Below are 72,089 nucleotides of genomic sequence, written 5' to 3'. Positions count from 1 at the left end.
TTTCTGGTGAAACTGATTATGTCAAAGTTTTTCAGTAGTGGAAATATATTTTTTGAGAAATCATTACTCGTACATTTATGTTGGGTTAATTTGACTCTTTAAAGTTAAGCCACATTGTAGAAACTTTCCAGCACTGAAACATTCTGTTGAAATCCAACTGAAAACAACATGTTTAAGTACTTTTCATAAAGCTGCATGTTCTTCACCCACTGCAAATTTCCCTTACTTCTATCACATTATTTACTCTTGAATATTTATAACACTCTAGGTAAGCCAGCTTGAGCTAAAAGTGAAAATAACTGAAAGGTGCCCGCTGAACCAGGAAGTTTCCTTCCATCATGTCCATTATACCACCCATAGATTACTATAGTTACTCCCAACTGGTGGGACTTCTCTAACTCAGTGGGTAAATTCACTCATGGTGCAAAAGGGTGTAACGTCCAAAGATATTCTGGGAAAATGCTGCAAATTAAGGAATGGTTGTGAAATTATTTGAGTACAATGACAAAAAAATACTTGGAATGATTATGTACTGTTAACTGAAAACTAAAAATGTGTTCAAATGTGTTTACAGTGTACTTTCTTCTGGTGATATGCCTTAACATGTCCCTTTGCTCTCATAGATATATTCATATTTGATTTGTCAGAATTAATTCATCAACCATGATGTGATTAAGAACCAAAATCAGTGCATTAGCATGCTTCAGCAAACTTTGGTTAAGGCAATGCAGAATCTCCTTGCAGCCACAGGAATGTAAAATAAATTCATCACTGTGCCTTTATGTATCTTTTTTCTGTTTAAAGAAAACCTCACAGACAGCTGAGTGGACAATCAGTAGTCATCTGCACCTCATGATATCAAACATTTACCTCTGTACTGCTCACTTATTTCCCTTTCAATCCATAACACTTTCCTTCTTCTGTTGAATACATGTCATGACTGTTAATCTATCCAAAAGTCTTTTTTCTTTCAGAATAAAAGCATGTCTGTAGCCAAACATCCAAGCAGGAATGTATTTCTCATGAGTGGGTGTGGCTTCAGCTCATTCAACTGACACGCCCACAACTCTCTAGAGCAGATTTTACTGCCTCATTTTTCATGATTTTGAAGCTAAATTTTATGAACTTAGAGATGTTTTTCATGACTGTAATTCGGCCTGGTGGTTGATAACACAGTGGCCTATCCTACATCAAACCTGAAATAAAGATTTTTTTATCGCTTTACATGGACTTTAAGTTGGTGTAAAGTTGTAATTAAAGTTCCAACCATACATAAAGACTTGCCTGAAGATACACCACTGTGCCTTGCCACACCATTTAAGAACCACTGCTTTATTGGGTATACTTTTATTCAGAAATGGGTAAACTCTATGGAGTAGAAAGTAAGTGGATATGCTCCAAATACCAGTGTATACCCAGCACTGCACAGCTGTTATCAGCATAATACTGGTAGCAATGGGTAAATTTTCAGCACATAACATGAAATGTATGACAGTGCCATAATCCTTCACCTCATAAGGAGCATTCAAAGGAACTCTGCATGTTCACACATGTTCACGTTATTAAACCGTCATTAAAATCTCCTGTATGTATGTTATGTATTAAAAAAAAAACCACGTGGTTTCTACATTTTTGAGAGAATTAAAAAACTGTTCTCCTGTCATTTTTGTGCAGTGCATTCTGGGTATTTATGATAAAAAGTTTGAAATAAAAAGATTTAAATGATGACTACTTGTAGGAAGTTTAATTCTTAAAACTGAAGCTGTCAAAAGATTGAAAATGTTATTGCGATTAACCTCCTACAACCCTGCATCCTCATATGAGGACATCACATTTTGAGTTCCTTCCACCATTTTTCTTAAATTTGTTTTATTTAGACCTGTTAACCTCATTCATGGACACTTTGTCTGGCATCTCCTTGTCACAAAAGCACATTACAACGATTGGTGTACATTAAAGACAGCTGAAATTACCACCAAAATATTCTACAGCCAGTCTCAACACAAAACTTGTCAAGGTGCAAGATCTCCTCAAGTTTCATGATTGAAACATATTTACTTACGCTTGGTAGTGTTTGTAGGTTAATATGTCAAAAGTAACAAGCTACAACTCTGCTAAAGAGCAAGTACTTGTACAAGGACACTGGGACTTCATTATCGTTTTATTGTTCAATACAGCTTGGGAAGACTTTGGAATTAAGTGAGAATAAAATGTGCACTATTGTACCAAACGTATGTACCTATTTGTTCCAGTGGCCTTTATTTTGTTGCACAATGGAGTCTCACTAAAGTTAACCCCCGTCATCAAAACCAGGAGAAATAAAAATATGCGCACCCATTATAAGCTTGGGTCTCAGGAGGATAATCACACCCCTTTTATCGCATTTTAGAATTCCTTTTTAAAACTGTTTTGTGTTATTTTGCATTTTTCTACTAACCTTAAACTAAGAGAAATTTACATCAACTCTGGATAAAGACCTGCTCTGCAGATAGGTTGAAGATTTTAGCTTGATCTTAACCTCAGTAGAAACTTGTTATGTACTGGAAAGGAAATAAGAGAACAGTAAAACTTTAAATGTTGATAACACAAGGTGGTGATGACTACTGACTCATCCATTGAACTTTCTGTCAAGTTTTAAGGTGAAATGAGACATTTAGGAGCAGTGGTGGACTTATTTAACATCACTGTAGCTGCAGGGAGACGCTGATGTGACTTAACCAAAGTTTGTTGAAAGTGCCAATAAAGCATGTGATTTATTGCAAATTTAAAAATGATTATTTGTTGATCATAGTCACGAATAATGTGGTAAATCTTGCCAGCCATATTTTAAACCTTTGTAATTTTAAATTTAAAGTGCAGCTTTAGCAAAGTAGACACTGAAGTAGTAACTGCAATGGAGATGGAGGTGAGTTCATTCAAAGAGAATGCAACCAGAAAACATCAATACCCAGATTGCAATGTACAAAAAATGGCAGACTACATGAGAAACTATTTTTAAACTTTTCTCCAAAAATCAGAAATCCATACAAAAAAAGCATAAAGAAGACACCAATGCAATTTTAATAACGTCAGCATGTCTTAAGGAGTGATCTAATGGGCCGGTCTCAGCTGATGTTACTGGCCTATTTTGTCATCCTCATTCCTTTATCTTTAATGTGTAAATATTAGGTCTGAACTACAGCTAGTTTGATTTTTTGCTGGAGAGGAATTTGTGTTATTCTAAGAATTTTGACAGGATTGTATCAGTTAACCTCCCTGAGAACTTGCTGTTAAATTCAGAGAATTTATTTGAATTTGGAGGTATAAGCTCCCCTGAAGGGAGCACATTATATTTAGTCCTGTACAGAGTTTACTGTGTGTCAGAGGGTTGTTACAGTGCTGTTGGCAGCTCTTGGAAAAGTCAGATAAAGCTTAGTTTTACTTCTACTGTTAAAATACATTTTGTATATGATTTACAGTGCTTAACAAATTCATTAGAACATCACCCAATGTCAGGTTCATGCCACAGCTGCCCTAAATTATCAGCACTGGTATTTACCAAAAACATTTTTATGTTTCTGTAACAGTTAATACATCAGTATGCAGAAGCTCTTTAACCAAAATGATATTTTCAATGCTAAAATAAAATTATTTTTGTTATCCATGAATTTTCAAATTTACTGTTTTACGAAAACACAGAAAAAATAGTAAAGCACATTATTATTTCTTGATTATGTCAGATTTTAGTTATTTACTTGCATTTGTGAACAGCAAACTAGTTTTTTGTGCTTGATTAATTTCTGACAACTCAGAGAAGCCCAGTGAGCCGGTTCAGATTTTGGTATAAAAGGATGAATCTGTTTGAAATTCCTCATTCCTGTTCAAAATGGTAATATGTGGAGAGCTCACTGAAAATGAATGAGTCTGCATTAAAGCACTTTATAATACTGGATGGTCTCTGAGACTAATAGTGGAAAGACAAAAAGCATTCTCAGTGTGGTCACAAATGCTTTGGAGCCAATAACTGAGACTGGTGCTTACAATATGAGTCAAGAAAGAGGCTGGAAACGAAATTTAACTGATGCAGGTGTCAGACACCTCAAGATTTTAGAGACCAATGCTGATTTTCAGGTAGAGATGAATGCTTCTAGATTAGAGTCTGAGAAAGTCTCCAGAATGACCAAAGGCAGGCAGCGGCTGATAAAGTAAGGGTTAAAGGAAAGAATGGCTGCTGAGACGCCATTATTGAGGCCTGAAGACATCCAGAAACGCCTCAGATTTACAGGGAGCACAAACACTGGACTGTTGATGACTGGAAGAAGGTACTCTGGATGGACAAGTCCTAGTTTGGACTCTTCCATCAGCATTGTTGTGTTGAAAAGCTGGAGAAGGTTATGACGCCAGATGCATTGCACCCAAAGTGAAACACATGGGAGATTCCTTTATGGTAGAGGGTTACATTTGCGGAAATGGCACAGATAAATTTGTGAAAACCGACGGTATCATGAACAAGAGCATCTACCACAACATCTTAGTGCATCATGGCATCACCTCTGGACTGAATCTGATTGGTTGTGGGTTCATATACTAATAAAACAAAGACCCCAAGCATACTTCAAAGCTGTGAAAGCAGAGACCAAGAAAAAGGAATCTGGAGTCCTGGAACTGATGGACAGGCCGAGTCCAAGTCCAGATTTTATTCCTATTGAACAAATTGGGGATTTAGAAGTTTCAAAGATTGATCACACAAAAGTGGGAAGGAACTATTTGGAATTCAATAACAAAAGTTAATTAAAACAATGGCAGCAAGAATGCCATCTGTTATTAAGGCCAAAGGACGCAATATCAAGTTATATCAATGATTGTGTTTGAAAAAGGACTATTTAGTTGTTTAACTAACATTTTTAGTTTTAAAAAAGTTTTTATGAGTTTAAGGATTTCTAAAATATTGATGTGTTCTTGTTTTTATGACAGCTGGTCTAATACATTTGTTAAGCTCTGTACATGTAATCCAAACAGATTCAGATTTCTATGTTTGGAAAAGATTACATTACATTTACAATTTATGGTAGAATCAAATGTAGTCTTGTTTCATGGCGGTTTCTTAAACAAACTGACTCACACTGGGTGTAGCAGCTCAATTCTGCCACAGGGGAAACTTGATTTGTGTACACTAAAAATAAAAGAGGTATGATTTGGGCTATACTGAGTTAGGGTGTGCAAAAAGCCAGTACCATGCATCAGTAAGTGTTTGCATCTTTAATCCAGAAGAATAAAACATATTAGTCTCAGCTTGAGCAGATGTATCTTTGAAATTCACACAAAAAAAACCCTGAAAACATCACCTGATTGATGCAATCTGATTTTGTTTTCACATGATTTATCCAACAGTTGAACAGCACAGTGTCTTGGCCTCTTATATCCATCTTTACCCTCACAGCTCTGCAGCTTTCCTCTTGTTTTTGGAGAGTTTTGGTGACTAAAAACTCTTGAAATGAATGAAATGAAGCAAAAAGAGTTGCGTGAATCATCAGGAGTAGCAGACTTTGTTTTGAATTTTATTTGTACAGTAATGGTGTGGAATATTATCCAGTAATATATGTAAATAAATGATCTTATATATCATTGTAAAAGCTCTTTACACTCTAACTGAATGCACCTCAAACTCAGATCCGATATGCAATTATGAGGTAGACATTAATAATGGTATTTTCCACCCTCTGCAACAAAAATATTGAATACACCTTAAATTACTCTTATCAATGTAAGAAATATATGATTATCATGAAACTCTGTACATCACAAATAATAAAATAATTATAGAATAGAAATTATACCGATTTGAGTGCATTTTGTATATTTACAAAGAAATGCCGTTTTCTCATTTCTTCATTCGTTGCACTTTGTAAAGTTTTCCACTGTACAAATATTTACAGCTCAAAAATAATGAACAGCAGTGCATTCAAAGCTAATGTGCATTTAAATAGCGTCTCGTTTTCGAGTCTTTTTCTTATATTTTTGTCACCAGAGAGAGAAACTCTCTGTCTGACTGCGTGTCCGTGGAGCAGTCAGTTGTGGAAGTGCATTTCGTAAAGATGCAGACTTTTGAGCAAAAAGTTCGCCTCAGTTTTGTGTGCTTTTGTGTTTTTTTTTTTTCTTTTTTACAACAGGGCCCCAGTCAGGCACGACTCTCTGTGTCCTTCCTGTCCACGGAGGCGCGCGACGCCTCTCCACTGGTCTCCAGTAAAGCAAAAATCTCTTGACGGCATGGCCACCACCATTTTATCTCCTCTGCTCAGACCAGTCCGTGTTTGTGTGTGAGTGCGTGTTTGGTATGAGACATTCACCCCCCCTCTCTCTGTTTTTTTGGAAAACAAGCACTTGCTCGGGCCTGTAATGACTCCAGCTGGACGGTGGCAATTACGGCCTGGATGCACAGACCCAAAAGAGTCCGGCCTGGCAGGCAGGATCACACGGCAGAGCTGCAACAAAGCGCTGACAGACAGGCAGAGCGCGCTGTCCTCTGGCCTCGGCACGAACAGGTGCACAGCCGGGCTCCCATCCCAACAGGCTCCCATCTCGCCTCGTCCCCAGTCTCTGTGCCATATGGACACGTCTCTCTCTCTGGGAAACAAAAGCCTGTTTGATGAGCGCTGACCTGTTGCGTGGATGGGAATGAAGGCGTAACACTTTAAGGCATAGAGTGTGAATTATTGTGACTGTGCTGAGTCTGAATAAATAGCAGAAGTCGCCTTCGCGTGCATCCCTTTGAATAAAGACAGGGCGCGTCGTGCGTAAAAGCATTTCAGGGCTTAAATCTTTCACCTGCACGGACCCATCAAGACTCATCTTTGATTTGTAAGTCTGTGAAAGTTTCTGACGAGCTTAAGGGCCGCTACCTGCACCCACACTGCTCCACCACCATGTCCTCGTACTGTTTGTACACCACGTTGTTGCCTGAGTCTATGTACAGGATGCTGATGGGACTGAGTTTGGTGGGGACGCAGCAGCTGGGTGGGGTGCTGTTGGGGTCCATGGAGTTCATGAGTGTCTGTATGATGGCGTGGTTGGTCGGCTCAAGGTGCGACCTGAGGGGGAAGTCACAGACCCCCTCACAGTGATACGCTTCATAATCCAGGGGCGCGATGATCCAGTCGTCCCAGCCCAGCTCTTTGAAATTCACGTGCAGCGCCTTTTTGCTGCACCTGGATTTGGACTTCTTCCCGTGTCTCTTCCCGTGCCTGTTGCTCAGCGCAGTCCTCCTCCGCCTCCGGGGCCCTTCTCCTTTCACCCCCTCCTCCGCTGCAGCCTTCACCACCATCACCTCCTCCTTGTCTCCCACCGACCTCCGAGCCTTGATCTTCTCCTTCATCTCGTTGAACAGGTTCTCCCTCTTCTTGGAGCGCGTGTAGGCCACCAGGATGGCCTTCTCCCGCTGGGACCGGCCGCTCCGCTCCAGCCCCAGCTGCCTCAGGTCCACCTCGGTGTCTGATTTACCGAGAGTGACGCGCAGCTGGAAGCAGAGCAGGTTCCCCTGATGGTGATGGGGATGATGGTGATGATGGTGCGCTTTAAACATTTCCCACACGTCCAGAACTTCCCAGCCGGCCTTGGTGGAGTCCAGAGGGTCCAGAGACCTGGAGTCCAGCAGTCTGTCCGAGCGGCAGGGGTACAACTGGATGTCGTAGAGACCCGAAGTCTGCAGGGAGCTCTGCGCTCTCCTAAATATCCTTAATTCCGCCCCGACCAGCTCCTCTTTGTCTGAAAGGGTTGAGACATCAAACAGATACTTTTGTCTTCGCAGAGGAGAGTGCAAAAGATCGTCTGCAAGGATAAAAGAAGAAAATAATTGCAGTCAGATTCACTTAGGGTGTACAGTGTTCAGAGGGAGGGGGAGGGAGAGTGGGGGGGCTCACATTCTCCCACAGAGGCCTTCTCTCTCCCTCTCTTGTTTTTCAAAAGTGCACCCTGGACCTGCCTCAAACAAACTGTAGCTGACAAGTGAAAAAAAATCACAGCTAACACCACGTATAAAGTTGATGAAAACCTTCTGATCAGCTACGAATTTTTACTTTTTAATCCAATCCTGACCGCGTGTCCCTCCAATTTGCGTAGATTTGTTTTAAAGATAAACTCCTCCAAATAAGAACATCTCAATCACAGAACCAAGCGTGCGTAATGGATCCAACCATCAAATGTAACGTTGCTTGATTTCATTTCATGCGCATTTTGGCATGAAAACTGCTGGAGTCAGACTGTAAGTCAAAGCATAAAACTTCCTAAAAGCTTGTCCCAAAAAATTAAATGTGATGCATGTTTCCGCCGAGCATGCATTCTAAGGCAAAAATTCGTTGCAGTGACAATAATCCAATCAAAAAGAAATGCAATGCCACTTTTAATCAAAGCCAGCTTGTTTCAATGGAAACATATTCTGCCTTGATGACAGATTAATTATTAATTTCCAGCTTCTTGACAGAGTGGAAGTGAACTTTTCCCCTCTTTACAGCCTCAGAAGCTCTTAAATCTGAGCAGCAGTCACAGCTAAAGAGATGTTTTCTTTTTGGAGAACTCTCCGGCAAAGGAAGATAGAAAGGGAAAAAAACAACAAGGGGCCTAGTGATATGAAGGCCCCTGGGTGCTGCCAGACACAACGGACCGAAGGCGACATACTGTACACTCAACGGAACAATACACAATTAATGCATTATTCCCCGCTGCAGACCCAGGAGGCCTGCAAATATTTCACCAAGGCGAACCAATGAGGCTGCAATCTGGCAGGGTGGAACAATGCATGAAAAGGCGTCAGCGTCCAGTAAACGCACTCAGTGGTTTCATCTTTAAAAACACGGAATTCGGTCACTAGTGAGGATAAAAGCAAAGATTTTGTAATAAATTTGCAGTCTAGTGCATTTTATTTTCTTACTGGTTTTATTTAGAATCCTCTTTATTTAAATTCGTTTGTTTTGTTTCCTTTTTTCCGTATTTTTCGGTGACTTTTTGGGGTGAAAATGAAGCTCAGCTGGAGGCTCCACCAGAAAAATACAAACGAGGGATCTTTTTACGCGTAACTTTGCGTCTTTTACGCATGAATTATCCATGCATGGGGCAACTTTTACTGAATGCATTCACGATCTGCAGCTTGTTTAAATTTTACACTTAAGCAGGAAAATAAAGTTTGTTTTAAAAAAGCAGGTTTGACATTCTTATTTCAAACATTTAAACTGTTTTGGAATTTATTTTTACCGTAAGGGTCGCTTATTCTTAAATCTAGAGAGGAATTAAAATACACACATGGTTTAAGACATGCAACATCTTAACATTCTTAGAATAAACATTTTAAAACATAACTTGAGGCTTAAAGCATATTTAAATTGAAATAAAAGCAGATTTTCTTGGTTGATTGTCACATTTTTTCCCCCCAAACTCTCCTAATTAAATAAAAGTGACATTTCTCAAACCAACCACCACCATGATGTGACTCATAAAACCTCCTTTCAGGAGCTATCTAAGTCTCCATGCTCTGCCGAGTCCTGCAGTAGAAGCAGATTGAAACCTTGTGCTCATTTCGGGAAATTTTGGCCGTATGGTCTGAATTAGGATCCTTTTTTTTAAAATAAGACCTCAAACTAATCGAATACAAGTTCACGAAATAATTAACAGTTCTGAATTCCCAACTTCCTCATTAAAGCACTTCCCCTCTTATATTTCATCTCATCCTGCCAACGACAACATTCCGCTTCAAACGCGCAGCCTGCACGGACTGACTGACGCAGCGGCGGTTTGGACTACTGAGAGAGATTCGTGTTGACAGTTAGAAATGTACAAACTTGTCTTAATTTCATTACTATGTTTTTAAAAAGGGTCTTTTGCCTCTACGATAAGATGCCTGGTGGTGGATAATTGGAGAGGAATGCGCTGAAGTTCACTTTGTGGTTTAAAAGGCATCCTGTGCACTTTTGTTTGACCTTGTATCTTGTATTTGAACAAATGAAAAACATGTTTTTGTCATCTATGCCTCTGTTTGGAGAGAGGAGAGGGAGAGAGAGAGGGAGAGAGGCCAGGCTGCACCATCTGCGCTTTAATGAGTTACCCCAAGTGCCAAAAGTAATTTTCAAATTCGGGTTATTCTTTTCTGATCTTGCCTTTTGTGACCTCCAGGAAACACCCTGCCTGCCTGTAGAGGGAAACTTGATTTACCTGCTGAAGTGTAAACAGATCATGGATGCGTTCAGTAAAAGCGTAGATAATTCGTGCGTAAAAGACGCAAAATTACGCATCAAAAAGATGCCACATACGTATTTTTTTTTTTTTTTTTTTCTAAATGAGGCGTTTTGAGTAATGCAAACTCCCAGCTGAGCTTCTCCTGCAGGTTAATGCAATGCAACACTTTGGGGATGCTGGGAGGAATCCCAGAAGAAACCAAAGGCGCTTGAGCTGAAAGAACGGGAAGAAAAATAATTTTCCGTAATTAAAGTGGCGGTCGCAAAGGGAGGTTCCGCAGGAAAGAAAAAAAAATACAACCCACTTCACAGCGGAGGAAATGCTTTTTCATTTTTTTTTTTTTTCCTCTCGTCGTTTTTTGGTGATGTGCCCATCGTGGCCGAGCTGGGTCATTATGGGAGAATAGACAGTGTTTGATATGTTATGACATGAACACTCAATTAGATCACCGAGTTCAAATACTCCAGTCAGCCGTTCGATGCCAAGCAGCTCTCAGAGGGTCCAGCTCGGGGTCAGAGGCAGTGACACATCACATCAAAATCACAGGAGAAAGTGAGGCGTTTTTCCTATCAATCCTGCTCACACTGCAAGAAATGGCAACATGGATGCGCGTAAAGCATTCAGATTTTTTTAGCTATTAAATACTACTCACAAAAAAAAAGCTCTTGTTTTGGATGCAGTTTGGTTCATTTACAGGGAAATGTTTTATCACTTAAAATGAATTTTTTAAATAATCTCCATACACTTAAATCTTTGAAACAGATTTTGATTGCACTGAAATAATTCCATCCATGAAGGAAGATAACAGACTTTGACTTGGACTCCACATCTCGTGCTGAAACTTTCTACAGCGCGCTTTCTGAGACTCTTAGAAGAGATCTCAAACAAAGATAGCTTTGATTTCTCCAGCAAAGATTAACTCAGACTGTGTCACTTGTGTCTGTTGAGTGTGTTCGTGTTTATCAGTTTGTGTTTGTCCTCGCGGGCTGGTCAAATCACTTGGTTACACATGTTAACTGACCCAAACACCTGCTTCTCACACCGAGCCGCTCTGCCATGGCCCCCCCAGCTCTCTTTGTCAGCGTAAATGGGCCAAACTGATCCCCCATGATGGAACATTTTTAAATGCGCCACTTTATAACGCTTTATGTATTTGTTTAGGCTTGTGCTTAAGTTTTTGGCTTGCATGAAAAAAAAATTGGAAATGAAACAACAAAGTAGACGCGTATTCAAGTAGAAAGTTTCCTGCATTCACGTGGTGGCTGTGGGCAGAGTAGTTACTGCAGCCTGCGCAGACAGTGATTTACAACCTTTATTTAGCGATCGCCTTCATTAGTGTTTTATTGTCGCGTTACCTGGAGGTTAAATTCACCGTAATATAACTTCATCATTGGGAAAAGTTACGCGCATGGCAACACTGCTGCTTAAGGAACTGAGTTAAATCCCAAAGCTGGTCACGACCACCATAAAACAGCAGCTTTTAGGCTTATCTTCTGAGCCACATTGGTGTCATTTGTGAATATTTTTGCGCGTAAAAACGCATTTACGCATCATTTTTCTTGCTCTGGAACGTGCGTAAAAGTTGCCGCCTGGGTTTTGTTTTTGCATCTTTTGTTTTTAGCCAAGATTTTAACAAGAGGAGAATATTATACATGTCAGCTGAGGACAAAGTGTGCCACAGAATTATGCAAGAGTGAGCTGATGGATCTGGCAGCAGACTGAAACCAACCTGTTCCTCTGTCCACAAAACTTGTTATGGTGTTGGCAGATTTAGAGGAGCGGAAAAAGCTTGCGTTTAGTCCGAGCTTCTCTGCAGCCGAGTATGTCCTGTATATGGAGAGCATGTATTCATGAGGCACGATAGCGTCCTTTAGGTCTTCTTTGTGATGGCCCACGATCGGATGCGAAGACGTGAAGATGTCTTTTAGGAATTTGGATGACCTTTGTCCGTCCTGATGAGAGATCCTGGCTCCCCTGTTCCTCCTCGGCGCAGAGGGAGAGATGATAGCAGCAGACTGGAAACACGGTATATTCCCAAGGAAAACAAGCAGCAGGCCCAGATATAGCGACACGAGTCGAGATGCGTCCATGGCTGGAAGAGTCACCGGGAGATGTTAAGAAACTCTTTATTTCCCGCTCAGTCAAGTTGGATTCGAGGGGCAGCCGGAGTCGGAGATGGTGTGCGCGTCACGGTCGGAGAGCTGCTACTTTTGCGCTCCCCGGTCGCACCAGAAGAAGTGCGTTTTGCGCTCTGGACTCCACACAAGAGCGGAGACTGTTGGGCCGAGAGAAACACGCCCACATGGTCGCTCAGTGCAGGGCTTCCCAAACTATTTCATGTCACAGACAACCAAACGGACATGCCCTGAAGAGCCACCAGACTGCCATCTGAAAAGTTTTTGGCGGTGCTGGTTTAGCAGAGAGAAGCTGAACTATCCTTACCATCCATGGATTATTATTTCCAATTTTCTATTCGGATGAAAATAAGTGGAGTTATTTTATTTTTTTTTACAAAGACTTCAGTGAATTAAACTTCTACTATTTTTCATAATTCACCGGAGAATTGGCGTCGAAATCATTTCAAAACACACTTTATGCAGCACGAGCTCTTTCTGTTTCACCATGTTTTAGAGTTGCCAAAAGAAGATGAAACAGTTTTATTAGAAAAACAAAGAAAAAAAAATCTTTAGTCCTGCTTATCACGGAGTCTTTGAGCTTAACACCTTCAAGGCCAGTTCAGGTCACATTAGATTAGATAAGATTTTACGCACAGATATCCTGGTCATCATTTGTATCAGGTACTTATAAAGCCACGACATGTTCAAAGAAACACCATTAAAACTGAGTTTTACAGTTTATTTAGAGGGGGGTTTAAATCAGATTGAGTAAATAACGAGATAAGAATCTCAAAACCTGATTTCGTGTTCAGATGAGGGTTTTGGAAGAAGACTTATCTCATCAGATAGATAGACTTAGCTCAGCACAGAAGTCTGGTGTATTTAAATGAAGCCGATCACATTCATCCCCAAACATTCAGCACTGATGCCGAGTTAAACTGCAGCGATGTACATATCACTAGTGACCTCTAGCGGCCATTGACTTTCATTGCAAGTCGGTGTTTCCCCACATGCAAGGTACAGACTGTGGCATATGCTGCGTTCACGTCCTCTTGGAAAATTTGCTATTTTATAATCCGAGGTCAGGTGTGTCAAACTCAATCACAGCAGGGACCGGATTCTGGATTCAGGACTAACCTGAGGGCCTAACAGGGTCACCTTTTTAACCATAAACTGTCAACCTTGTTTCACCGGTAATAAAATATGAAAAAAACTTAGCACAGATGATAAATGATTTTGGCATTTAAAACGGTAAATAGATAAGTTTAAAGGCTCACAATCTGAGAAAAGTAAATTTATTAGTTCAAAAAGGTCACAACATAACACACAATACATTAGAAAGAAGTCAAAATCATGAGTTTAAAAGGTCAAAATATGAAATAAAATTTGTAATCATTAAATTAAAAGTCAAAATATGATTCAAAATTTAAATTGTGAGTCTAAAAGGTCAAACTATGGGATTATGAAGTCAAAGTCTGGAGTTGACAATATGAGGTAAAATACAAAATAGCTGATTAAAAGGACAAAATATCACTGAAAATTTAGAATTATGAATCTTAAAGCTCGAAATATTATATGAGAAGTCAAAACTATGAGTTAAAATGCTCAAAGTATGAAATTAAAAGCCAGAATCCTAAGTTTGAGTCCTATTTGTGAGATGCTAAATTGAAAATGTGAAATTTAAACACATATTTATTTCTTTTCCCAGATTCCTGACTTCTTTTTTAACTCCTTACTTTTTCAGGTTCTATGACTCAACAAGGATGTCTTAAATCATCAAGAACAAGTTCACATTTTTATACTTGAGGAAATCTGCAGCCCTCATTCTGATGGGCCAGTAATAACAGAAATATGAGATCATCTTGTGGGCCAGATTTAACTGTTCTGGATTTGGCCCCCGGGTCTTGAGTTTGACGCCTGTGTCCTAGGTCATTCTACAGAAACGTCAGAAATGTACTTACAGAAATGGGGTAGACAATTCAGCCAAAATTAAGGTTTTTAAAAAGTATTTAAAAGTCTTACATGCAAGACTATGAGGTCTTAAATTTTGCTTTTTTAAATTCTGGAGTAATCTTAAGAGGTCATAGCCTTTGAAATGCTTAAAAATCAAAATTTAGGAGCATCATAAGTATCCTTAAATAGACAATTATACCCTGTATTTTATGTCTTTAAACCTAAATCTATGCTGTTGTACTTGACCCTTGGAGGACTTCTTGAGGAAGCATGGAAGTTTGCTCAGCCAGCCTATATGTGTTTTGTGGACTTGGAGAAGGCTTATGATGGTGTCCCTTGTGGGGACATGTAGGGGGTATTGTGGGAATATGGGGTTGCGGGGCCACTGAGGTGAGCCATCAGGTGCCTGTAAGACCAAAATGAGAGTTGTGTCCACATCCTCAGCACAAATTTGGACATGTTTCCGGTGCATATTGGCCTCCGCCAAGGCTGCCCCTCGGTCTATTTTTGTTTTCATGTATATTGCACATTTACTGTTAATCCAATAAACCTCATTTCACTACTGACATATTACTGTGTCCATCAGTTATTTGATAGATCAAAATGAAATTGCTGATCCAAACACCCAATGATTTATAAATGAAAATAATGAAAATTTTCAGGGGTGCCTAAACTTTTTCATACAACTGTAGCTGCAGAGTAAAACCCATGGATAGGCATTTATAGACTGTGGTGCAACTACTTTAAGGCAGCTTGAATAAAAAAAAAAAGAGCTCTCATTGTCAGATGCTTTATGGTATCAGGGTTTTTGTTCTCAATCTTGTGTAAAATTCTCCAAGAAAGCCTAACTTGCATACTTTAAATCAAACACTACTGTCATTTTCTTTGTTGTCACATTTTTATCTTACTATCAGCACAAACATATAACTATCATTATATCACAAAAACATGCATAACTGTGTCAACAGGAAAGAAATTAAGCTGCAAGAGTCTGTATGAAGAGGGTCTTGAAAAAGGTCTATTAAATTGTTAAATTTAGTGTCAGATTTTCTGTATACCCTGTAAAACACTGAATCCAAAAGCACAGGCGACACATTCAGAATCTCTCTGATCAGAATCAGGGTCAGTACACAAAACTCACAGGATGAGGTTTCCAAAACAAGAGGCATAAAGTCTAAATCAAAAATTAAAAAAATTAAAGAACAAGTACAAGGGAAAGATGGCTGAAGTGATAACACCAAGCCACAAGGCAAACTGGCACAGAAGGAGTGGAATTGGGACAGTTGCAATTACTGTTGACAGAGCAGCAGATGAAGGTACAACCTGACAGGCATGATTTAGTTCTGTAATGGATTCATCTGCATCAGTAATTCTATGATTCTAACAACAACCAGAACAACTAAACACTATACTGAGGTTAAGACAGATGCATGCTCAGTGCTAGTTTATAGTTTTGGTACAGGGACGGTGGCTGAGAGCAGTCATCAGTTGTGGTGCAAGGATGACTCCCTGTGTTCTTACTTGGTATTACACCTTGGAGGCAATCCTTCAAGTTAAAATCTTTGACGTAGGACTTCAAACACAGTTGTTCCCCTGACCTCTGGATTGGTGCCTTCATCTTAGTTGTTTACAATTATTTACTGATAGCTCAAGAAATCAGACTATCACAGCACTGACAGTCAAGGCCCCCCATAAGGGGACATAAAGGGGCAAGCTTTCTGGGGTCCAGTTACATGGGGGGCTCATGGAGGTCAGGAAAATCATGGTCCATCGTAAAGTTAATCTGTAATGACCATGGATAATATTTTACCTGAATAATAACCACTATAATAAAAGAAAAAAACAATGAATATTATTTGTTTATGCTGTAGTACAGTATAGCCTTTTTCAACCGTCAGTTCTAGCAGGATGATCCCTTTTTGACTCCTCTGACCACAAGACCAAGTCGGGCCTCAGCAATGTTTGCACAAACTGGGGGAAGACTAGTCTCCTGCCCAGGTCCACTCTCATCTCCCACGATTGTGCTGCTTGGAGAAGGCCCTTCTTGATCTTCTTGGGGGCTGGCGGTTTCTGCACTTCCCTGACGAACTGCATGGATGGTGTAGGTTTCTTGTTGGTCTGCCACTTTTTCAGTCTCTCCCGCTCCAAGGTGTCGGCCAGTGCACAGAGGACCTTGTCGCGACGCCATCTGTGTCTTCCCTGGCTAAGAGCAGTCTTGCATCCAGCCAATATGTGTGCCATGGTTCCTCTCCCTCCATATAGCCTGTACAGTGGGTCCTCCCTCATTCCCCATCTGTGGAGGTTTTTTGGTGACGTAAGGGTGTCGTACACAGCACAGAGCAGGAACAAGATGCGAAAGAGCTCCAACCTCCAGAGTTCAGGCCAGGTGATCCTCCGCTTTGGCAGGTCCCACTTTGTCCAGGCTCCTTGTGATCCAAGTTCCACTGCCCTAGACCTCCTCCTCTCCTCCTCCAGGTGCCGGACCTCGGCTTGGATCATGTCTCTTCTCTGCCTTGGGTCTGCTTTACCCCACTGCTGGAAATGGATGGATCTGAGTCCTTGCCTCCTTATGGATGGGTTCCTTCAGCTTCAGCGCACTTACTGCTTGTGCCACTGATGTGTCAGCTGCCCATCTGCGTCCTGATCTCGTTGTGACACCCCCATTTCTGACCTTTCTGACCTTTTCATCGTTGGAGTCTTGGTACATCATTGAGACCCTGCACTTAGCCACCTTGACCTCTTCAACCACTGATGATAGGGGTAGTTGTAGCTGGCCAGACCTGATGTATGACCCTACTGACGTGAAGCTTGGTGGGATTCCGAGCCATTTGCGAAGATGTTTGTTCACTCGCTTCTCGACTCCTTCCACCGCTGGAAATGCCAGGCCTTGAACTTTCCTGAACTTTCCCACAAATGCGTGCACTAATCTGCAAATATGTAGACCAATTTGTAATTGTGGACTTAGTTATTTTTTGGTTCAGAAAACTCATTTTGCTTCAAATTGTCAAAATCCTCATAAGCCATCAGTTACAACTGAAATCTGCCTCTTAATTGGCTGTCATAACACACTTGACTTTTGCAACACCTGTACCGCGCATGATCTGCAAATGTGTTCTCAGATACGTAAGCATGTACTTAGATCTGTAAGCGTAAGAACAGGGTGTGTTGCCCTAAATGCAGGCTCACAGGCAAGGCTGCCTTCCTCATCGCATAGGCATCACACAGAAGGCAGCAGTTAAGCCTCAGTAAAGGCTCTATATAACATCAACATAAAAGGAGAAATATTATTGTATTATACTGTTATTATTCATATTTTCATTGAAAGAGTGAAGAAAATAATGACTTTCTTTCCTCCAAAATCGTATCACAGCAGTGGTTGAATTGTCATCTCTGCTAAATGGGTTCATTGTGTTCTATTTTTCCAAACAGAAATCACCATTATGACGCTGTATGAGCTGGGTGATGGTCAACAATAAGATCAACAGAGTGGTCTGTAACATTTATATTTATATGAATAACAGGTGAGGGGAAAGAGTGCTGTTCTTGAACGGGTACACTAAGTGGCACTTAAATCACATTAAAACACAGTCAGTAATGAGTAGATGGAATGGCTGAGCAGCAGTGACGCAACTTTGTGATCACACAGTACAAGGTTTGATTCTAGCAGCGTCTGGAAAATGTCTTTATTTATTGCACTGTTTTATGCACTGCTCAGAAATTTAATCACCGAGGCCAGGAAATATGTAGGACTTGAAAATTTGCTTCAGTGTGTGATCAAAAAGGACCAACCTAACAAAATATTCACTTCAGTCCATGACATTCGAAATAGTTGTTTAATATTTTGATTATTTGCTCTGACATCACGCCGATGGTTCCGTCGGCTGCCCTTAAAATAGAAAATCGCCCCTCAGTCCTGTGAGTAAAGGAATCCCAACGTAAAAACATCATCGATAGCTTAAGTTCTGCTGTGGCTACCGGAGGAACCTCTGAAATTAGAGACCACAGAGTCACCTGACTCTGCCCAATGTGCTGATTCTGCACTTGGAGCACAAACGGTGCCAGCGTGATGTTCTGTTAGTTAAAAATATTAATCCAGCGTTGAAATATGTGTCAACATCTGCGAGGTAACGCTGATTGGTGAGCTAACGTGGTGGCATACGCTAAAATTATGATGTTTAATGAAAACTCAGACTTTAGAGTATCGAAGGGGGGGTAGAGTTAAGACATATTTATGATGTGTTTAAATGTCACTCAGAGAAAATTGGAATTTTAGTTTTTAGTGAGAAATCTGAATAAATCCAGTCATTTTAAAGGAGAAATATTAAATATAAGATAGAGGTAAAGCATGAGTTCAGTAAAAACATGTTGTCTCATTTTTCCATCCTAAATATACAAAAAATCCTGTTAATATAACTAATATTGTCAATGAAGAGTGTGATCTTTAAGGAATATTATTAAGAGTATCAATATAAATAAAAATCAATGTCCCTCATCCTGGAATGTTTTTGAGTTTTCATCAGCTAAAACTAGACAAAAACTTTGAAGGGTGATCAGGACTAAAATGTGTCTAAAACTTAGAGTATTTTTGTCTTAAAACGAAAAACGGTTGCCAAAATCAACCCTGTCTAATAATACTCCACCACAGGGTTGTAGATTTTTGGTTTTGTTCATGCACAACTGCTGTAAACAGCTCCTCTAGTCCTGTAAAATAAAAAGTTGAAGAAATTCATACATTAACTAGAAAAGCACTCTGAGAGCGCAGACCTCCGCCTTTATCCCTATCTCCCAATAGTACAGAATCCTTTTAAAAATTCCTGGATCCACACGGTGATCCAGATCACCGTCAGTTCTTCCTTATGCCATTTCTGAAATTTCCTGAAAATTTCATCAAATCCGTCCACAAATTTTTGAGTTATGTTGCTAACAAACAAATTAACTAACAAACAAACCAACAAACACATATAATCACATAACCTCCTTGGCGGAGGTAATAAAACACATCAGCGTAACCCACCTGCAAAGCTGGAATGGCCAAAAAACAATCAATAATTTAATTTAGTTTGGCTGTAGGTTTTGGGTACTGGGGACTTGTCTAGGACTCGAACATGGGTAATGGGGACTTGACTCAGACTCGATTTGGAATTTTCTTTTGTGTCTCAGACTTGAACACTAGGGACTAGGGACTCGACTACAACACTGGGTCCTGGTACCATCAAAGTTTTTGCTGAAAGTGTATTTAACTATATGGAAATGAAGACAATTGCTTGATTTTTTTGCTCTTTGCTTTTGGTCAGAAATGATCAAATGGGAGTTGGATGAATATATATTTTTACATTTTATTTTAAGCTATGGTAAAAATAATTTCATTTTATCACATTGTTATTAAAGATAAGATAAACCTTTATTAATCCTCCACAGGGGTAAATGTGGTTATAAGGATCAAGACCAGATATTAAGAAAAACACTCAGTGTGAATGATATTGATTTGAAAGAGGGATTAAATATCCTGATACTATTATACATCTAAAAATGCTAACAATAGTATTACCAATAATTCAACATGTAGCTATGGGGTGAAGAAAGGTACACTTTTGGGTAGGTGGCTGCAACATCTGTAGACATAAAAACATGTTCACATCTATGTAAGTTCATACGTACGAGGTTGAGTAAAACATTTCATACTGTTGTTTTGAATCAGGGGTGGCAAACATGCACTATGTGGGTTGTGAGCCAATTTCTAGTATCAATAAATTGTAAACATGAAGGGAATCTCAGAATCCCTGTTGTTAATAGCAATTTACTGCATCGTTTCTAACTGCATTAATCACAGTTTAAATTTTAATTTAAAAGGTGCAGATGACTTCTGACTGGTTCACTGAGCTGTCTGAGTTTTTAAAAGGGATGTGAAAAATTGAGGATCAGTGATAGACTTATATTTCATCTCTGTGGCTGTATGGATGAGTTGAAGTGGCTTAACCAAAGTGTGTTGTAAGAGACAAAGTGTGAGATTAATCAGGATTAAAATAATAATGCACTTATTATGATCTGAATTAATCTTGACAGCTTCCCATCCCTGGGATGGATGATCTTGCGATCTTTGTAACAGGGTGGGTGCAACAGTCTTAGGCTGAAGAAGCTGCTCAGGGCCCAAACAGTGTCATGCAGTAGGTGAGAGTGGTTGTCCATGATGGATGTCAGTTTGACCAACATCCCTCTATTGCCTTCTTCCTCCAGAGTCCAGGGGACAGTCCAGGACAGACCTGCCCCTTCTGACTAGCTTAGTCAGTCTTTTTCTGTCTCGCTCTGTGCTCCCTCCTCCACAGTCAACCACTGCATAAAAGAGAGCAGGCCCCATCACTCTATCATAAAATGTCTGTGACAGAGTCCTGCATGCTCCAAAGGACCCCAGTATCCTCAGCAGGTGCAGATGGTTTTGCCCCTTCTTGTGCAGGATGCTTGTATTGTTTGAACCATCCAGTTTATTGTTGAGGTGAACACCCTGGTATTTGTGCATCTCTACCCTCTTAATGTCCAGTCTCTGAATCACCAGTGCAATCTGGGTGCCAGCTAACAGCTCATGAAGCCAATGACAATCTGCCTGTATTCCACTGGAGAAGTCAAAATACATGACCCTCAAGGCGCTGCCGGGGTTCTCCAGGTGAACCAGGGACCTGTGCTGCAGGTAGATGTTGGTGTTATCCACCCTGATGCCTGGTTGGTAGGAGAGCTGCAGAGGGTCCAGGTTTGAGCTCACCAGGAGGCAGAGATTTCTTAAGATGATCTTCTCCACGGAGTTCATCAGATGAAAGGTATGGGGTACAGGTCTGAAGTGGTTCAGCTCCTGAGGTGCCAAGTCTCAAAGTCAGAATCCTCTCCAGACTTAAGCTCAGGTTAAAGATGACCAGAAGCACCTTGCATTTTGCCCAGTCCTTCAGGAGTGTGGGCTGATACCACGAGGACCTGTTAAAGTAAGTACATTGTAGATTTATTGATCCCTAAAAAAGTTTCATTTTCCCAAACGATGTTCATTAAAATCAATACTTCCAAAAAAGATGGAACCCATTAATAAGGAAGTTTAAAATGTTAACATTTAACTGATTGGTTTTGGAGGTAAAGTCATTGAAAATAATGGTCAGATTCACAAGATTTGGTTATGATCTTAAAACATAGCAGTATGACCTGAGAACATTTTAAAGTTTCCCACCAAGAGAGGTGGGAAACTTGTGCAGAGGGGGAGGCCTAACAATAAGACTTAAAAAAATCAGAACTTGCAAGCATTCGATGCTGTCGAGAGCATGCTAGAGCAGCTCTGGTCTCCAATCGCTTCAGGTATCCAATGGTTAGTTGATGACCCAGTCTGAATCCTGGCTCAGCTTCCATACAGAGATGAAGGGCATCGGGGTCTTCTTATCAGATGAACACTGGACGAGAAGAAAAGAAAATAGGTTCAGTCGTATGCAAGGGTTCATACCCTCCTGCAGCCTATGGCCAGAGACAAGTCCAGAATCACAAAAGGCTGAGATGTAGATGCAATCTTTCTACCTGGAAGACTGTCATATTGCTAATTATAGCCCCATCTATTTTTGTTTTGTTTCAACCTGTCAGCCAAGTTACTTGGAAACATTGGGATGTACCAACAGATGAAAATATTGGGATTTTATTGCATTTTAAATGATAGTTGTAAAATAGCCACAAGTATCAAAAGTATCTAAAAAAATTGTCCCTTTTCCAAATCTTTGGGAACTTTGGACCAGTGGTTTTCAACTGGTCTTACCTCAGGAACCACTCCTTCCAAAAGGAGAGATCACAACCAAATTTTTTGAAGAATTTCAACCATACATATATATTAAATGCTGCGGTTTTGACCTTAGATTGGACAAAAGAAAGAAATGGGGCAGAACAAAGACGTTTCAAAAGTACATCATTACAGCATCTATACATCATGATCCCAACCCATCCAAAGTTGGGCTTAAGTCAGAAATTATTTGGGTGAAACATGACATGAGTGTGTATACTCCCAACTTCCTCTTACCTTCGGCTGTGGTCCCAGCACGAGGATGCCTGGCTCAACTTCTCATGTGGACAGAGGAACACAAGACTATCTCCTTGTAGAGGCCATAATGTACAACAGCAGCACGTCCCTTAAAATTTTGCCACAATGCCCAATGCTACAGCAATGGGCATTTTGACAATTTCTTAAGTACAGCAGAGATATACAAATACACAAATGACTACAAACATGACCAGTACAGTACAGCCAAACAAGACAAGTTATCAGTATATGCAATGGCTTCCGGGTCTCATGACAGTCTTCATCATCATCCAGGTTATCATCATTTCATTATCTTCATATTGCTGGGTGACTGTGCAGGAGTGATAGAAACAAGGTCTGATGCCTCACTGGTTGTCACAGTTCTTCCTCAGTGTTAGGCTGTTGTTCCTCCAAGAGTAGCTTGTGAACATTTTCATTGCTGTTCTATAGTTTCCTTGAAAAATTAAACTGAACTTTGTTGTCATGTTGTTGATCCAAGCGTGCTTTGTATTTATCAATTTAATGCCATTTATCCATTGTTTATCCAAGTACATCGTGAGCATTACTGATGATGTGCCATTTTCCTGAGAGCGATTTGAATTTTGTTGTTCCATTGTTGGTCTAAGTTTCCTTAAAAAGCTCTTTGTTTTTTTTTTGCTGTTGGTCCATTGTTGGCTCAAGTTTCCTTGAAGGCTCTTTGAGAGTATTGTTTTGTTTTTTTTTACCATTGGTCCATTGTTGTCCCAAGTTTCCTTGAAAGCTCTTTGAGAATTTTGTTTTGGGTTTTTTTTTTTTTTGCCGCTGGCCCAAGTCTCCTTGAAAGCTGGTCGAGAAATTTGGGGGGTCTTTTGGCCATCAGTCCATTGTTGGCCTAAGTTTCTTTTAAAACTCTTTAAGAATATTGTTTTTTTTGCCATTGGTCCACTGTTGGTCCAAGATTCTTTGAAAGCTCTTTGAGAATATTTTTTTGTTTTGTTTTTGGCCGCTGGCCCAAGTTTCCTTGAAAGCTCTTTGAGAATACTGTATTTTGCCAATGGTCCATTGTTGGCCCTAGTTTCCTTGAAAGCTCTTTGAGAATATTGTATTTTGCCAATGGTCCATCGTTGGCCCTAGTTTCTTTTAAAACTCTTTAACAATATTGTTTTTTTGCCATTGTTCCACTGCTGGTCAAAGATTCTTTGCAAGCTCTTTGAGAATATTGTTTTGTTTTGTTTTTGGCCGCTGGCCCAAGTTTCCTTGAAAGCTCTTTGAGAATACTGTATTTTGCCAATGGTACATTGTTGGCCCTAGTTTCCTTGAAAGCTCTTTGAGAATATTGGGTTTTTTTGGGGGGTGTGTGTGTGTTTGTGGGTTGTTTTTTTGTTTTTTGTTTTTTGTTTTACATTTTTTGCCGTTGGCCCATTGTTGGTCCAAATTTCCTTGAAAACACTTTGAGAATATTGTTGGGTTTTTTTTGCCGTTGGTCTAATGCTGATCCAAGTTCCCTTAAAGGCACTTTGAGAATATCGTTTTGCTATTGTTCCATTGTTTCCTTTAAAGTATTTTGCCCACATGATTGATGTAGGAGCACTTTGAATTTTGTTGTTCAGTTGTTGTTTCCCTCAGAAGAACACTGTTATCCCTTTGATTCTTTCTTTAATTGTGTTGAACACATTGTGTTTATTTTGTATTGGACATGTTTTTGTATTAGATGCATTTCTTGATATTGAGAAAGTCTGAACTGTTTTACTTTTTTAACACACTGAATTTAGTTGGGTATTTTTTTCAGTTGAATTCAGTGATTGTATTGTTTTTTTTTAGTAATATGAAACACAAGGCTTTTTTTCACTCATACTGAACACACTTTTTGAACTTTAAAAACTTTCATTCTTTGTTTTTGCATTCAGAAGTTTTTTTTTTCATTTGAATTAAGTGGTTTTGTGACTTTTATTTTGCATTATATTGAACATGCATTGCTTTTTCACCCATAGTGAACAACCATTTTGAACCCAGTTTATTTTTGTATTTTGCACTTATGTTTTTTTTTTTGGTCATTATTGTGATTGTTGTAAGTGACCAACCATGCAGCATTTAGGAACTTAATAAACTTGACTCACCTGGTGATGATGACCTACCTGCTGCAGGATAGAAGTGTAGCTGAAGGCTTGGGGGACCCAATGAAGGGTGGAGGTGAACCCTCCTGACAAAATTACTCTCTGTAGGGTGGAGGTAGACTCGCAGGTCAAGGATCTCTCTGTAGGTTTGAAATGGACCAACAGGTCAAGGAACCCGCTTTAGGGTAAAAGTGGACCAATAGGTCAAGGAAAGCTCTTAAGGGAGGAAGTAGACCAACAGGCCAAGGAACCCTCTGAATGGTGGAAGTGGACCCGCAGGTCAGATAAACCATTCACTTGAACACCAACACAAGGCCAGTGCCAGTGGGGGCCCTCCGATTGTGGGTCAAAGTAACAACTAATCAGGTTGTGAATTCTAATCAACAGCAAAACACTATAAAACATTACAATTTGCAGAATGAAATTAAAGGCCCCTTGCCAGCATGAATGCTTGTTTTGAATTACCATTAGCAGAGTGAAAAAAAGCCCACTGACAGCATGAATGCTTTTTTTGAATTAGCATTAGCAGAGTGAAATAAAAGACTCATTGCCAGCATGAATTCTTGTTTTGTATTAGCCTTAGCAGAGTGAAATTACAAAGGTCCATTTCCATCATGAACTGTTGTTTTGTTTTACCATTAGCAGAGTGAAATAAAAAGGCTCATATCCATCATGAATGCTTATTTTGTATTAACGTTAGCAGAGTCAACTAAAAAAGGCCCACTGCCAGCATGAATGCTAGTTTTATATTACCATTAGCAGAGTCAGTATCAGGTCCATCTGCAAATAGAAAAAACAATGACAAATTCAACACTAGCATTAAAAATCACCAACCTCCAATACCTGATCATTGGACATCTTAGTGCTCAGTGCTGATGGTCAGTTCTAGGTGTGGGCAGGGATCGCTGCTGTCTCCTCACAGCTTGTCTTGCATCACCAGCTCACCCAATCCACTGTCTGTTCAATAATGAAATGAAGTGAGGAATAAAAGAGAGTTTGTACTTCTTTCTCTTACAGTTTTGCACCCTAAAACTTCTCCCTGAGGGCAAGTGCTGATACTCCTTAACAAAGACATGAGAAGGGTCCGTTGTGATCTTGTCAGCCAGTCTGAGGGTTTGCTTGGTGCAGCTGCTAGGAAAACAGTTCTGAGGAATCTACCCCACCATTTTTTATTACCATTAGCAGGGTGCCCATTTCCATATGAACACTTGTTTAGTATTAGCATTAGCAGAGGGAAATGTAAAGGCCCATTTCCATCATATATACTTGTTTTGTATTAGCATTAGCAGAGTGAAATAAAAGAAACATTGCCATCATGAAAGCTTGTTTTGTATTACCATTAGCAAAGTGAAGTAATAAAGGCCCATGTTCAGTATGCACACATGCCACGCATAACCATAAGCAGAGTGAAATAACAATCCCATTTTCATATGAATACTTGTTTTGTATCAGCATTAGCAGAGTGAAATAAAAGGGCCCATTCCGTCATATTTTTATATATATATATATATATATATATATATATATATATATATATATATATATATATATACTTATTTTGTATTAGCAGAGTGAAATAAAGGCCTATGACAACATGAATGTTTTTTCTGATATTAGCATTAGCAGTGTGACATACATAGGTCCATTGCCAGCATGAATACTTAGTTTGTATTAGCATAAGCAGGGTGAAATAAAGGCCCACCAGCATCATGAATACTGGTTTTATATAAAAAATTTGCAGTGTGAAATAAAAAGGCCCATTTTAACATGAAAGCTTGTTTTGAATTACCATTAGCAGTGTGAAATAAAAAGCCCATTTCCATGTGAATATTTGTTTTGTATTAGCATTAGCAAAGTAAAATTTAAAAAGGCAAGTTTCCATTATAAACACTTGTTTTGTATTAGCATTAGCAGAGTGAAATAAAAAAGGCCAGTTTCCATTATATATACTTGTTGTGTATTACCATTAGCAGAGTGAAATAAAATAGCCTATTTTCATCATAATTACTTGTTTTGTTATTGTCATGAGCAGAGTGAAATAAAAAGGACCATGTCCAGCATGATGTTTGTTTTGTATTAGCCTTAGCAGAGTGAAATAAAAGGCCCATTTTCATCATGAAAGCTTGTTTTGTAATACTATCAGCAAGGAGAAAAAGGGACAAAATTCAGCACTAGAATCAAAAATTACAAACCATCAAAACCTGGTCAGTGGACATCTTGGTGGTCAGTGTTAGTGGACAGGTCCAGCTGGGGTCATGGATGGTTGCCTTATTCTTACAGTTGCAAGTGTGTGAACTTCTGGTTTCAGATGGAGAAGGTTGTTCTAAATTCGCGTTGTCAAAATGACATTTTGAACTTTGATCCCATCTTTGTGTAGAATATAAAACTTCAGGGTATTATGTTTTTTTGCTTTAGCAGTATTTTTTCATTGCAAAATCATTTTTTATAGTTTGAATTAGCAGTGTTTATTTGTTTTAGATGTGTTTAATTTTTTTAGCAATGTTTTATAGTTTGTTTTGTTTGTTTTAACATTGATTGTTTTATTGCTTTGATGTACTTTTTGATGTAAATTTTCAACACACTGTTAGAAAGATTCACTTTTTTTAAACATTGTTGTATAGAACACATTTTTAAAATTCTTTTACAAGGTTTTTGTTTTTATATTGAACAGTCTGTCGACGTATTAAAGCACTTTTTCAACCTTGTTGTTGATATGACCGCTTCAGCGTGTTTTATAGCCAATAAATAAATGAACTTACCTGAGGTAGGGTCAGGACACTGATGAAAACAACTGTCGCATACCTTTGAATCTTGGTGTAGCAGCAGATACCTTCAGGGTGATGAAGTCTCCGTCCATGGTCGAGATGCTGGATGTTGAGAATAGCTTTGAAGACTGATGCTTTGACTTTGATGACTGGAGGCCCTGAGAAAAGAAGAGAAATGTCAATAAATTTAACCAGTTAATATTTAAAATTTTGATAGGACATATTAAGGCTTTTTCACACAAAAAAGACATTTATTTCAGATCCACAAGGCACAGTGCTAAGCACTAAAAAGCATGCTGGAAAGATGTTGTTTTATGTGATTAGGAGCGCAATTTGGATCTAGTGCATTCCATGTTTTTAACCCACAGAACACAACGTGTCTGAACTGAAGTTTCAGTATGAAGGCGAGACAGAACGGGAGCTGCAGCTTCTGCATTAAGTGGAACAACTCTTGAAACCGGTGGTTTGGGACCCAAAAGTGAGTCAACGGGATACTTAGAGGGGGTGGTCAATGTGTGTTTGAATGAAAGAAACTGGTGAGAAGTCAAGATGTACAGAAGCTCTAAGGGACTACATCCATTTAGTTTATTTTACCCCATTTCTTGTAACAAGTAAAATTTAGTCATTTTCTCTAGCTCTCTGCTTAGTTATCTCATCTTGGGATAATGGAGCTGATTAATTTTTGAGAGCTCTCAAATACAACCTTAATTTACATGTAGCCTAATGCACATGTTTACAGGCTCTTCTAATGATTTGCTTTTTATAAATGTTTGTTTTTCTGTCTGTCCTTCACATTTTTCTTCATCTAAGGTGAAAAATGCATTATTATTATTATGAAATGAACACAACTGATTGAAAAATTTTCAAAAACTTGGGCTGCCTTTTCTCATTTGTTGTGATCCCTGAGTTTAGGCCAGTTTAGAACTGTTAATCTAAACATGTGCTTCTCTATTTGTCTAGCCTTAGAACCCACCACCATCTCCTTAATAATAAATCCCAGTCCAACATAAATATCTGAAGATCTGAACCACTTAAATTCATTTTGAAGTTTGGAATAAATACAATGCAACACTAGGCAAGAGTATGTATTTTGATTAGATCTTGTTATTTCCAGCTCAGCTCCTACAGTAAGTCTAAAATACACTGTTTACAAGCAAGAGTTACATTCAAACTGTTAAGGGCAAAAAATGCACCATTGAAACCCATTCAAAATGCCATTTTTTTAATCTCACTTCCATTAAGGCATAATACATGCATTTTATTATAGCTGGGTATCAATCTGGGCTTTTGCCTTGGAATTGATCATTTCTACTACTATCCACCAGATGGCATCATATTGACCATATTTGGCATATGGGGAGAAAAAACATGCTAAACATGAGAAAAAAGTGCATTAAAATCAATGTTGCTGCCAATAATAGATATATCTCAGGCTGTAATTACTCAAGGTTTGAATGAATTTGTTTCTTGCAAAAGAGTTCTTATGATGTTTAGGTTAACATTAGTAGCAGAATCTATCATGGGTTCTTTTTGTTGGGGGTTTATCTTTTTTGTTATATTCTGGTGCTTTCTTTTATTTGTGCCAAGTCAAAGAAATTATGTTTTAAAGTGTTATACAAAAAAGCTATAAAACAGCTTCTATAAATTCACTGTGCCACCACATGTCATTGCTGTTCCTGAGACTTGAACTTTAAAAGATTTGAATCTTTCCAAAAAAAAAAAAAGAAAAATAAGGTCCTAGAGCTATGAGGCTCTAGTCATCACTAAACAACAGGGGAAGTTTCAATTTAAAGAATTTAAACAGACAGGTAAAGGATACAAGAGCTCTGAAGCCTACTCTGACTGTTGCATCTCAAATATCAACAATAACAGAAAATTAGCGAGGAGCACATTCACAGCAACACCAATAAACCAGTGGGAAACAACACACTCTTGCCTGCAGAGCAGCAAGCTCCAGACTGACTGAGCAGGCGGGAGCAGCCATTTTTATATCCTGTTGCTCCTCCCACCGGAAGTTTGTAATCATATATTTTGTCAAAAATGGATTTTCTCATAATTTAAACACAGTTTAAACTTTAAAACCCCCAACAATTTCTACAGCATAATTCAACACATTTTGCCTTTCATTCTAAGTCGACAACAAAGTCATACTTGTGGAAAAAATGCATGAAACAAACAAAGGAGTATTTTTTTTAAACCAGGAAGTTATCATTTCGCGCCTTCCCGCCTATTTACAATGCGGAAATGCCTCACCTCGGGTTTCCCAGATTCGCCTGCAGACGGGACATGGCGGGGTGAAAATGCAGCGCACCTAACTTTGAGATAAACTTCTGTTAAAGTACGAAAATAGAGCTTCCAGTTGTGCGACTTAGCTCTAGCCCTCTAAAACGGAGACGAAGGGAGGGATAACCATAGATATCTACGGGGATAACGGCAAATTTCAGCGGATGTTTACAGAGCAGGGAAAAGTTTGGCGCGTGCGTAGGTGTGGACGTTTCCCTCGCAGCCCACACAGGTGTGCACCAGATAGTTTTAGTTTGATAAATAAAATAATATTTGTGAAGCCACTTTGACTTCCCTCTCTTCACTGCTCTAAGAATACATTCAGAGTCAGTTAAAGGTAAGTTTTTAATAATCCCGCAAAGACAAACATGAGGCCTTTTCTCATTTAGCTAAAAGTAGTTAGCCTATAGAAGAAAATATCAAGAAGCATTTTTTTTTCAACAACGCCAAAGAACTACAAGACATACCCAAATCTGAAATGTCTGAAACCACTGACTCAACACGTTCTTTTCACATCTCAAAACTGCATCATAATTCAAACTCTGTATTACTTATATTTTAACTTCCTAAGTCCCTGCATGTACACGAGGGCATTTTATCTCGGCTTTCCCACAACAAAATAATAATTTCTATTAGAATAAAAATAATAATAATTATCCAGAATGCCCATTAAAGTCAAAGTTGATTTACTGAAACAGTTGGGAGAGTTTGCTGTGAAATTTTGCTAAATATTTTGGGGAATTTGCTTCAAAATTGCAAAGACTTTTTGGGCGTATTTTTGTATTCAAGAGCATCATTGGAAGTTTCAGGGTAATTTTAGGGGGTAATGTGAAAAGAATTTGGGAAATTTGTTGGATGTTTATGGGGAATTTATTTGGACATTTTCAGGCATCTTCAGGCAAATTTGGGAAATGTGTTTTTAATTTTTTGGTAACTGTATTGGAATTTTTGGGAGGAATATGCTTTGAAGTTTTTTGGCATCATCACAAACATTTGGGAAATTTATCTGTAAGGTTTTGGGAATTTGATTTGGAGGTTTTTGTGTGTGTGTTGGGGGGGGGGGTCCTTTTGAATTTTTAAGAACTTTTCATGGGATTGTTTTAGATGGCTCAGGGAATTCCTGACATTGGTTGACTGTGTGTTTTACTTTCCACCATAAATGTGTTTGGTGAATTATGGTCTACTTTTGTTGGAGTCTTTCTGATTCCATCATTAAAATTTTACCTGCAAAGAATCAAAGAAGGACAGATATAAATAATATCAAAGATAAGAACCTAAGAGCCAAAAGTGAGTATATTTTTTATCACTAACAGAAGGAACTGAGGGTTTTCTCTATCATGCTGTCTCCAGGACAACTGTGTGTCAAGACAATTTATCTGATTTGACTGACCTAATCCAGATCTTGGAAACAAAGCAGAACGAGGTTTCAGGTCCAGAGGTCCAGGCCCTGAAATACCAGCTGTGGGAAATGGAGAGAGGATGATACACTCATAAGGAGGTAATAAATCTTTCATAGAGCCCAGTCTGGTGCGATAAGGATAGTAATTGACTTCAGAGAGTGCAGCTCTTTGGGGTGTGACTATTCTCTGTGGAGATATCTGAAGAAACTGGTTGGAAGGATTAAAAATTATTCAGGGAAACTTGGATTTCTGCTACTGGCTGTAGCACTGTGTATTTGTGCAACTGTTTCCTCAACAAAAGAAAAGCTGGACAATATAAAACAGAAGAGAGATTATCAGGAGACACTGGTTCTATCAGTCCATTACTATTAATCCACTAAGCCCATTGACTATAATCCAATGAAAGTAAACCTCAATTTTTTTTTTTTATCGGTAAAGCCAGCAGTTATTCATATGAGCACCAAAGGATATCAAGTGGATATTTAAGACATTCTTTCTCTTTGCTTGTTGTTTATATATCCAGTAAAAAAATGACTTTTCCAAGGTGTTGTGGAAAAAAATGATTTTTTGCTCCTACATTATTTGCAGTTGCAGGTTAAATCCATAATATCCCAAAAATGCCATTGGCAGATTAAAGAAGCTACACAACAAACACTACGTAAGGACTGGAAATGTAAAATTCATGCAATATTATTTTGATGAATTTCCATAGGAATAAGCTACTTCTTACATTTTTGAGTATTTGCACATGCTATTTAAGCTTTGAGCCACAAGAGGGCAGCATATGATCTTTAACTTACAAAGTTGACTCTGACACCAGTAGCAGATGCTAACCTTTATGAGGTGTTACATCTTGACTGATATTGTGTGCAAATTAATTCTTCTCAGTTGTTGGTTCTCCATATATTTGCTGTCTTGTCCACATAATAATGCCGATTAGAAGTTAAACTGGGGGATAAATAAGCCTTTTCTATTGCCAGGGTAAATCTCTCCTAAAGAACGGACCTGCTACCATGTCCAGCAGCGTACTGCAGACTGTACTCTGAGCAGCTTTTGTCAGGTAGGTCATCTACTAAGTATGTTAAAATTCTGGGCACCTCAGCGGTTTTTCAATACTACATGCTTTAAATGTTAGAGTTTGTTATTTTTATGTTCAATAGTATTGGAAGTATCAGAAATATGACTTTGAAATATAGAAATATACTTTGTCATATTTGAAACCAAAAGTTTTAGCGATGTGAGACTGCAGGCAGGGATGTGTGATTAGTATTGTGATAGGGAGAACCACTAGTTATAAATAAAAATAACAAACACTTTTTATTAGCAGTTATCCTCTGAAGTACTGGTTCCCAACCAGGGGTCTGTGCACCCCTAAGGACCCCAGGACCCTGTCTGCTCTGACGTTGACAAAATTAGATGTTAATACACATTTTTTATTATTATTTGAAACATAACAAAAGAAGAGGATGTGTTAGTTTTGAGGCAAAAAAGTAAAAAAAAAAAAAAAAAAAAAAGATTTTTTTGGAATTTTAAAGTTGTTATTTTACAAGAAAACAAACTCAGCATTTCAGAGTTGAAGAAGCTGGAAATTCACAAGAAAATTACCAATTTCACATTTTAGAAAGTCTTAAATTTTGATATTAGAAACTCAAAATTTGACATCCTAAATTTACAACAGGTTGGTCACCACCTTATACAAGAAACCAAACTGAACAAAGTAGTTGGATTTTTGACTTTCCTCTTTATAATCTGAAAAATTCTATATTTCATACATGCACAATTACAACTTTTAAGTTCATAGATTTCAATTTCTTGTCTTGTTAATTAATGACTTTGAATTCTCAGTGACTTGAGAATTTAAAGGGTATTTTCATTGTTAATGGATAGTTTATAAATAGATCTTCTCCAAGAACAAGTGTATGTAGGCCTATAATATTGGGATTTAGTCAATGAAACAAAATTGATTTGTACTTTTTCCATATGGGTCTTGGGGGGGGGCTTAGCTTTTCATAGATACAAGTAGGGGGGGGCCTTAAGGAAAAACGTTGGGAACAACAGCTCTAAAGCACAGACAAACATGCCAAAAGTGCAGGGAGGTTCAGGATTTTGCGAGATTGGAGTCACACTCCTCCAGCCTGCTGTATCTTTAAGCTTTTCCTCTGCATCACTGTCTGCATCACTAGCTGCTTTATTCACCACTGGACAAAGACGTTCTGTAAGGTGCCTTTATCATCTCACAAAGATGCACATTTTAACGTCAGTCTGTTGCACACAAAGCAGAAGGGAGACAGAAAACTCATCTGGCCCTCAAAAGTTTTTCTTCAAGTCCACACAGGTGAACTGTTGACTGTGAGCTGGTCAAAAGGAAGCTGGGGGTATTCCATGAAAATGGATAAAGGGTCTGGCTTACTTTGGGAGGAACTCTATTCCATCTAGGTGGCTTATATGAGTCTCAGCAGAGAAACCATGATTACTTAGTCTTTAAAACCAGCCTGTAGTTGTAAAATCAGTGTCTTTATTAATTTCCCCTTTGTTTCATTTTAGATTCAGTTTCCATGTCATTTTAAAGCACCAAACATTAAGATGTTTGTCATTCTAAAGAGAAAGTTTAAAAATGTAAAATTGTTGCAGCTGTTCCAGAACATATTATTCAACATTTTCCTCCAATTTGTTTGTTCAAGGTCATTCAGCATTGGTCTCTCACTAACATGATCAAAAATATGGAAATTGGTACTGCTCATTTGCTGTGCTTGGGTAGGGTCAGAACAGGTTGCGGTGTCTGACAATATCTGTTTTCTTTGTCTGCAGCAATGTCACCACATGACTGTCACTCCACTCACCTTGTAAGTCCTAGGACTGTTCCGGTTCAGACTGTGGAGCACCGGATGGATGAATCACCTAACTGACTGCTGCCTGCTTGGCTTTGCATTGCCTCGAGCCTGAGAAGAACCGACATAGCAGCAGGGGCATGTGTACCAAAACCCCCTGAATATATGCCTGCTACACTGTGAAAAGCATACCGGCAAATGTTGTGCTTGTATGATTTCAAATACTTCAAAGTCTTCTATATCAGTATTAATTTTTAGAGCTATTTTTAACTTAAGTCTCAGTTTTTGCCTTCTGGTTTAGTCACATTTATTCATTTTTACCCTTTATACATGTACTTTTAGTCTACTTGAAGTTGATGAAAACTCAGGAACATTCTAGTCTAGTTTTAGTCCTTAAAAAGTCCTCACATTTGGTCTTACCTTTCAGTCCAGGCATTTATTCTCTTTCCTAAATCTCTCAAGCACATCATGGCTGGTTGCAAGACTAGCCTCACACAAGGCCGCTACACCTGGAGGCACAACCAGGTCCTCAAGAGCCTGGCAGCAGCACTTGAGATCAGGAGGAATACAGCCAACTCCCTGCCCCTGAGAGCAAACAATACCATCATGGCACCAACATTCGTCAGGGAGGGACAGGAAAAGCCCAAACATCCTGCCACCAAGCCAGAAATTGGACAACTAGCCATGGCCCATGACTGGAAGATGCTTGTGGACATTGGCCAACAGTTAGTCTTTCCACCTGAGATTGCATCCACCACCCTTAGGCCAGACATGGTCCTCTGGTCCCCTTCACTCAAGTCTGTGTACATCATAGAACTCACAGTACCATGGGAGGACTCGGTTGAAGAGGTCTATGAGCAAAAAAAACTGTGGTACACAGAACTAGCAGCCAACGCAGAACAATGAGGATGGAAGACAAAAGTCTATCCAGTTGAAGTGGGATGCAGAGGATTTGTTGCTACTTCCACCATCAGGCTGCTGAAGGACCTGGGAAGCCACGGACAGGCTCTGCGGCAGATCATTAGATCTGTGTCTGAAGCAGCCGAAAGGAGTACACACTACCACCCCTTCCCCACTTGAGAACCCAGGATAGAACCAATTGAGATTGCCATAATACCAAACATAGTGTCCTTTTAAGGTGAAGACACTGCTTTTATTCCCATGAGGCTGTTATAGTATCCATGACCATTTTCACTACCTTTATATGTCATTAAATCTTTCTTTAGAGTTAATTAAAACTGAATGTGTAAAGCAGGAAAAAATCTGAATATATACCATAGCAATATATTAATCAAAATAAGGAAACAGTTTAAAACTTTCCTCAGCTTTCTGGGGCATTATAGTCCGTTTTCATTTGGATGCCATAAGGTTAAAAGATTGAACCAAATAGTCATTTAAAGCTCCTCTTTTAAATGTCAGAGATTCATATGATTTTTTTTTTTTCAAATGTGTATCTCATTAAGTTTACTCTTTATGTCTTTACCTCATACCTAAAATGTATTTATCTTTTATTTTTACTTTTTATCTTACATTTACGTATTTATCTTGAACTATGAATGGGTGTAAATTATGAAATAAGAAGCTGCTGCTTCATGATTTCAGCACCATGGAGAGCAGACTGGCTCTTACAGCTAGAAGAGGTTAGCACAATGATTCACAGCTCTCTCTGTGTGTTGGCCTCTATGTCATGTATGTTGTCATGTGAGTCCGTCAAAAACACGGCTTTCAGGAAATAGACTATTATGGGCTATTTAAGAAATCCATCGCCGACCAAATAAATCTTCCCGATTCTGGATAAATATTCTTAGACGCCGACTGACTGTTATGACACATTGCACCTTCTCAGATAAAAACAGCCATTGTCATTTACATAATACGCATCTTAAATTGGCCTACACGCTTTGTTAAACCCGTGCCAGTTGCGGTTTTTAGACATGTCAGAACGTATAACCCTTTCAGCTTACGGTTATATATGGTGGAGGGGATTCAGTGGTTAAGTAATGCCTCGCGCGTTATGTAACACACTTGGGATGGTCGTCATATTGCGCGTGCACACTAGGTGGTCTCGTCTCTGGTCCAATCGCGCGTGTCCTCAGTAAGCACTCAGCTCTCCTCCGCCCAGCAGCAGCAGAGAGCAGGCTGCCACCGCACAGGAACGACCCTTTGTGCTTCACCGAAAGACGAGCATCCTTCAGAGGACAAACACCACCACACATCCAAGTAAGCTTTATTTTTTAGCTTAAAAACAACGGGGAAACGACCCATTACTCCTGAAGGCTGAATAAACGACATGAACGAAACAGAGGGTGGGAGCAGGTGAGGTCAGGAGAAGCTGTTTACAAGTTTAGGAGACAGACTTTGATCAAATTATGCGAATTCCCACGTGTATCTCAACAGTTATATAGTCTGTATGAATTATGGTAACAGTATGTCTGAAGGTAGATTTTTATATCTCCGTTGGTTCAGTCTGTGTCGTGTCGTACTCCGCGTGCCTTCATTCTAAAGGCGGCGGCATCTTCAGAGAAAAACATCCTCAGTAGCTGTGGGGGCGTCGCATGAAACAAAACAAACCCCCACCTCTGGAGGGACCACAACATCATACAATTAAACAAAAAACCCGTCATGATATTTAGGGAGAAGATGTCACTTTAAGTGGATGTCAAGACACGAAAATCTTAAAATTTGTATTTAAAAAGAAATAGAATGCTTTAAGGTGAAGAAAACAAAGGGGGCATGTAAACATGTGAACACATGGGTGACTTTCAGGGTTCATGAAATAGAGTATTGGCTTTATTTCAAGTCTGGTGCTAACCAAGAGATGCTGCATGTTTGATAAAGAGTTTCATGTATTTGTCAAGCATTGTTGACAGATTCCTGGTTGTGCAGAGCGCTATAGAACAGGCCTAAATCTCTAGAGAAATATCAGAAGGAAAATCACATTATGTTGATACTGATCTGAGTATGCTTTTTGTTTCCTGGAAGGATTACTGAAAGTGAAAGTGGTCATCAGTTATGAGATCATGCAATCAGGATGATGGTGCAGTCTGTTTAAGAGTTGCTGAAGTCAAAGAAAGTGTTTTGAATGCTGACCAGCTCTTAAGAGAATTAGATCAGGAAGATACATTTGCCAATATAGTCGTCAATACGTGATTACAAATGACTAAAGATGAATATTGGGTTTGTGGTTGACATGTAGAGGTCAGTTCATTCTTGACTGCTTTTTTTATGTAGCTGTAACTCCAGTTAGACTTCTAAGAAAAGATAAAGTGGCTGAAAGGAAAAAAGTGTATGGTATTGTATAGCACTGAATGATATCTTTCAGTATCATATCATATACTATAATATCAAACTGTGGTGTGTTATATTGATTTATGGTGTTGTATTTTAGTATGTTGTAGTTATTGTATCATATCATAGCTGATCAAATCATATCCTATCATACTATGGTATCATACCTTATCGTATCCTATTGTGTTTTATCATATCGCATGATGTGTTAAAATGATCCTATCACATCATATTGTATTGTAGGCTGTCCTATAATACCATATTGCACCCTAATATATCTTGCTTATCATATCATATCCTCTCGTAACATGTTGTCTCGTATCCTATCATATATTCTACAGCAGGGGTGTCAAACCCAATCACAGCAGGGGCCAGATGCTGAATTTGGGTCTAACCTGAGGGCCTAACAGGGTCAATATTTAACCATGGAGTGTCAACCTAAATGATTTTGAGATTCAAAGGTCAACATAATAATTTAAAAACTCAAAATCTGAGATAAAAATCCAAGCATATAAGTTTTAAAGGTTAAAAATATTACATTTAAAGTCAAAATAATGTTTTTAAAAGGCAAAATATGAGATGAAATTTCAAAGTCATTAGTTTTAAAAGTCAAAATATGAGATGAAAGTGAAAGTCAGGAGTTGAAATGGTCAGCAAAACTGAGATAAATCATGAAATCAAAATCATGATATTTATCAGTCAAAATATGAGATAAACATCAAAATCATGAGTTTAAAATGTCAAAATATGAGGTTAAATTGCAAATTCATGAGTTTTAAAAGTCAACATATGAAATAAAATGACAAATTATGAGTTTTAAAGGTAAAAAATGAGATAAAAGTCAAAATCATGACTTTAAAAGGTCAAAATAGGGTTTGAAATTTCAAGTTATGATTGGAAGGTAAAAATACTAGATATAAAGTCAAAGTTATGAGATGTAGAGATAAAAATACGTAATAAAAAGTCAAAACCATACTTTTAGTCATAACTGAGATACAAAATTGAAAATATAGAGAAAATACAAATTTCTCCTACGTTCCTGACTTTTTATTAAGTTATTTTTCTGTTTACTTTTTCTCATTTTTATGACTCAACAAGGATATTATAAATCATCAAGGATAAGTTTACATAATATTTGAGGGAATCTGCAAACTACATACTGGTGGGCCAGTTTCAATAAAAATATCATATGATCTGGTAGGCCAGATGGGTATAATGTATGGGTATAACTGTTCCAAGGGCCAATTTGGCCCCCAGGCCTTCCCCTGTTCTACAGTATCATATGGTATTATATCTTATTGTATCGTACCATACCATACTGTATCATATCGTGCCAAATTTTATCATATCATAGCGTGCAATTCCGATCATATCCTAAAGTATTCATTCTATATTTGCACACTGACTCCCAACTTCTGCTACTTGACTTAAGGAGAAGGAATTATAACGAGGGGAGCAAGCTCATAGAGGCATCACTAGCTCTGTTACAATGTGTGGATTTCTTTGGTTGTCCTACACTAATATTTATCCGACCAATAAATTAAGTGAATTAAGAGATCTATTAACCAGTAAGGTGAATCAAGTCTTCCCCATCCTTGACAAAAAAAAAAAAAACAGCATTCGACTGAATTTGTATTGGAGGGGATTTTGCAGCGGGTATACTCTATGGAGATTAAACTGGTCATACTGTATCATATGCTATGTCTCATGTATACCATGTCTTATCATTATATTCCTGCCTATTGTATCATATTTTGATTTGTATCGTATCATACTTGTGTAACATAGAGTACCGTACCATCATGTTGCATCACACTGGTTGTTGCAGGCCGGTCACTATAGTTCAAATTTATGACTCAAATGTCATCTTACCTAAAATTACAACACTTGCTTCTTTATTAATCAGTGCATCTTCAGAACAAACAGAGTTTAGTGTTGTTCTCATTTGAGATGCACAATAAACAGCTTTACATTAGTCCAAATGCATCAACATTAGAGAGCACATAGATGAAGAGGGATTAAGGGACTGTATTATTCACGCCCACGCCACGCCACGCTGTAGACCATCTGGATGAGAGAGAAAGCCTCAGTACAGGCTTAAAGACTTGTTTACCAATCATGTACACACCATCTCCCACCGACAGCTTCTATACCATCCTTTTTCCCTGTCAACATCTGCGAACATCTGATCAGGACAGTTCTGTGTTTGTAGGACATCGAGAGTGTCGCTTATGCTGCTAGTTTGGCCGTTGGGTCAGGCTTAAAGGAGATGAAAATCCTGTGTTTGCAACTTAGGTAATGCTTAGCCCATCCCTCAGTAGGTAGCCAATCAACATTGTCTGGAGTCAAGCGGAGGATCAGGGATGGAGCAGAGGAGTGAATGCATAATCCTGCTTTGCAGGGGCTATTTCAGAACCAGAACAAGGCCAAATATAATGGAATCAGGCAGAATCCTAACACAGTGAAGATGGAGGGAATCAATTTTAGCACAGGTCACAGTCAAGGGCAAGTATTAGTGTGTAAACACCTTACATGGCCTGAAGAATCAATGAATTGAAGGATTATTGGCAATGAAAGATAGTTAACTATCAACACAAATAATATGAGGCCATTCTAAAATGCAGTTTGAATAATTTTGTTTTTGGTCACTTATCTACTTTGAACCCACTTTTTATTCTACATGTTGTGATGTGTCCTGCAAATCTGCCATTTAATTGTAAACTAAAGTAAAGCAAAAATTAAAATTCTCAAACTTTAAACCTTTCTATTGATGTATTTCTTCCCTTATTCTTTGCCTGAGTTTCTCTTTATTTACACTCAGTGAAAACCAGTGTTGACATTTCAGTGTTAAACATTTAAGAGTTGATTGTAACTCCAAAAGTGTAATTTTAACTCCATTCTGAGTGAAATGTTCTTCAGTGTTGGAGGTGTTTGACAGTGTTGGTCCATCAGTGTTGGTCCAACTCTGTAGATAGTCATATGATCTCAGCTCTGCTACTTCAAATCTAAGGGGGTATGTGGGCAGAGTTTTCCCATCATGCCCTTGGGCAGGATGTATAGATGTGTTTTCCATGTGTTTAGATGCTACCAATAGTACAGTGATAACAACTGAGGTTCCTTAGCTGTTGTTTTTCTGGTGAATTGATATTGTTTTTAATGTTAGATGCCTTTGCACCATGAGTGAAGTTACTGACTGAGTTAGTGCCTTCCCACCTATAGCACTAGATGCACTAAAATCAGAAGTGGTGTGCTGGTCTTTATTGGAGTGCAGGGTTTCATCTCCCTATGTCACTTTGCTGTATCCTTGTAGTGGGCAGCATATTTTCCACAGGTGGCATCATTTGATTAAGTATGAAAAAATGTAGTTATTTTACAAACTTAAAATTGTAAGTATGCAACATCAGCACTCAAAGAGAAAGGAAGTTACAGTTGTTGTGTTAAAAGTACAAGTACATGTGTCAGAAATTAACACTGAGTGTTAAAAATTAACTCTACGAGAGTTGAAATATTAAGTGTAAATTAAACTCAGAACCTGTGAGAATTAAAGAGTCAGAAAAATATTTAAATTTAACAATATGGGTGTTGAATTAACACTGATGACTTTGCTGTGCAACTCCTTGTTTAGATTTATCTTACAGAGTTTATTGGGGTTTTTTTTTTAATCTATCCATCCATCCTTGCCGTCCCTTTAACAAATATGAAAGTGCTCTATGACACCTATGCATCTATTCATCCATTTATTATTCCTTTGTTTCCTCTCGGTAAGATTTTCAGAAAATGATTCTTTGCATTACAAACAGCTGAAATGTAAGTCTGAAGTGCTTGTTTGAGTTCATACAAAGCTCCAGAGCTCAGACTTAACATCCTGTTCATTCAGTCAGAGAAAACACTGAACAGCTGAATGGTGAACGCCCACGCACCACCTCGGCACACTCCAGATATTCCCTGAGTGAAGGCCAGCGTGAGAGGATGAGCAGCAGAAGCCTTCGCTCTCTGCACATTTACTCATAATTGGTCCCATCTAGCCTGAGACATTCATGCAGCTCGGTTGCTATGACTGTTGCTAGGGCACGGCTCCGGTTGCTCTGCCCTGCTTGGTGCCGATAATCTAATTCTGCTGTGCCAGTGTGCAGGGAAGCTGTGCAGTGCCACATGAATAAACTGTGGATGCCTGAATATGAAAGTGAAACTGCAAACGAGCTGGTGAAGGCCACCCAGAATCAAAGCTATTTTTGAGGCTGATAAAGGAGGTGGAGTTTGATTCTCATGGCTCCCTGCTCTATTTTTGAAATCCTCCAAGGGAGGATATGGCTAGAAAAAAAGGATTTTTTCAGGTATTTGTCTGGACTGTTCATACAGGAAATGGGGCTTAAGTAGGGCATTAGTGATGGTTTGCACTTAGTTATTGATGGTTTTGGGAGGTGAGTTGATCACAGAGAAACTACTATTTTTGAAGGAACATTTTAAAGAAGCAAAAGAAAGGGAAGTGAGTGGAAGACAGGTTCAGATTCACTGATGAGACAGCAGCACCGAGACCCTGGGGTCAATTACATCATCCCCGATACAAAAAGGGGAAACACGTATACGCTTACGCAACAAACCCCCTCAGGCGGCGACTCAGCAAGGAAATCAACAGGCAAGGAGGGAACTGAAGAGATTGTACGAAAGTTTATTCAAGCGTGGGAGAAATTCTGCATTATTTAGCCATAAAGCATCAATAAAATATATCCCTTCCTTGTTTAAATGTGCATCTGCTAAACAGAAAGTTCACTGTTAGATAAGAGTTCAACTCCACTTCAGTTTCTTATCAAAGAGGGGATAAAATAATGCTCAATCTTCTATTTTATCTCAATGATGGCAGCACTTCTGGCTGCACCCCAGCACTTTCGGCACAGGAGGCTGATAAGGAGACTTATTTAAGTTTTTCAGCAGAGGGATGTACTGAAGTGGGACACATTTCATCTTTGGCTGTGTCTCATCTGATTATCTTAATCCAAAACGACTGATGGAAGAAAAAACATGTATAGAGAGTCAATTTCATCTTTCATATCTCTGTCAGTGTTTAATTTGAAATCTGTTTTCCTCTGAAAACACATCAGAGTTGTTAATTGAGTCATTTAAAATCTAATTGCTTTAAAAATCTACATTTGTCTGATGTCTTTTACTGCTCTAGCTGTGCAAGCAGCACAGTCGGTTACAGTTGGTCAAATCCTCTGGTCCTGAATGAGAAAATAAACAAATCAGACAGGAACACTCTTCATACATTTAACTGTTTTATTGCAAAATGGATGTACAGTTTTACTTGGCAGAGAAGGCTCAAAAGATGCTCCCTGTGTTAGTCAAGCAGCATGCTTTGACTTTCCAGGGAGTGCATGGCTAGAAAACCCCATATGGATGGACACGTTTATGACAATGCATGTTGAATACAATAAATTAGTTCAGAAGTAATTAATCCATAGTAGCATGAATTTTAATCTCAAGCCTTGTGCTATAAAAGAGGAGGCTGGGGTGGAGGAAGTTAGCCATAGCAGTGTGATGCATCAGCATTAATGCAAGCAGGGATTATTGAGGAAGCTGGGAAGCTATGATTGGGATCAGCTGGCCAAATTCTACAAAACGTTCTGCCACTCAAATACATTTAAGAAAAGGTTCCAGTTTGGACCCGAAATGCAACATAAACATGATTAAACAAAGAGACGAGCTAGAAGAAAAGTGTTTGAAAAGCACATTATTACAGAAGAACCTGCATGCATTTTATTTTACCTCCGTTTTTAAGAAAGCATGAAAATTTGGGAATTTCAAAAGGAATTTTGTAATAATCTTGGGGAAACCCAGCTTTGCTATTGGGGATAAAAGAGGATAGATAAGTTGAAATCTTGATAAAAAGACTAAAATGTACTTGTCAGTACAGGAAACCTAAATGCATGGTTGTACTGTCCACTAAGGGCTTTGGTACATTATAGACTTTGTGCCAGTTTTTTCTTGACACACACTGGAATCCGCCTTATGACCCACTTTTGGGTCCCGACCCTCCAGCTGGGAAACTACTGCCTTAAATCAGTTCCCTTAAAACTAGAGATAGATATTACATGTCCATTTAGTCAATGGGCCAGAGCCAAAAATTTTGTCCGTAAGTGAAAATTATTGTTTTTCATATTTTTCATTCAGTTGTTTTTTGTTGTTGTTGTTGTTCTGTGAAACCGAAACTGATTTTTTTGATGGTCAACATTCCTGTCTGTGGCATTTCTTTCTCTGATCCAGCCACTTTGAAAGCAGAAGCATTCAGTGGAGAGATGAAAATGTCTTCAACAGGTCTAACCAAGTCCAGTCGCCCTTTTTAGATCGAGCTGGCTAAGCACTAACACATACATTTAAAGAGATTATGATCATATATGTATAATAGATGTAAGAGACTGTGTTTGTACATAGACCCAGACCCTTCATTACAATACACCAAAATATGAATAAATAAAGATGAAAATCACAAAAAAATCTAATCAGAATTCAAAGTAAAAATACAACTTTAGCTAAAAACATAAATAAATAAATCTCACAATTACATTTGGTCTTAAATATTAGATGTTAGCATCTGTATCTTTATCAATAAAAGATCTGATAGCATATAATGATATTGATATACAGCGTTTTGACATTGGCCATAACTATACATGATACTAGTAACATAATGTATGAGGTTACATACTTGTCACTTGACAGCAAACTTTGCCAACACTGTGTAACATTTGTAAACATCCTTGTTGATCAAACAACCAGGGACCCCCATCATCCTTGGAGGTGGTTAAAGTGCCCCCCTGCCCCCTCAGTATCTTGTGGCCTCCCAGGAGCCCCAGTCCAAATTTTGGGAACCCCTGGTCTACCAGATAGCTTGATCTAGACATTTTGCTATGTTTATATGATGTTTAGAGATTATATCAGTGATATCCTTTTAATGTTTGACTATTTTCCTCAATTATAAATGTAAGAATTTCAATGAGCCCCCCCAAAAGTCATAAAAAATCATAATTTCTGATATTTTTCAGTGGAGATCTACTAGCTAGATATCCAAGTGCATTGTGCAGGAGCAAGAGATTTTTTTTTGGCTTGAATCCATGGAGAGCAGGGCTTAGCAATAGGTCAATTTTTTAGGCATTTTGCCATTATTGGATAGGACAGCCAAAGAGAGGAAATATGGGGAAAGAGAGTGGGGGCAGACATGCGCTATGACCAGGAATCAATCCCACAACCAGTGCGTCGAAGACTACAGCCTCAGCATATGTACACCTGCTCCAGGAAACATTTCAATAGGATGATAGTGTATATGATTTTGTGTAGAATAAAGTCATATATTTCTGTATCCATATTTTACATAACTTTTCTTCATTTGTTTCTCAATTAATGTAGAACAAATTGTTTGTGTGCATCATTAATTCTGATATGAAAAAGTACCAGGCTGTTTATTTTTAGCCATGACGTGTCAAATTGGCTCCCTCTGGGCTTCTTGTGCCATCTGTACCAGGCAGGAGGTTTGTGTTTGTGTGTGTGTGTGTGTGTGTGGTTGGCCGGATTTAGTGGTGTAGTAGAGTTCAGACAGAGGGCCCTTGTTTGGGAATGAGCGCCACGTCAGGATGCAGCTACACACACGATCCACAGAAAATGACTAACCAGAATTTTTTCCTCTTATTCTATCAGGATTAAACAGTACGTGAAGCACAATGGGACCCTTCCAAGAATATGAGGTGAGTGTTGAAGATTCTAGTGACTGATTTATGCAAGTTGGAGTAATTTTTGTACAAAACAGTCAAACGTATTTTAACACCACTGGGTAAATAGTTGAAATAACATTAAAATGTGTTTGTCTATGTACTTATAATAGAGTCTTTCTAAACAAAGAGGTACAGTATGTCTTAAGTGACGTAGGGTTGGTACATCTGCATGCCTTAGCACTCACAGATGTTGTTTAAAACAGGAAAAGAAGTCGCCAGAGAAAGGGAGCCCCCGCAGCCGTATCCCACGTTTGGTTCTTCATCCCTTCAGGCCAAAAGACAAAGGTTCGCCTCTGTCTGACTCACCTTTCTCAGAGGAGGAGGGGAAGGAGTGTGACATGAGCTCAGACCACTCCAAACGGACCATCAGCACCAACAGCTTCTGCTCAGGTAAGAGATCCAGCACCAGTATGAGGACAGCCGAATTCAAACCTGAAAAACTCTCTTTGATCGAAGCAGACTGTCAGGAGCAGACTGTGCTGCAGAGCTCTTTGTTGGCTGGGTAAATATAGAATCTTAACTGTACGTGTGATGACAGGCGACAGAGGCATTCTGTAAAAGCTCACAGTTTTAAAAAAGTATACAAAAATACACTTCATCAGTTTAAACATTCATATTAAGAAAGAGCACAGAAATCAATGTAGCTGAATGCACTTTAAAAGTCCAAAGTACTCAATTCACTTTGTTTGAATTATTTAAGATTATACCTTTATGTTGACATTACATTTGATGTTCCCAGAGCAGAGATAACTTAAACCAGTGTTTCCAGTATAATGACAGTTTACTGGGTCAGAAGGGATGGCCATATTCCCCTGCCACATTCTGTATTCCTCATTTATGTTTCTGCTCTTTTTATAGTATTCATCAACCTTGTGAATTACAGATAAATAGCATCACCTGTCTTTTGAAATGTTACACCCAATATGCTAATATCATAGCACATGAGGTGCATGTAAAGGCTCATTGATAATGAGGTGGAGTATCACATCCATCATCCTTGACTGCTGTTGTACAGGATAATATACGCCGCAAGAAGCTGCAGACAAAAATGTTGAAACAGACACTGACAATGTTGAGACACTGAACCTTACTAAGTGTATTCACAGGAGGGGCCTGCTGTTGACACACATGGCGATCACACAGTGCCTATAAAAAGTATTCACCTCCTTGGATGGTTTACCCCTTTATTGAAAGGTAAATATTTATCCAGTCACTTATTTTACCTTCATGTTTTAGCTTGACATTACTTTCTAGACATCTGACATTATATTTGACATTAAATTTTTTGGGGGGGGGGGTTTTGGTCAAAAAAGCCTAATTGACCATGATTGATTTATAAAATCAATGAAAGGGTTTAACATCGAAGGGGGTGAATACTCTTATCAGGATTTTTGAAAAAGAAAAAAAAATGTTCCACAGATAAACTTAAGTGGCTCTACATGTACTTAAGTGGCCTTCTCAAGTACAGACTGGGAAAACACTGCAGTGCTTCCCAAAGTATGAGACACAGTCCCCTGGTGGTACTCCAGGTAGGCCTTTAGAGATTATTTACAATAAAAGAACCATAATTTTGTAACTGTAATCGTATTTTGAATCATCAAAAAATACAATAAATTAATATAATTAATTATATATACTCAGTCCCAGAACTAACAAAACAAAGTTAAAGGTACAGTGTATAATATTTCACTTAGTAGAATTTAGCAGAACAAAATTGTATATTTTAAAACTTTTTCAAGCTCAAAATATTCAAGCTTATTCTAAGCCTTTTATTCATACATAGGTAACGTCTCCTCCATGGACTCTGCAATCTGGGATTTTTTTCTTTTTGCATGTTTCTACAGTACCACAGAAAGGACCAAATCACAGATACACATTTTTTTTTAATCCCACAATTACCACCAGGAGTGAGCATTCAAGACTCTGACTGTGAATTGTTGCTAATATTCCCTTATTTTACACACCGTACCTTTAACTGACTAGTACTTGTAATGCTTTTATTATTTGTTTTGTCAGATTTACAGAACCAGTGTCACAGTTTAACTGCTACTGAATAAACTGGTGATACTCCATTTAACATTCTACTGAGCCGCTTACTTCCTATGCCTCCAGACGCTCAGAAAGAGTTTGCAGTGTCACGGGGTAAATTTAGAAGCATTTCTTTGAGAAAAGAAAATGGTGACTCGCATACGCCTGACAAAAACAAACTATTCAGTGGTGGCTTAGTAAATATAGTTTGTGACTCCATAATACTTTCCTGGTAGTGTTAATGTCTTTGAGAATTAAGAAATTCAAAGTGAAATTCTGTGTTTGTGTTATTAAAATATGGAGGTAAATAATTTGAGTTTCATATCATGAAGATTTTGGCATGCCCCAGAGGATTTTCAAGTTTCAGATTGAGCTGCCTTCAACTATTTAGCATGATTATCGTCTTTGCTTTATATCTTAAGTTAATCTCAGCTCGTTACCCAAAAAGTGAGGCAGCTTTGAATTTTTATGAATGAAAATAAAGATTAAAAAACAGAATAATGGGTTAGTACCTTGGAAGCAAGAAAAATGACATAAAATTGATACACTCTTTAATATCTCTTCAAATGACTTGCTATTCAAGACAGACACTATACCTAAGTTTAGAGACCCCGACTGAATAAATAAGAGCTGATTTTGATGTTTAAAATGACAGTTTAGCCAATACAATTTTTATTTTTATTAGTCTTTTTAGTGTAAGACTATGCCAGCAGTTGCAATTGTGTTTCACTACTAGGCAGATCAGAGTTTGTTCAATAGGTGACTTTTTCTGGCTAGTAAAACAAAAACTCTTATTTGATTCAGCAATTTGCAGCTTGAGCCTTTACCAACTGATATCAATGGCAAACAGGTGCATCTGTGCAGCCGTACTTTTGAGCACTAAGATTTTTGCTGTGTCTGTGCACAGTAATTCAGATAATTACAGAAATTAAATGGTGTAAAAAAGGGGCAATAATTGTATTTAGTGAAGTAGTAGAACAAATTCAAAACAACATTAAAATATTCAAGTATAATAGATAGATTCATTAGTACAGTACTGGAGCATGTAGGATTATACCAGCTCAAAATATTCATTCATGTTTATTTGATGTTTGCACAAATTGGCCTACTTAACAAACAGAGCAAATGAAAGATAAAACACAGCAAGAAATGCCTGAGTGTGCATTAAGTATGCATGTGTATAAACTCCTGTATTAAAGTGAGGTGTTATTGTGAAAGCCTTCGTGCTATCAGTCAGATAAAAGCCGGGCTGAACCTTGAGCTCTGACTGCCTGCTTGTGTTCGCTGCCTGCCCCGCGCTGTCTGTTTTGGCTATTACTGTCTGTGTGCCTGTCTACAATAGATGACACCGGCTGCCCCACTAGTCAGTCTGTGTCCCCCTCCAAAACCCCGTCAGGCTCAGAGCAGAGTGACCGCGGCTCTCCCAAGCTGCCCGAGCGCAAGACCAAAGTGAAGAGGGTGAGGGTGATGGCAGAGTGGAGCGGAGAACCACGGAGCACACAGAGACACAAGAGGGAGCTGAGGTCGGCCATGAAAGCTAGAGGTAAAGAAGAATTCACACACAATGATATGAAATGTCAAGAACTTTGACAACTTCATCTCTGCACTAATCTTATTAGGTCTTTTAATGTGTATAAATGTTCTTTTTATAAGCACAGACTTCTATGTAACACTATGCACATAAACACTTCTGCATGCCAGTAGATCCCCAAAGACTAAAGTACAATAACAATGTATTTGTCACATATCAGCAGCTTGCAGATTCCCTGGTATGTGGACTTGAACAAACACTAGCTGGGAAGCAGCTGCTAGCCTAAAAGGAGAATAATAACTGGAGATAATGGTGCTCTCCTGTCACACATTCCTCTCAAGAGAAAAGTTGTATAAAATCAATACCACTCTAGTATCTAAAAGCCAAATATGAAGCTACATGCAGCTGCCAAGTTAATTATAATCATAATGCAAGCAACAGTGCACTCTTTAAACAACTGATCAGCTTTTTTATTAAGTAGAAGGAAGAACTGCTTGATCATGAGTCAAAATGAGAAATCTGATTGGTGGAGGGACAAAGTCCCAGCAGCTTAGCCAATTAGACTGATTAGCAGGAGGATACTACACTGATTGAATGGGCACAGACCCTCATTTGACTCACCCAGTGGTGGAAGAGCACTTCAAGTGTTTTTGTTTGTCACAGTCATCACTGGACACACAATGGTTTTGTTTGACGGAAAGAGATGCTACTCAGGTATGGCTTCGAATTAAAAATCAACACATAATTAGTTTTATTTGCTTAATTTGGAATTGTTTTGTGGAAAATTGTGATGAGCCGATAGTATTGCACCTAATGACTTGGTGTTACTGGCTGTGTGGAGATGTAATAGCATCAGGGATTACAGAAAGTGGTTTATCTTTAAAGCCACATTAGTCTAACAATGGCTTTAGATTGAAGGGAGCGGCTGTTAAAGGAGGTGCTATCTGGTTAGTAGAGATAAAGGAGGTCTTGCTTAGAAAGCCTTTACCATGACTGTGTTATTTTTCAGTAAATTGTAACAAACTGACATACAAGATAGAGGTGTGACTAGAATTGTTGGTCTTAAATGTGTGGGATTAAAAGTGAGACTTTAGCATTTTCTGTGGCTAAGGTCACCACTGAGACTGAGAGTGGCCAGAAGCAGAAAACATGTTTTTTGGTAAGATTTAATATTTTTACTTAAAGTGTTGCTTTTGGTGTATACAGAGGAAATTCTTACCTGTGGCAGGCTTATATGTGTTGTAAATTAAGCAAAAGTACAGAGAAATGAGGTTAACAAAGTTTGCTAACATTAGCTTATCAAGCTAATGTTTGCTAATATTAGCATGCATAAACTACCTGTCGTACAAAAACAAAGGTTTTAGCTTCAAAACATCAAAATGTATTGGCTTCAGACATTATGTAGTTTGTTTTTGTTGGTACCACTTTAAATTTACAAGTAAGGTTTGAGTTATCTGGACTTTTAAATACTTTGCCTAGCTTAAAGTCTGCTAAACTCTAAAAACATCAATGGTTGTTCCTGCAGGTAGCGAGGCAGACTTCAGCTCCTCCAGCAGCACAGGCAGCCTGAAGACAAAGGAGAGCCTCAGTTATAGTTCAGCTGGAAAGAAAGCTTCATCACGCAGGTAATTGATTTGTTTTTATGTAATAGGGACAATGCAGTAAATGTGTTGTCAGTAGCCTACAAAACATGAAGCTGAGGTGGTGTATAGAGTAATGGTCATTGCTAACTTCAAACCCTGTAGTTTGGCCTTTGATTAAACTGTTTATTAAAATATTAGGGCTGTCAAAAGACAAAATTATCAATCACGATTAATCTCAGGTTCTGTGGTTAATTAAGATTAATCACACTCTTAATCGCATTCTAAAATTCCATTATTTTTTATACAAAATAGCTTTTGTGTAATTTTGGGGTTTTCTACTGTGTTAACCCATGTAGACCGGAGGCTGCATAAAAAATAGAACCTCTTAAACAGGAACGAGTATCCAAAGCCAGTACAGGCTGCACCAGTACCAACACATCCAGTACCTACCAAACTGGATTACAACACAGATTTTGATGCTTAATTTTGTTATTCCACCACCCAAGAATGACTGTCGAGAATGACTGTCGTAACGCATGAATGTCTTAACATTTTTTTCTTAAAAGTATTAATTCAGGCGTCGTTTAGGTACTGAGACTGTTTAAAAAGTATTAATTTGCATCGGTATAAGAAAAAACCTAAAAGATACTCAACTGTACTCTAAAATCCAAGTGTTGATTTGAAAACAACCTCAAAATCTAAGCATTTTCTGAAGAACAGGACAGAAAATGAACATGTACTAAAATCTTTATTTCTCAACCTCTGTAGCAGATCAAGATGTAAAATATAAAACACCTGGAAGTTAAAACACCTTGGCTTTCATTGGATTTGCCTGAAGATCTTTAATATTTTTAAAATCATCAAAGGACATCCAGTTGTTGTCTAAATTACTGTTGTCAGCCGATGAGCAGTTCCCATTGCCAATCTATTGTTTGTGTCACGGCTCAACATAAAGAAATACTTTTTCATCCATCAGTGTGGAGGCTCAAACCAAGACTGTTTTTAAATCCCATATGCCTTTTACATGTGTATTTCAGTGAATCCCATTGTAGTTCACTCGTCAAAAGTCATAAACGGCTAGATCACCCTAAACATGCAGATGCTGCATCCAGTCCTAAAGGTAGAAGCATCTCTGAGTTTCATCTGGTCTTTTAGGTGTTCACATGCAAACATTGCATCTGGTCTGAATAGGTTAAGCTAAATATAACTGACTTCCTGTTTGGGTATAGATCTGCTTTTATAGTTAGATTTAAGATTTGAACTTGACCAAGGAAAAAATGACTTTTGTCATGGATTAAAAAGGTAATCAAGTCAAAGTTTATTTATATAGCACATTTAAAAAACAACCTTAGTTGACCACAGTGCTTTAAAGGCTTTGACAAAACAGTAAAGGCACAAAAAATGACTCACAAAAACATAATGAACCAGCAATATCAAAGAGAATGCATAATGTCAAGCTCAACTTGTATTAAAAGCCAGCGCAAATAGGTGAGTTTTCAGCAAAGATTTAAAATCTATAGACTGAGCAGTTCTAATGTTAAGAGGTGAAGTGTTCCACAGTCTAGGAGAAAACGCCCTGTCACCTCTGGTTTTTGGACTGCATTAAGGGACATCATGAAGCATCTGGTGTGTTGACCTCAGTGCTCTAACTGGAGCATGTTGGTGCAACAACTTGGACAATAAAGGGACATTTAAAAGGTAGCCTTAATGTTTCACGAGACAGGGTGCAGATGACATTTGATTTGTCCACTGAGCTGTCTGTACATTTTTAATGGGAAATAAAACATAAAAAGAAGTAATAGACTTGATTTACATCATTGTGGCTGCAGGAAGATTCAGGACAATAAAGCATGCAATTGATCATGGATAAAAATGATTGTTGACCATAATTAATTGTGATAATTTAATAAATCTTAACAGCCCTGAAAATATTTGAAGTTTGTGTTTCATCAGTTCTATTATTAAGATTCAAACACCTTTGACTGAATTTGAACTGAAAGAGTTTTATCCTTTTGTCTAAAAATGTTTGAAAATGTGTTTTCTATGCTTTTTTTAATCAAGTCGTGGCGCCCACATCAGACCACTCCCAGTGTTCAAACCAGCGGGTAGCCCTACAGCAAACCGTGATGCAGAGCTCTACGCTCCCTACAGGACCCCTCCAAGAGCCTCCTCCTCAACCAACAGCAGCAGCTGCAACTCCAGCCCCACATCCAGGTACCAAACAAGGCTCTCAAGTGATGAATTATGAAAAACCATGCAGTGAAGTTGGCGGTTTAAACTTTAGAGAGAAAATGTTATGATCAGTTGAGTGATCTCCTAATTATGTCCAACATTTTCCCTTGTGGATTCATTATAAATCCAACCTTCAATTTAAGAAACGAGAAGATTTTGGGGACTTGAGAGATTTGGATTGTGGTCCAGGAAGCGTGGAGCATAATGATGAATAAGTGGGTTGGCTGGATTAAGCTCAGACTGTTTTATCATTTCCTCTCTTGCATCAGTCTGGGATTATACCGGTCATGATTTGGCTGCAGTTGGGATTAATGAGGATTTTTGGGGAAAAAAATCAAATGTCTGATGATGGTGGCCAGACAGTGACCCTACTTGTTGCAGCTGAGTAGTAACTGGATTAAATTAATTCACCTTGGGTTTTTAGAACAGGGTCATACAAAATTCAGACTTTCTGAATTTATGCATGAATTGAATAGCCTGAAACGTAAACGTGTTTGGGACCACTGAGGATTTCAGCATGGTGCTCCAGGCTATATCTGGAGAGGTTTACTTCTTTGGCTTTGTTTTTTTGGCAGCTTTGGTTCGCCTAAGATTTAACCCAAAAATCCTCCCTCAGCAGTAGAAATGAGCATTTAAGCCACAGCCTTCAGAGTTTTGTGCAGCAGCAGAATCTGCCCTCTTTTATCTCATGTTTGCAGCTCCAATAAAATTCCACTCTTGTCGCTTTAAGACATTTCCTCTGCATGGCTAAGTGTCATGTGACATCTTTTCCTCTCACATGCTACCTTCTCCTGGGCTGTTTCTATTTCTGGCTGGGATGCAGAGCGCTTGCATCAAAGCTTCAAGTATCCAAGGTTGCTAGGATATTGTGCAGGGGAGAGATAGGGGCTTACACGCTGCTTTGCATATTGTCTAAATCCACCCACTCATCCTGTATAGAAAAAAAACACACAAATCCTTTTATCAGTTCTCTCAGAGAATGATAAAACACTGATCATAGGACGCACGGGGTCGTTTAAATGCTAATGCAATTAGCTTCTAGATTAAGGGTTTCCCTGTAAGGTGATTTCTTTTCTTGTCGACTCTGCTTGTATTTAGATAAACCAGCAGTTTACGTTTTTTTTCCCCTCTAGTCAACATGCCAGTAATCCTGTGTCAGACAGTAATTCTAGGCTTCAGAGAGCGTCTGCCTTAACAGCACTCTGTTAGCCAGACAAATTGCTGTCTGCAGGGAGACATTCTACATTTAAGAGTCAAATTGGTTTGTTTTCTGCTGTTGCTTCAAAATGTCTAGTTGTAAACTGATTGATGATGTTTTCTCTAATACAAGGGGGGTGAACTTGGCTTTTAACCAGCATGCTTGTCTCTGTGGCCAGCAGAAGAGCAAACCTGGGTCGATACCACTCCTGTGGAGACAACCATGGCATCAGACCCCCCAACCCTGAACAGTATCTCACTCCCCTACAGCAGAAGGAGGTGGCTATCAGACACCTGAAGACCAAACTGATGGAGTCTGAGAACAGAGTCCATGACAGGTTAGTGGAGCTTCAGCAGTCGCTCCTGAAATTTTATTGTTGAAAGGCAGGATGATGGGGGGCCGTATCAGGAGGAGAGTGAATCATAATGTGACAAAATGTGCAGCTCTGCTCAGCCGTTAACATCCTCCCCTGAAGTGTGAAACCACTGGAAAATGACTCTCACATAAGATAAAAATCCATGATGCAAGCTACATCTAGTAACAGAAAAAGCCCTTTACAGATCTAAAGGTAATTTTATTTTAACAGTGCACTTATTTATTGTTGTTGTTGTATGATAAGATTGATGCTACTGATGTTGCTTTGATATAAAGCTACACCCAGTTTGCTAAGCATAGCAAACAAAATGGAAAAGGAGGAATAATTGCTCATTTGGCTCTGTCTGAATAGCAAAAACATCTAGCTGCCAGCACTTTTCAAAGCTCACCAAATGATTACCTGCTTTTATATTTCAGTTTTGAAAGAATTTTACAAACATATTAAGATTAGGAGGTGCATCCAGACCGATTATTGCGGGCTCTGGAGGGTTTCTATGTACAAACTACAAGCAAGCAACTTTTGACAAGTTATAAATTAATGGGCTTTATATTTAACACATTTATGGTCATACATTTTTAGTCTAGGTATAATATCTGTAAATAACTTGTAGATGGAAGGTTATGACATGAAATCAAACACAGAAAGAAGAACTTGTTAAGGACAGAGAAGGAAATGAGGGAGCAGTCAAAATGGCAAAGTTGTATAATGCAAGCTGCAGATGACATTTGACTTGTCAACAAAGCTGTTTTGAGTTTATTTTAAGTCAAATGAGACATCAACCCTCTGATATATTGATGGACAGACTCCTTTTTCACTTTTCATACTGCAGACATTTTTGCTATGTTGCTGCAAATGGCAAGCTTTTGTTTTGATAAACCTTGTAATTTTAATAGGAATATAATATACAGATGTGCAATTGATATTTGCTGATATCCAAAATGATATTTTAAAAAATAATTTTAGCCCATACAGACATTGATACTGATATTTAAATGTAGTTCAGACCTAAAACTTTAATCCGTAAAACTCACAATTTAAAGTTTGAGGAAGAAAAATAATTAACTTTCAGTCTTTAAAGCACTTTAAAGTGTGAGGAATGATGATAAACAAAGAAAGACAGTTCAGCTGATGTAGGTCTGTTGGTCCAGCCTGAAACGCCACAAACTTGTTTGTAAGGCCAACATTTACAGCTGATAAATGCAGATTTGAATAGCCAAAACATCTGTTTTAAATATATTGGCAGAAATGTCATATCTGCTGATACGACAATTAAATTCACTTTTTAAGCCAATATCTGCCAATACCAATATCTTGCTGGTAAAATCCTTAATCCTTTAAATTGCACTTTGATAGCATGGTATCACTGTTTTTATGAAAAATCACTTTTATATATATGAACCCAGGACTTAGATTAAAGATAAACATCCAACCCACTTTTTTTTAAATGGAAAACAACCTGTATTGTTTGTTCATAAAACAGTGACATCTAATGAAACTGATCTTTAAAGGGTTAAAATTGTGAAAAAATACATAATGGTAGTTTTGATCAGAGAAGATGATTAATAGATTCTATCCACTAAACTGGTAAAAATTTAAAAAATTCTGTTACGTTATTGGAAGCAGACATTTATTTAACTCATTGGCCATAATGAATAGTAAATCTTAAATCTGACATGGCACAAAAAGTTGAAGTATGAAAATCTATTTTGTTTATCTTTGGCATGTCCAGGACTGTGATTGAAAGGAAATTCCCTCAGCAGCAGCCCCCCCCCAATATAGAAAATAACCCTTTTTTCAAATAAAAAAACAAGTTACATTATGCAATTAACCATAATGTCTAAAATCATGGAAACGATGTATTATTTTGTTGCTTTAATTGAGACTGAAGCTGATTAAAAGATTTATTCATACATAATAATTCTATGTATTTTTAAGTGGCCTTTTTTGCCCTTATTGGCCTTAATGTTAGAAACTGTAAGCAATACCACAGGGTTAAGCAGCTGTGGTGTTCCCTCAGTAGCTGAAACATTTTTTCTGTCTTTTAGGGAGTCAGAGATTGAGGAGTTAAAGTCCCAGCTCAGCAGAATGAGGGAGGACTGGATTGAAGAGGAGTGTCACCGGGTGGAGGCTCAGCTGTCCCTCAAAGAGGCTCGCAAAGAGATCAAGCAGCTACGTCAGGTGGTGGAAACGATGAAGAGCAGCCTGATGGAGAAGGATAAAGGTATCCAGAAGTACTTCATCGACATCAACATTCAAAACAGGAAGTTAGAGTCCCTGCTACACAGCATGGAGCTAGCTCAGAGTGGCTCCAACCTCCAGGATGACAACACCTTAGATTTCATGTGTGAGAGCCCTGATAGTGGAGGGAAGAAGATGGAGGAGGAGGTTGGGCTTGAGCTGGGAGAACAAGGGGCGGAGGCAATGGCAGACAGTGGGCTGCTAGTAAACGATGAAATGGCCAACAGAGAGGACATTTTGGAGCAGGTCCTCATGTCCACTGCAGTGGATTTCAGTCAGGACTCTAGTGTCAAACTAAAGGCAGAGTCAGGCCCTGGGGTGTCTGCCATTTCAGAAGGACACTTGATTGACGAATCTGCTGCACCCCCACCAGCTCTACCAAACACAGTTTCCACCACCTCAAGCACAGCCTCACAGCAGAATACAGATGATAAAGGAACCCAGACAGACATGATTCCCATGCCTTCAGACCTGCAGGCTCTTCTCCTCCAGCTGCTGAAGTTTCACGGAACAACGACAACCGAGGACACAGCTCAGTCGGCCTCAAGCAGCCTTCTGGGCAACCCAAACCTGCCTCCTTCCACTTCTGCCACTGCCAATCTCCCTAAACCCACACATCCCCCACCTAGCATGCCAACAGCAGCCCCTCCAGAAAGCCCCGACACCTCCACTGACTCCGGCTTGTGCTGCATCGAGTCTGCAGAAAGCCGACGGTTCATGGAGGAGTTGGACTTTAGTGTAGGTGAGGAGGACCCTCTTCTGTCCCCAGAGCTAGGCGTGGTCGGAAAGCGATACTGGAGCAACAGCTTCCTGGTGGATCTGGTTGCTGTGGCGGCCCCTGTGCTGCCCACAGTGGCCTGGCTGTACTCGCGGCATGGTGTGGATGGAAGCGCTCCAGTGTACAACATTGCTGCTCTAATTAGGGGCTGTTGCATCATGGGACTGCACTCTCTTCGCCAAGTCTCTCACAGGCCGGATGTGTAAAGGCTTCAACCACGCATGCACATGCCTAACTTTGAACTTAAAGCACTTAAGCATCTTCTCGAGTATTTGTGAGATTTGTTGCATTTTTGTTGAACACGATGCAGTTACTTTTGGTTTTGACACGTTACTTTGCACTGTACAGTTACCATGAGTTGAAGAAAAAGTGGTGACATGAAAGGGATTATTTTTAAAAGGGTTATTTATATATTTATTTCTCATTTACATGTATAAGCTAATCATCTGGGTAGATGGTTATGTGATGTCATCGTCCTGTGGTGTCCCTGATTGTCCCTGTTTTCGGAAAAAAAAAAAACCCAAGTCTGTTAGAATGAGATTTCTTGGTGGTGAAAGATTGAATGTTTGTTTCTGTTCGAGGGGTTCTGAGACTGTTTTTGAGTAATTGTTCAAAAGGAAACTTTAAACCTTCAGCCAAAGCTTTAATGTAAGTTCACTGTTCTCGTTTTGTGAAGAACCATATATTTTTTCCCTCCATTGGAGTAGAGCTTTATTCATTACAGCCTGTGTGTTGTTCATAGAAATGAGTTGACGCTTCAAAGCAACTGACACTTGTTATGTGCCTGAGCTATGTGCAATATTGGTGGTTTACATCAAATGTCCTCGTATCTTTATTAATAAAGCATGATAAATTCTGACCATGTTACAACTCTTTTTGTCTTATGGGTTTGTTCCAGCAAAGAAAGGACTAAACAGGAACAATGGTTAAAGTTTAGCTTATGTAAGACCTCTTAAAGGAAAAACAGAGAGGCACCAAGGTCATACATTTGCACAACATGTTCACATAAATTAATAAGAGAGAAAATTTGAATCCAAGTCCAACCAGCCAGAGCTGTGTTCTCCTGACAGCTTATCTTACGTAAAGCTTTCTCAGCCTGTATTTTCAGACGTCCCTTGGGTTGTGGAGCTGACGGTGTAAAGTGCATTACATCCACTTTGCCGGGATCTCTCTGAAGCTGTAAAATGCCGCCTGTGCCCTTACACAAGTTAAAAACTGGGTCAGTGCCAGGGCAGATGTTCATCTACCCATGGAAACTAGCAATGTTTCTGAAGTCATTACATAAGTACATCTTTCAAAATAAACGAAAAAAAGCTGATTAAGTCTAAATGAACACTCAAGCTTTCACTTTCAATCTGACTCCTCAACTTCCACCATATGCTTAAGTGTCTGAAATTGCATAACCATGACGTCTGTCAGTAAGGCATTATTATAAGGCATCAGACTAATGATTCATCAGATGCTCTAATCCCCACACTAGTCGCTGGATTTTTAGATTAAATGAGTGGGTAGAAATGGTTGTAAGTCAAACAGCTGTGGACACAAAAGCCTTGTGCCATTAGTATAGTAGATTATGGAGCCCTTGGGGCCAGTTATTCTCCCACATAGCTTGTTCTCTTTCTGAAGACTGATGACGTGCATTTTTCCTATTTTGAAAGTGGGCCAGTCTCTGGGAGGCCGATAGTGTCCCCAGACAGATTGGGGTGACATTGTAAACGGGGTCAGATGAGCTATGACAGCCATTGTCAGGCCAGGTTAAACACCACCTCACTGTCAGCCACTGTAATGTGACCACAATAACTAGACAAAACACTATGATTGCAGGCTCTACTTATATACAGCAATGCTTTTTGCTAATGGTTCACAACTGGAATTGCTAACATGAGGATTTTTCTCTGTTGACACTCAGTTAAGCATGGGAGCAGGCTAGTATTTTCTGAAAGGCAACAATAAACAGTGGCTCTTGAGAGTCTACATACCCCTGTTAAAGTTTGTGATGTGGAAAAATAATGCCAAATTTGCCAACAGTTAATCCATTCACAAATGCAGTCATGATGTCAGGCTGTGCAATTACATAATAGCATAGAAGCCTGATTTATTTTTGCATTAAGTATTTAAAAGGTTTACAAAAATGACTGCAGAGAGGCCTTTAAAGTTTACAATAATGCTGCTATTGCACTTTGCAAAAATAAAACTGTTTTTAAGTATCAAGTTATTTTGAAAGCAGTTCAATAAAAATACCAGGTTTTTATTTGCTAATTAATATTTGTATGTTTTGAGTAGAGAGATACTTCAAACTATCCTTATTGACTGCATTTTCCTTGATTATCAAGCGAGTAGACTCATGACACCATTTTGCAAATCATTATATTGTCCAGTATAATCACAATAGTGCATTATCACCTAATACTTCCGCACTAGATTCACTTGAAAAAAAAAACTTAAATAATTTAAAATAAAATCTAAAAAAATCACTGGTTGCATAAATATGCACACCCTTAGACTAATGCTTTATTTAAAGCACCTTTTGATTTCATAACAGCATTCAGCCTTTTGGGTAAGAGTCTGTCACAGAGCAGCATTCAAGCACGTTGGGGGAAGCATCATTCTTTGGGGCTTTTCTTTTTTTATCTCTGCTGGAACTGGAGTTTGAATGAAAGTGGAGGGAGTTAGGAACTAGAGAGCACAGAGCAACACAGTAGTAGCAGAAAACAGGAAGTGATGCACACTCCCTGTTTCAGTGTCAGCCAGGCCTCAGTGCTGATTGGCTGGTGGTTGTATGACATCAAGCCAGTCAAATAATGTTGTTGGAAGGACATCAGGTCACACTGTAGAGTTAAAACAAAACCAGAGAGGACAAGCCTTGCAGTAGAGCCAAAGCAGCACACATTTGAATTACCGGTAATTGATTTTGGCCAAATATCAGTAAATAAAATTCTAATAAGGATAACTGGCTAAATGCCAAATATCAGCATCAATAACCCAGGTCAGTAATTTGTCTTCCCCTACTAGGACCTATTTCAAATGCCAGTCTATTTTGGCACAAAGCCTTCAGATATCTGCAAGAAAGCTGAAGAAAGAGTGATTTTACCTTTCAATATTAACAAAAACACAAAGCACTAATGTGTATCTTCAAAAGAATGATTTCAGTAGAAGGATATAAAGGTTTTGGCCCAGCCAAGTCAGAGCTCAGACCTGAATCCTGCTGAATGTCTGTGGGTTGACCTGGAGAGGGCTGTGCACAAGAAATGCCCTCATTACCTGACAGATTTTGATCGCTTTCCAAAGGGAGACGGGGCAAATTTGAGAAAGGCTACTCTGACAAGACTCCCAACCAAAAAATAGCCCTGTCATAAAATCCAAAGGTGCTTTAATAAAGTGTTACATCACAAAAATGTGGAATTTTAACAGGGATGTGTAGACAAGAGAAAGAGAAAAGAGAAAAGTGAAAACTCGGCACAAGCATCCATAGAGCAATGCCATCACGCCATGTTTTATGTCATCATCTGTAATCATGCCTCTGTCATGTGTTTTTAAAGCTTCTTTCAGGTAGGACACTCATGACCAGTTACTCACCTCTACAGATATGAATCAAATCATTTTATTAAAAACCTGTGTAGGATTTATACAGCCGGTATACAATCTGCCAAACCTTCTGTTTCAAGAGCGTGTGGACTGTTTGTGCTCAACCAAGACAGCTCTAAAAACATGAAGTCTTAACGCTCGATATGAAAAAAATAAGTGAGAAAACCAGGGCTGTCTGTGATTCCTTTTTGGTGAAACTTAAATGTGCAAAATGACAGAAGAGAACATGCAGCTTTTCTGAGTTAAAAAAAAGAATGAATGAAGAGCATTTGTAAATAAAGTCCCTTAATTGAAACCCTTCCATTACTCATTCATGCAGGTTTTACTTATCAATGAAGTCAATCACTTCATCCGGTATTTAATTCAGCGTTTCATTAGAAGCATCAATGAATTCTCCAAAACAAAAAACACAACATCCAGATCAGAAATTTACCTCCCTCACCTCCACCCAGGTCATTAGTCAGACATTATAGACCTGAGGCCATAATCCATCATGTGTGTTCATTTTAATTTACAAGGTCCTTTCTTCACCTGCCAATGTTTCCATGACAACAGCTTGTCTATTCCCAGTTAGCAAACCCTCCATCAGTGTCTGGTAATATCAGCATAATAATGCAAAACAGGATGCTTGTTCAAAACCGCTGACTTTAACTGTTAGGCTGATCTAACACATGAGAAAGAGACATGGATTTCAGTCTTCTCTTCTTACCAGCTGAGGTACCCGGTCTGAGACTACCCTGTCATCTTAATTCATATTTTATAGCTGCTGTGCCTGCTCAGTGAAGGTATTAACTATTTAAGAGAGAAGTTACATGCCCCTCCATGGAAGAAAAATAAATCAATGCTGCTATAGCTGGATATTTCCCTTCAATATATGAATATGGAAGAGATTTAAGAAGAACCCTATATCGTAAGACATGTTGGCTTTATGAAATCAATATTGGTGTCTTTTATATGTGTGCTGAATGAAGAAATATGCTAGATTTCTACATTTTGAGAAAAAAGAATAGAGTCAAATGAAGGCTGCCGTCTTGCACAAAGCACTCAGGGTTGTGATATTAATAGCTGCAGCATTCCTTTTCCAATGGAGTGACGTCCTTACAGTCTTGATTATTTTATCCCAGGGGCAGTCTTAGTGAAAATTGCACCTTTCTGTTTTTGTGACCCAAAACTTTAGGATTCTCTGCATTAGGATATTAAAATGGCAAGCTCATCTTTTTAATCTAGCTCTAAGTTTGCAATAATTTCATAACCTTTGTCTGTTTTAACATTAGGTATCATCCAACTTAAATAGATTCTAACTTATAGGTTTCTGAATACTTTTATTTGAATCTATTTTTGAAGTTTTTGTTTTTTCCCCATGTTTTACTTACACATTTACACAATAACATTTATTTTATTTTATTACCAATTCCTTGTTTTAATCTTTTATGATTTATACATCGTCTCCGTATTATTTCCTGTCAGTCTGATTCTTGTGAAATGTTTTGAAGGCAGTAAGGAAGAGGCTAATGGATCCTAGTTGAGTGTTTCTCAATTGGTCGGTCAGGTCCCAAAAGTGAGTCACAGAGCTGTCTTCAGTGGACCGAGAATAGATGTAGTTCCAAGCAGATCTACTTGCATATTTTTGACTACATTATAGCCATGATAATAAACAAATTTTGGTTGATATCTTGGGATTTAATTATTTTCTCCTTATCTTGGGCTAACAAAGCTGGTTACCCAATGAGAATGGTTTACTGTAAACAAGCCAAACTTGGTGAAAATTTTTCCAAAGGGGAAAAAGGTTTATACAGTCCTCCTGTGTGATGATTTGTTCAGCAAAGTTCACAGTTTGCAGGTTCTTTGTAACTGTGTTGCTCTTTGATGGTATTATCTGTTCTCGATGGATGGAGTGCGCATCTACCAGCTACACTACGGTAGTTGAGCCTGCAGCAAGTGTTGATAGACGGACTCAAAGCCTGTGAGTCGCTCTGCCCTCCTCTACCTGTTATTTATCCTAACTGCAGAGTGTTTCCGATCAAACCAACGGTAACTCTAACATTGCACTGCACAATTATGACATAAAGGGAAAGAAAATTAGTTAAAAAGTGGCACCAACCTTGCTGGTGTGGGTGGTTGCAATTCAAAATGAATGGGGGGAACTTAAATGCATTAGGTCTTGTGCAGAAAGTGACAGTGATAGCTGCATGTGCTTGTGGTTATGAAGTTGCAGATGTGAACACTTTATACTGGTATATTAGCTACAACCAACTTTTTAGATGAAAACATAGGTATCAAAAGTGCATCCCTTACGCTGGATTTTATGGGAATTTCTCAAGATCTCTTGTAAACAACCAGAATTTACATGTAATCATGGAAAAAGAGTAAAACAGAATGCATGCATGATTCTGTAATAATGTGCTTTTTTAATGTTTTTATTTATTATCTTTAATTATTTTTTTCCAATTAAGGTCAAAATTGTAAATCTTTCCACTGAATACATTTGAATATTTGTTTTTTTTTTAAAATAACTTGGGTTAAAACTTTCTCATTAAGGAGTTGGTGGTGGGTCCTGAGGCTAGTCCAGCTGAGAATAAGTGATCTGGATTGAGGAGAGTATTATCATTAAAGACATGCAAAGAACACTGCAACCATCTGATATCACTACCCAGAGTGCATTGCATAAAATGGCAGCCTAAATTTGCACCTATTCTTTAAATTTCTCCAAAATGTAGCAACCTAGTAACAATGCAAAGCAGATGGATATGCCCGTTTCTGTATTTCTCACTGGTGAATCCATCTTCCAAAGCTCCCATCTGAACCGTTTGGGCCCAGTTAGAAAGTGACAGGCCGTACTTTCAGACGCAGCAGAGTTGTGATGCAAGCAAACAGCGACAAGGGGCTGGTGCATCCATAGATATAATAGTATCTGCGGGTGCATCTATGGTGGAAGAGATTAGTGTGCATGCGTCAGTTTTATCAGAACGTGATGACATTTCTTCATTAAAAGAAGAACAAAGAACAGCAGTGAGTTGTTTTCTTTTCAAAAATGACAGAAGTCGTCTACTGACATGTCTGCAGCCGCCATGGTTTGCGTTCTCTATGGAGTTTATTCTTCGGTAGCGGATACTACATCACGTGTTTTGTTGCTCTGATTGGCCCGTAAAAATATGACAGAGCGTTTATCCAATCACCCTCTGAGGTTTTTTTCAAAGCCTCTGCCCTTTTCAAAACGCTGTCTATCGAAGGTATTCCAGATGGATGTGTGAAACAAATCCATCTGACGTGTCAGGTTAGCAACCGAGTGTTTCTTTGTGCAACACGCATAAAAACAACACTGATGTTAATCCAATAAGATCAATATGTCTTAATATGCAGGGTTCTCCTAAATGGCCTATCAGCAGCCATGTGATTACCATAGGAACCCACAGCTTAAATACAGAGATGGGCTACACTCTAATCTATGGTCATGGACACATAATCGAAATAATACAATCTTCTAATGCTCTTTCCAGTGTACTAAAGGCTGCACAGCACAAGGAGAGAATGAAATCTTAAGCAACATTAAATTAAAAAAAAGATTTCAGACAATGAAAGAAATACAAATAAAAGCACAATAATTAAGCAAAACAAAGATATCACTGGTACACAGTGATGCTCATTAAATTATTTATATTTCTTTGTCATGTGAGCTTATAAATAAGACAAAGAAAAATAATTGTACACCCTAATTGTGTCTCAAAGGTAGCACAGGTACCTGTTTATTTACAGATGTTCTGGGGAAAAAACAAAGAATACTTTCTCAGCTACCTGACAGTCTGAATCAGATCTACATGGGGCCTTCAAACGCTGCAGCTAACCTCTTACGTAAGATGAACCGGATCATGTGAACACAGTTCTTCCCTGCAGACAGGACGACATAGCAAAATGGACAGATAGTACACCAGGTGTGTTTTCTCCTGTAAGAATGATGCACCGTACACTGCTGCAGCTGGAAAACAGACTAATATGGCTGCTGGTGGAAACAGGGTGGAGAATGAGGAGAGTTTGCTAACAGATGAGTAGAGAAGGGTGGTGATCCTGGTCGTTTTGATAACTTTATAGACAGAAAAAAAAAATATTTAAAGTCTTTGTCCCCCTCCCCATCTCTTCTGCTCAACACTGAGCATTTCTAAAATGTTACGAGAGCTTGACTGCAATCTTTTGCTCCTTCTTCATCATCCTCTGAGCCTCTTTCTCCATCTTCTTCCTTTGCTGCTCCATGTACCGCTTTTCTCTTTCAGCCAGCTTCTGTTGTCTGGTGAATAAAAGTAAGACAGGCATACGTTTGCAAAGGATGTAATTACAGCAGGCATCAATGAAGCTATGTCAGCATGGTGTGGGGAAACTAACATCCTACTCCTTGGTCTCAGGTGTTTATGTCAGGGCTACACTGCCACCTGCTGGTCATTGTCTGGACATACAATCCTCAGATAGAAATACAATTTTTATTTAATGTACCTTGGTCAAGAAGCTCCTTAAAAGCCTTCAAGACAGGGCATTGGTTACTGGCTATCAAAATCATGTCTGGAGATAGATTTATATTAAAATCCCCACAGAGTTAAAAAACATTTCCAAAAAATTATAATTAATTTGATTGATACTGAGATCACAATTATTAGACATGATTATTAATTTAATTTAATTGATTTAATAGCCTAAAAAATATGAATTTCAGTGTATAAACTTAAGGTCCTTGCACACCAGATGCAGTTTTTAACTTTTCGTGCAAAGAATTTGCACAAAATATTTATCTTTTGAACCTGCAGAAAGTCAATGTTATCTTCCACACTAGCAGCAAATTAAAATTGAGGTTTTGTGTGCATTCTTTAAAAATGAGACTCTTCAAGGGTGCACACAGTGAATCTGTTTTGCCAGTTGCTGGGTTTTCCCTCTCTTCACCTCACAGATTTGTTCATTCAATAGCTTTAGATCGAGCTAAATGCACATTTTCTCCAGCTGTAAATTGAAATGTTTCATTCACTGTTCACCTAAAATAAGAACATTTATCACGCTAAGGCACAACCCTGCGAGCACACTGTGTACTTTAAAGGAGGGTGAGTGCACTCGAGTCTATCACCGCATGTGGCACAGAAATTGTTTACTTTTGATGTTGTCATGATTATGGGAAGCTAAAAGCATAACTGAAACTCTGTCAATCACCCAACACCTCTACTTGTACATTCATTCGACCAGTTCTAAAATTGGCTAGTGCATTTTAGGCAATGAATGCAAAACTGGAAAGTCCTGATGAACTAGACCTGAAAGTGTACATCTAATTCATGAACTTAATAAATGCAGTGAAGCATTTTTAAAGGTTACCTTAGCACTTCCTCTGCCTCCCAGGCAGCATCAGACTCATCCTCCCAGGCGTTAGTGTCCTCCTGCCAGTTGTCCATTTCTCCAAGTTCACCCTGTACGAAAAAGAGAATTCACTATTCTATTGCAAGTGCTTTAATCTTAAAATTTGGCTGAAACTAAAGGCCTTTGCACAGTGATGTTGTTTTGTCTGAGATTGCTGAATGTTTAAAAGGAATACAATCTCATGATGTGTCATTCATGTTTGCACAGTGACCGTGAAACTTTCTTATGCCATTATTTTCAGGACAGGTTTAATTTCCTACATTTCTTTTGCATTCCTCAAGTCATAGAGGGTTGTTTGACTACTCAGAGCAGCAGCTGCTCCCTTTCTCTCTTTCTCTCCTTCACAGTGAAACTTCACTTTAAACACCATGTCCATTTGGTGGATTTCAACCGTGGAATATTACAGATTAAGGCCAACATTTGTTCTCACAGCCACACAGGGAAGACAGACTGAACTGACACGATGCATTCACTCTCTCTCTCTCCATCTGGCTCTTTAGTACTTGGCAAATAACCTTAATATATGAAGACTCTGTCAGGAGTGGCACTTTCCTTTGCTTTCTTAAAGAAGTGAGAGAATCACAAACCATCTTCTCTGATTAATGATTCAATTTTTTTCTCATACTGCAAGTTTTCACAATGAATATAAAAATAAACACATCAGACTAAGTGTGCAAGCTTTCTGTACTTATTTTTGTCAGATTACTGAGCTAAAAAAAGACATCCAAAAAACAACAACTCAGTGTGCAGCGTGCATAGGTCTAAAAGATTTTATTTTGTGCTTGTCTTCATTATCACACCTCTAGCTCCACAGATAATGCCATATATGACTATACAAAGCTTTACAAAAAGAAAGGGGTTAATGCTCCATTCAGCCTGTTCATGATGTGAATTTTTACTATTATATTGCCTCCCTGTTCTGTTTAAAATGTGTAAAGACATAAACCAAAATGCCAGGCTGGTCTACTGAAAGCCTTAGGGAAGGGAGAAACTAAACCAAATCAACTTTTGTGTGATATGGAGAGCAGGTAAGAACAGGTCAGAGATCAATTTCTGTGTGTTTGGCAGACAATTTTGTTTACATGGACTCTTTTGCGCCTGGATTGTGTTCATTATTATCTGGCATTAAATACTGGAAAAGCAACATACTTTTACTGGCTTGGTGTGAAAACGCAAAAGCCGCATAAATGCAGGATTTAATTGATCTGCATGAAATTTCTGTATTTCCACACCTGTGATTGCTTAAATGTGCAGAAACATAAACAGATAATATAAAGACATGGTTTGATGAGTTTAGTGTGGAACAACTTGACTGGCCCGGCACAGAGCCCTGACCTCAACCCCATCTAGCACCTTCTGGATGGACTGGAACAACTGCAAGCCAGGCCTTCTCGTCCAACATCAGTGCCTGACCTTATAAATGCTCTACAGAATGAATAGGCACAGATTTCCACAGAAACACTCCAAAAACTCGTGGAAAGCCATCCAAGAAAAGATGAAGCTGTTATAGCTGCAGAAGGCGGGGCAACTCCTTATTAAAGTGCATGTATTTGAATACAATGTCATTACAGTCCCTGTTGGTGTAATGGCCTGACGGCCAAATACTTTTGTCCATATAGTATCCAACTATTCATCTATTTGTTTGTTTTTAGGTTAAAAGACTTGATAATAACATAACTGTCTTAATATACATCTTGTTTAAAATTCATTGATATATCTTAAAAACTCAGTATACTGCCCAGCTCCAGTATCATTCAATAGATGGAAATGTGTTTCAGTAAAGCTGCATTACATAGGTACCCCTCTACAGAATAAAATGTGAATGTGTGAGTCATAGAAAACTCCTTGACGTTCAAGATGGTACAAAACATAAACTCACTGAAGGTGGACTGAAGGCCATCATATCCTGAGAGGCTGCCAGTCTGCTGGAGAAACCTGCTGAGCCATCAGGCACCGGGTAGTTCAAAGGCTCTCTCTTCTTCAGCACTATCTGCAACATGGAAACCACAGAGACTGAGGTGTACACTTTCAACTGAGTCACTTTATGATGAAATGCAATCACATTACATCTGAGTATAATAAGACAAAACTCAAGCAAGAAGTCATGCTTATTGTGCTGATGTTTGTTTTCATCATGCTCTCCTGCATAAATAAAAATATTCAGTTATTCAATGTACATTTCTATTACCCTGGAAGTCAAAGGTGAGGACAGAAACATCAAAACATCTGATTCAGTTTACCTGCTAGTAGAAATTGTTACAAAAATACAGTCATTTTGCTAAGTTGTAAACATTCATTTTATCAAGGCACATAACCAGACTGAATATTATTGTATCTTTTCTGTCTATTTTAAAGAGAAATCACACAAAGCGTTTGTCTAGTTGTGCCCAAATATTTGAAGCAGTTATCTGTTTTCCAGTTTCTGTTGGAAAACATTCCTACAATTACAGCAACCTCTTTCTTTTACATCAGTTGTGCATGTATGATTGCATTTACTGTCCTTTAACTAGAAATCAAAGCCATGAAATTGCATTTTGTCACAGAGCAAGTAGCTTTTCTTGACTAACAGCTTGAGAGAGTGGCTGCACAAATCTGGGCAACAAAACTGGTCATAACATGTCTCCAAATCTACAAGGCCCACAACCACAGCTAAGGAACTTCCTGGCAGAAGAACTGAATTGCTGAATCTTAACATGAATTCTACTCTTTTTTGGGCAAACACACGAAGAGGTAGTATCAGGGCTGAAAAGGATGATATCAAAACGACATAAATATTCTGTACATGTCTAAATACATGTTTAATGCAAAAAAAATCATTTTAACTTTTTAACTATAAAACACAACCTGAATGACAAGTAGTAAAGTTGTAAACTAAGCTTTTTGGTTAACGCTGGAACAGCTTAACTGTCTGCAAACATACCTTCTGTGTTTTCCTGATGGTGGGAGCCATATCTTTAAAGTAGTCAGGCTCTTCATCTACCTCGTTGGGTGAAGGGGAAACATTTCCATTTCCTCCTTCAATCTTAATACTTGTAGGGGCCTCTTCATCCCAAGAGCTCCATTCCTCAATCTCAGGCTGTGAAGACAACACAGTGAAGTTTGAGAATTTGCCTAAATAGCTCATTCATTCAACTTTGTGATTAAGGTCAAATCATTAAAAATGTATCTATCTTTTCTGAACACTATAAGCAAGACCTGTTCTCAGAGCTAATGTTGATATCAGAGGCAACACAAACCTGTTTTGGTACCGATGATGAAAAGTCCACTGTTGTTGGGAGCGTGATTTGATCCCCACTGAGCTTGCGGCCCCTTCCGCTCCTAGAGAGGAATGTAAAAAACAGTCAGAAGGATCTTTTTACATGTAGTAATACCCAACATTTGATACAACATTGTTGTGAAACACACAGGCCATTTTTCTTTGTTGTAGATGGACTGATCTGTTGATAGAGATGTAATTTTCTTAAGGCATAGCAGAGGCAGAGATATCCATTTTAATCTTTTATTTAGTCAGGGAGATCTTTTTAACATACAACCTCTGGTCTTCTATCAAACCTTTGTCTGCCCAACTTAAAAAAAAACAAAAAAACAAAAAAACAAAAAACAAAATACGTACAAACCTCCAAGTCCAAAAAAGCTGTGACATTGTGGAAAATGTGTATAAAAACAGATTTTCAAATCTTTTTCAACCTACATTCAACTGAATACAGTGTAAAGACATGGTCAACTGGGGTATTTTGGAAATACACACATTCTAAATTTGATGGCTGCTAAATGTATACCAAAATAGTTGGGACAGGGGCCTGTTTACCACAGTATTACATCATCTTTTCATCATCTAACAACACTCTGTAAGTGTCTGGAGAATGAAGATTCTAATTGTTGAAGTATCAAAAGGGAAATTTTGTTCTAAATCTTGCTTGATGGAAATCTGAAACTGTTTAAAGATGCTGGGTTTTCTATTGTGGTACTCTGTTCCTCGTGATGTGCCATACGTTTTCAACAGAAAACAGGTCAGGTCTGGACTGCATGAAGGCCAGTCTAGCACCTACACTCTTTCATTGTGAAGCCATGCTGTTGTAGCTGGTGCAGAATGTAGTTTGGCATTGTGTTGGTGAAATAAGCAGGGACTTCCCTTATTAATAATGTTTCCTTCTCAGATGTGCATGTTACCCATGCCATGGGCACTAACACACCCCCACACCATTACAGATGATGACTTTAGAACTTTGTTTTAATAAAAATTTGGATGGTTCTTTTCCTCTTTTGCCCAGAGGAATTCTGGAATTGTCAGACCAAAGCACACTTTTTCTCTTCAGGTCAGCCCAACTCAGATGAGCACAGGCCCAGAGAAGTCTGCAGCGCTTCTAGATGTTGTTGGTAAATGGATTTTGCTTTGCATCGTAGAGTCTTATTTTACATCTGTAGATGCAGCAATGTACTGTGTTAACAGGCAAAGGTTTCCCAGAGTGTCACAGAGCCTACGCTGTACTAACCATAAAGGAATAATGCTGTTTTTAAATAACTCGCCACCTGGGGGATCAAAGGTCACAGGTATTCAATGCTATTTTTTTTTTTTACCTTGCCTCTTACATGCAAAGACTTCTTCAGATTCTTTGAATCTTTTGTTAATATTACGGACTGCAGATGGTAAAATCCACAAACTTCTTGCAATTGCACATTAGGGAATGCTGCCCATAAATGCTGGACTATTTGCCCATGTAATCTTAAAATGCAAAGAACCTTAGGCTATCACTGCTTATGAATGACTGAACCTTTTAAACCCAATCATGGCCTATCACCTGTTACCATTTGACCTTATAACCTGTGGCACGGTCAAGTGTTTTTTGAGCATTTAATAACCTTCCAGTCTTTTCTTGCCCCTGTTCAAACCTTCTGGGAACATGTTGCAAGCATCAATTACAAAATGTGCGTACATTGAAAAAAATAAAGTCTATCAAATTAACTTTACATGTATCATCTTGAAAATAATTTGGAAATCACTGTATTTTTTAATTCACATTTTGCTTAACGACCTGAAGTTGAGGTTTATAAATCTGCAGGCATAGATCAACAATTGTGTTTATTTCACCAACAAAATATATATGTGGTTGTGTTTGACAACAAAAATAATCTAGAAGTTGTAAGCCTCTCAAGAATGTGTAAAAAGTGTCCAATATTAATCCTCAAATCATGCCTTTTCCTCAGATGCATTTTCTGATGCAATGAAAACGATTCCTTTTTTAATTACACTAATATTGACCTGGGTTACTTTGCGTTGGAGTTTTATTTTGTGTTAAGCTGTACTCACCTGCATATCAACCTTTTGAAGAAGGAAAGCAGACTGGCTAAACATGTGCAAATCTTGAAAAGACGGAACTGAGTGATGGCCATGGTGATTTTGGGCTAGTGGGAAAGGAAAGAGACAGTTTAAGCATTAGCATTTACAGTTAAGCAGATGTGTTTTTGCTTTGCTTAGATCACCATGATGTAAACCTTCAATCATGCAGCGAGGTTATGAATTACACCGTGTCTTCAAAATGAAAAATGTCCTTGCGCATGCAAAGATATAATATTCACAAGAGTCATATAATTATTTTTAAGCTGAAGAGTCGTGCCACCGCGATTCATTTTATGCCACCTCATTTGAAACTGAAGGTAACACGCCAATGTTGACATTTTATGCAAATTATGTAACTAAACAGCAATGGTTGCAACCACATTGACATATTTATACGGTACGCAATTTTCAACAGTGGACAAAACATCAAGCTACGGTACTACAACACAAGTCCGGCGATTATTTATTCTAATATAACGCAGTGTATGTATTTAACATAAAAACAATTGGTGTCTTTTTGTTAACATAACAAGAGATTCTCACCTTGCAAAATGTCAATAGACCGAATGCAAAGCGGCCGCTTTCTTCTTGGTTGGCAGATGAGACAGGTTCATTTATTTGCTAACCGCTGCTTGCTAGCTTAGCCCACAAGAAAACATGATATTTCTGAAACCTTTGAATGTAAGTCTACGACGACACATTTGCAGCCACAAATTATTTCGTTGTCATGTCAAAACCAAGCATGTTACAGCTGTTCAACCCGGTGAGGCTTCATGACCAAACTCCTAAATTTGTGTCGTCTCTCATCTCTGTCCCATGGCTGCCATCTTTGAACTGGGAGGAGCAGGAACAGGGAAGTACAGCATGGCATGCCTCATTCAGGTACCGTCGGAAATAGGGCAGTATAAATCCTTGTTAATACCATCGGTTAACATTATTCACCAAATCCTTTATGTAAACTATTGGATAATAAATATTTCACAAAATTAATATTAAATTGACTATCTAAATAAATCAGTAAGAGCGGAAAAATGCATCATAATAACGGACAAGGTGCTGTTTTGGGGATGCCCCCCTACACACTCTGTTAATCAG

At 38.6% G+C, this 72,089-nt stretch overlaps 3 protein-coding genes across 7 annotated transcripts; 1 reads left to right on the top strand and 2 right to left on the bottom strand.

Annotated features, from left to right (window-relative positions):
• Positions 1–5,830: 5,830 nt before the first annotated feature.
• On the bottom strand, positions 5,831–12,412 carry gdf6a (growth differentiation factor 6a). Its single transcript, XM_041793970.1, has 2 exons — positions 11,930–12,412; positions 5,831–7,803 (listed from the first exon to the last, which is right to left on the bottom strand). The coding sequence occupies exons 1-2, from the start codon at positions 12,288–12,290 to the stop codon at positions 6,875–6,877; spliced, it is 1,290 nt and encodes a 429-aa protein (XP_041649904.1). The 5' UTR covers positions 12,291–12,412; the 3' UTR covers positions 5,831–6,874.
• Positions 12,413–35,807: 23,395 nt separating this feature from the next.
• sybu (syntabulin (syntaxin-interacting)) lies at positions 35,808–57,545 on the top strand. 5 transcript variants are annotated; one of them, XM_041794321.1, is made up of 8 exons: positions 35,808–35,891; positions 44,649–44,695; positions 44,926–45,112; positions 48,093–48,293; positions 49,807–49,906; positions 51,926–52,078; positions 53,473–53,631; positions 55,716–57,545. In XM_041794321.1, exons 2-8 carry the CDS (start codon positions 44,672–44,674, stop codon positions 56,890–56,892), a joined length of 2,001 nt encoding a protein of 666 aa, XP_041650255.1. In that variant the 5' UTR covers positions 35,808–35,891; positions 44,649–44,671; the 3' UTR covers positions 56,893–57,545. The 5 variants fall into 5 exon arrangements, with proteins under 5 accessions (XP_041650255.1, XP_041650257.1, XP_041650256.1 ...); XM_041794323.1 differs by having other exon boundaries at positions 35,809–35,891; positions 48,147–48,293; XM_041794322.1 differs by having other exon boundaries at positions 35,810–35,891; positions 53,476–53,631.
• A 6,439-nt stretch (positions 57,546–63,984) lies between these two features.
• ebag9 (estrogen receptor binding site associated antigen 9) lies at positions 63,985–71,833 on the bottom strand. The gene is made up of 7 exons (XM_041792498.1): positions 71,538–71,833; positions 70,965–71,059; positions 68,893–68,974; positions 68,577–68,732; positions 67,536–67,646; positions 65,615–65,706; positions 63,985–64,550 (listed from the first exon to the last, which is right to left on the bottom strand). Exons 2-7 carry the CDS (start codon positions 71,045–71,047, stop codon positions 64,433–64,435), a joined length of 642 nt encoding a protein of 213 aa, XP_041648432.1. The 5' UTR covers positions 71,048–71,059; positions 71,538–71,833; the 3' UTR covers positions 63,985–64,432.
• Between the last annotated feature and the right edge of the window lie 256 nt (positions 71,834–72,089).

The sequence above is a fragment of the Cheilinus undulatus genome, linkage group 8 (genome assembly GCF_018320785.1).
Source record: "Cheilinus undulatus linkage group 8, ASM1832078v1, whole genome shotgun sequence".
In the NCBI taxonomy this organism is placed as follows: domain Eukaryota; kingdom Metazoa; phylum Chordata; class Actinopteri; order Labriformes; family Labridae; genus Cheilinus; species Cheilinus undulatus.
Note: the sequence above shows the minus strand (reverse complement) of the source record. Positions and strands in the feature narration are given on the sequence as shown.

Excerpts from the sequence above, each read along its gene's own strand:
- ebag9 (XM_041792498.1), bottom strand. The coding sequence starts at position 71,047 with ATGGCCATCACTCAGTTCCGTCTTTTCAAGATTTGCACATGTTTAGCC. Across the intron at positions 68,733-68,892 it reads CATCATCGGTACCAAAACAG|CCTGAGATTGAGGAATGGAG; the intron begins GTTTGTGTTGCC and ends TTGTCTTCACAG. Across the intron at positions 65,707-67,535 it reads TGGCCTTCAGTCCACCTTCA|GGTGAACTTGGAGAAATGGA; the intron begins GTGAGTTTATGT and ends TTTTTCGTACAG.
- gdf6a (XM_041793970.1), bottom strand. The coding sequence starts at position 12,290 with ATGGACGCATCTCGACTCGTGTCGCTATATCTGGGCCTGCTGCTTGTT. Across the intron at positions 7,804-11,929 it reads TTTTGTGGACAGAGGAACAG|ACGATCTTTTGCACTCTCCT; the intron begins GTTGGTTTCAGT and ends TTATCCTTGCAG.
- sybu (XM_041794321.1), top strand. The coding sequence starts at position 44,672 with ATGGGACCCTTCCAAGAATATGAG. Across the intron at positions 49,907-51,925 it reads AAGAAAGCTTCATCACGCAG|TCGTGGCGCCCACATCAGAC; the intron begins GTAATTGATTTG and ends TTTTTAATCAAG. Across the intron at positions 52,079-53,472 it reads AACTCCAGCCCCACATCCAG|CAGAAGAGCAAACCTGGGTC; the intron begins GTACCAAACAAG and ends CTCTGTGGCCAG.